General features: G+C 38.1%; 2 protein-coding genes across 2 annotated transcripts in view; both read left to right on the top strand.

Moving 5' to 3' along the window:
- LOC135221870 (general transcription factor IIE subunit 1-like) overlaps positions 1-5,627 on the top strand; it is a 38,548-nt gene extending 32,921 nt beyond the window's left edge. The window contains exons 6-10 of the mRNA XM_064259823.1: positions 248-321; positions 1,101-1,188; positions 1,389-1,529; positions 2,035-2,245; positions 4,304-5,627. Coding sequence (XP_064115893.1) covers positions 248-321; positions 1,101-1,188; positions 1,389-1,529; positions 2,035-2,245; positions 4,304-4,488 — 699 coding nt within the window. The 3' untranslated portion in view covers positions 4,489-5,627. The remainder of the gene's footprint in view (positions 1-247; positions 322-1,100; positions 1,189-1,388; positions 1,530-2,034; positions 2,246-4,303) is intronic.
- Positions 5,628-18,525: 12,898 nt separating this feature from the next.
- Positions 18,526-64,953, top strand: LOC135221869 (uncharacterized). Its single transcript, XM_064259822.1, has 7 exons — positions 18,526-18,716; positions 54,102-56,211; positions 59,884-59,986; positions 60,502-60,699; positions 63,077-63,180; positions 63,731-63,925; positions 64,102-64,953. The coding sequence occupies exons 2-7, from the start codon at positions 54,103-54,105 to the stop codon at positions 64,708-64,710; spliced, it is 3,318 nt and encodes a 1,105-aa protein (XP_064115892.1). The 5' UTR covers positions 18,526-18,716; position 54,102; the 3' UTR covers positions 64,711-64,953.
- The last annotated feature ends 7,136 nt before the right edge of the window (positions 64,954-72,089 follow it).

The raw sequence follows: 72,089 nt of genomic DNA, 5'->3' as shown, positions 1-72,089 counted from the left end.
TAATGTGATGTTCTGGTTATAAGCCCTTTGCCGGGAACAGAACCCCCACTGTTAACCAAGGACTGTCTATTGACATTTCTAGTTGTAGATGTGAGTCAAGAAAATTGCATATCAAATCCAGTGCAGAGGCAAGAAAATTCTTTTATCAAATCGGGCCTCATGCAAGAAAGAAAATTATTTTGCTAAAATGTTTAATGACAGTAGTTTTCATAATCCAAATAATTCCTTATATGTAAATTTCTTTCAGGTTGAAAATATTAAACTGGCTGCCAAGTTTTCTGAGCCACAGCCTAAAGACTTCAGTGATCTTAAGAAACCTGGGTGAGGAAAATTACTGTTGTTTTGCATAAATTATGGAATTGCTATTATGTACATATTTGGTTACCATGTGTGAAGAAACATTGATCACTTACACTTCTGGGTTAAGTTTGGTTATTTGTTGTTGTGTAAAATATGTACTGGGTTTGTATTTTGAAATAGTCATGGAAAGATAAAGAATGCACGTTTTATGTTTTCTATATATTTAACATTGAAATAAATGAATATAGCAACCATTCATAAAGTCAGTGAAAATCCATAAGTAATTTTTGCACTTTCTTTCTCTGTAAATGCTTATAGGTCAGTTGATAGGACACCAGGAATGTAATGCCCAAGCCATAAGGCCAAATGAAAATTTTTATCTTATTTATTATTAAGTAACTTTGATGTGAGGAAGATAAGAGGTCATTGTGGTTTTTAAAAATAGATATTTAAAGTGTGTTAAGCCTCGATCAGTCTTAGGTTTGCAGGGGCTTTGCCGAGACCAATAGACCTTGTTTTATCACAGAAAATGTTGGTCGAGTGAAACAGGTAGATTTTTGAGCTGGTTAGAGGACCTTGCAGATGACTTCACATGTTAACTGAATCTAAAGAATCCTTTAAATGAAGTATATACTGTATTTCATTTACTCTTGTGCTAGATTGAACTTCTAAGCAATGTAATATATTCTGTGCACAGAGAACTAGACCATGCACCATGTAACAGTTTTTCTCATTATGTAATATGGTTATTATATTCTGGAGTCAAAGAATTTTTGTTATTATGTCTTTGTACTTTTCAGTCAACCAAGACCCGTGAAGCCAATAACAAATGCAGATCCTGGTGGTAAAGCGTGGTCTGGAGATGCTACAAAGAAATCTGGATTCCACGTACGTTATCGCAAAACTACTTATATTTTACAGTTTAAATTCGTGTTTTGTTCTTTTGTGTACGCTATTTATCATAGCTATTCCTCATTTGCGAATGATTGCATGACAATATAGTTCTAATGAAAAAATTATTTGATCAAGATTATTTAATTTTCCAAGTAATCTATGAATTGATGCTAAAATTCATGTTTTGTATACAGGTGGAAGGTTCAATTGATGTCAACATCAATGCTACTGAGACTGAAGAGGCTGTGCAGACTAAAGAGAATCCAATATGGTTGTCAGAAGCTACATCCCTGATTACCACAAATATAACGTCCTCTGAATTATCAGCACAGCAGGTACTCTTGGTTCCTTTAGAAGTGAAGTCTGATCATGATGAGTATAGAAGCTGTATTTTGGAAGAATCTAAGTTTTGGGTGGTATTCTTCAAATCTCAATAAGAACTTTTGAAATCAGATTGTGATCTCAGCAGTAAAGTCAAAAATTGAATTTTAATGATGTACTGGTTTTGCATAATATTAATGAAAAATAATGTTAAATATATAACGGTGACAAATTGTAAGAAAGCAAAGCCACAGTATAAAAAAATATATACAAGCTATAGATTTTTATTCAAGGAGAAGAAGAGAGCTATACAATATTATCAACAGTTTATTATAACAAATTACATATCTGTGAGCTTATATAAGGACAATTAGAATGGGGTAAAGTTGCCAAATATCTTACAATATTTGATGACTGGACTTAGCAGTACGTTTGTTGCTTAACCAAACTTTAGAGTCTAAGTTCTTGACTGTCACAGGTTGCGTTATGTTTTATGATTACTCTTTTTACCCTTTTCAGAGTGAAAATAAGAATGCTCCATTGACAAGCAACCAGGAGATGCTTTCGGGTGGTGATGATTATGTGATGAAACTGCTCCAGGCCCATGAACGTAAGAAGAATAAGAATGGAAGTCAGAATTCGGACAGTGACTCGGATGACAGTGGGGATGAAGCTGCCAAGAAGAAGACCGAGAACCATCAACCAACGGCATTTGGCACAGATAGCAGAGGTAATACTAGTTCCAAGCTGTTTTTATTAGTAATCTTACTTAGATGTGAGCTTTACCATTGCTTGCATTGCAGTGCTATTTGAAGAATGATTCTTTATACTTTAGCTTTGAAAGGAGTTTTAGTTATAATTGATATTTTTATATTAGCAGCTTTATACTTTGGCTTTTGAAAGGGGTTTAGTTATAATTGATATTTTTTTATATAAATAACCTACCCAGTAATTACTTAGCTAAGAGTTTCTACTCGATGGCAGCTTTAATTTTGCAAGATTCGCGTGGGTGATTTGTTTGTTTGTGTAAGTGACAAGACCTGCCCACTTTTGTGGTAAGAAAGAGGAACAACTTAGCTAAAAGCTCACTTTGTTTCTGCCACTTGTAATGTTCACACACGGTGTTGACAGAGCAGCTTGGTTTTCAATTTTTTATCATCCTCCCATTTGGTGAAGTATTCTGTCATGGTAGCCTTTGTTTTGACTTATATTTTTCCATTTGAGACCTTTATTTTGATGGATTTTTCGAGTGTCACTTGTTCGCTGGTTAGGTATGTCCGACATTAACTCTTCAAGTACTGCAGCAAAGGCTGTAATACCCTAAGTACAAAATTAACATATGACTCACACACTCTTTGCACTGACTGTAGGGGAGAGGTATGTAATATTAATCTAACATGTGAAAAATGCAAGGAATGGATTGAACAGAAATGGAAGACATTGACTTCTCATATAGCTAAATTAGAGAGGGATCGAAAGAGGAAGGCAGCTACTAAAACTGGTGGGAAAATGGAAGATAGCCAGACTAAGACACCTCTGTCCAGCAATGTTATTATTCCTGTTGCTTCTCTCCTAATTAATCTTGTTTCTCCTGTATCAGTTCATTCTCCTAGACCACTTACTCCTTCTGTCTTCCACACCTCCGATCACTTCACCAGCCCTTAGAAAGTAAATTTGATCAAAAGTTGAATTTAGTATTTAGTACAGTGACCCAGTTAGGGGCATCGATGTAAGTTTTTTCTAAATTTGAAAAAAGTGAAGTGCCAGTGGAGGATGTGGCTGTTCATCCCACTGATTCTTCTAGGCAAAGGTCACTGCCATACTCCCCCGAACCAGGAAGCTGATGAGTCTTGCCTGCATAATAGGCATTCTTTGTTCAGGGAGCAGTGTCCACCACTGCCCAGCAAAATGTTGAGGGAACCCTCCTTCGTCCCTCAATCTTCATGCTGCAAGTGGTACAGTCCTGAGCGCTTTTCTTCTCCTGGACATCAGGGAAAGGAGCAAAGACATTCATCACCATCTTGTAAGTGTTCTTCTTCAAGTAAAAAGCGCCCTGCTTCTTGTTAGCTGTTTCATTCTTCTGTTGAGTGTTCATTTGCAGCAGAGCTCCCTACTTCTGCTGAATGCTTAGTATTCACCAAGCGCCCTGAACTGGCCGAGTGCCTTGAAGCTTCTGAGTGCCCTGAAGTGCCCAAGCACCATGAAGCATCAGAGCGACTTGAAGCTCCCGAGCACCCAGTAGCAGCCGAATGCTCTAAAGTAACTGAACTTCATGAAGTAGTGAATGGTTCCATTATACCTCCCAGGTGTTCTAGGAAGTCTTGGAACCATTTTTTGACTGACAGTGCAGGCACGAGTGTTTCTGTGGGGCCTTCCCAGATTTTGTTGCTTTCTAATCCACTTAAGCATAAACAAATTGAGCTGTTAGCTGAGTTTTTCCTCTTTCTTATCCCGAAAGAGGGCGGCTCTTGTCACCTACATAAATGAAAGAATCGCTACCACAAATTTTGTGAAAATTCAAGCTGCTGTCGAGTAGAAACGCTTATTTAATTTAAGTAATTACTTGGTAAGTTTATGTATATAAAATTTTATTTTATCATAAAAATGTCATATTTGGCAATTTGATTATCAGTCTGTGCATAGTGGTTTTTAAACAAATTTGACACTGTCAGTATTATATTTTATATTTTTGTGGCTATTTGAAATTTGTCATGTCCATATGGATCATTACAAGATGTATAAGGTATAACTCAGGCATAAATTTTATTTTAATATTTATTGCTTTCAGCTGATCCGGACATGATTGAACTAATGGATAGTGATGATGACGACACTGTACCTTTAATCAGTGTAGCTGGTGAAAAAGTGTCCTTCAATGAAGTAGACAGTGCGATGATTGCTCGAATGACGCATGAAGAGAAGAATGCTTATATGCTGATTTATCAAGATCTAATGGGCTCTTTAGATGATTAGCTCATGCATTCTTTCTGGTTTCTCAAGATATAACATTAGGAAGGTATTAAATGATAATTTGTATCATTTGTAATAAATTTGAAATTCTGAGTTAAAATCCAGTATTCAGGAAGTTTTAAAAAACAAATGCTGTGGCAAGAGTGTGGTCTTTGTCTTTCAGGAATTTAATGATTGGTATTATTCACTACTGTGGATGTAAGAAAGTGATTGGTATTATTCACTACTGTGCATGTAAGAAAGTGTACATGAATGATGTATGTTACCAGGTCAGGGTTCTCAAACAGTATTTTATTTCAAGGAAGAAACACTGCTCTTGAGGTTAACTTTATTGGTGTTTGAAATGTAGGTCATTCACTGCAGAAATCCTCCATTTTTATAAATCATGTATCATCCTCATTTATCTGTTGGGTAAAACATAATGCCATAAGGTTTTGATATTGGAATGTCATTATCTGTTGCTGTTTTTTGTAGCCATGTAAGTATTATTCTCAGGTAGTGACAAGATGGAGTGGATGATAAACGTTTTCCAAGAGATACCTTGTGAGCTGTGTTTGTTTACCTTAAGGACTCCTTAGGTTAATATTATTGTGTTGTAATTGATTTGTTAAATAAATTTTTTATGATCTGAACATTGAGAATGAAATTTACTGGTATTAAGATGTAAATTTTTAAGAAGCATGTTGTGTATTGTTTGATTTTTTATTGCTTTATAGTAGGTGACTGACATGTAAATGCTTATGCTTTAGGATATGTTAAGGGGAAAAATAGATAAGGAGTATTAGACCCAACTTGTTTTGTTTGCATAGTCTCAGATGTATGGGTAACATTCAAATCTAATTCCAGGTTTGCAAAATTCTTTGGATTTCTTATTTAGGAATTATGTTTACTCTGACAGACTATGAATGCAGGATGCTTTTCACAGTCTCAGAAAAGAACTTCATCTAACATTTGGTGTGATCGTCTTTTGGACTGCTTTCTTACCATCACTAAAGAGAACAAAATACTGAGGTATTATAATACTGCCTTGGCACTGAGTTTTATTTATCTAAAGACTTTCAACATCTTCCATGAACTGTACAGTTGTATGTGTGCATTTGAATCTGTATTTGTTATAAATAAAATGCTCAAAGATTAGGAAATAGTGTATGAAAATCATTCATTTTTGTTTTGAAGTGATGTTCATTGTGTGTATTTTTTTTTTTTTTTTTTTGCATGCTTTCTAGTAAATGTCAGATATTCCTCTTGTTGATCATAGGTTGAATTTTTAAGTTTGTATTTTGTAAATTGGTTTGGTTTTGTGTAGATTGGTTTTGTATTGTATAGATTGGTTTTAAAGGACATTGAGTTCGTACCAAGTAGGGTTTATTATTTAAGTTAATGTGGATTTTATAAAGGCAGAGTCTAAATGAAATTTGCACTTAGAAAAGTGGAAATTAAAGTAATATAAATTATACCACAGAGTTATACTTTTGTTCTGTTATAGGGCTGGCTATGAGGATTTGTCTTTAATGAAATGTAAAAGTTTGAGCTTGATGAAGTTGAGGAATTGGAAAGAATGGAATATTAAAGACATATCTGTCTGGGGTCAAAAGGAGGGAAAGGTGAATAAAATGAATTCAAATGACTTAGAAATGTACTTATATACAAATACATTTAAGCAGAAGCATAATGCCAATGTTTAGGTTTGCAAAATTCATAAACTTTAAATTAGTAAACTGCTGTATTTGAGTCTTGTCTTTTACCACGTTATGAATTGAAAACCATGCAGAGCAAAATGATAGTGTCGATAAAGCAGGCTGCAATCACTGACTAGATCAAATATACAGTAACTGGTGTTGTCAGTGATTGTTATTACATGTAGAACTTGTCATTTAATGAATGACAAGCAATATGGAATAATTAATTTACAATAACAAACAGATGACAATAACTGACATTATCCAATCTTCAATAGTAACACTCGACTAACCTGCTGGCATATGATGAATAACCAAGTTTACCCAGTCCCAGGATGTAGAGGATGCAGAATAAGGCTCAAACAATCTAGTGAATCGAACTGAAACTTCTTTCAGTTTTCTTCTGAAGATGAAAAAGAAACTCACAAGTTAACCGAGTATAACTTGTTTACTTGTAAGTATTTACATAGAATTTCACTTGAAACTGGAGTACTTTCAGGTCCTATCTGTGGACCTTTCTCAAGAGGTGTATAGGTGGTTAGACTGGGTCCAGGCTTTGACCCAGTCTGACCACATTTCTTGAGAAAGGGCCACAGATAGGGTCTGAAAGTACTTGAGTTTTAAGTAAAATACAATGTAAATACTTTCAAAAAAACAAGTTATACTCGGTAATCTGGTGGGTTTCTTTTTTCAATGTAGTGAATGTCCAATGAACAGCATACAGTGTTCCCCCCGTAGTCGCGGTTTGGCAGGATCACAAGCTTAAAAAACAAGCGGGTAAATCCCCCCCACATAAACCTAATTACTCCACCTGCCAGACCCACCCTCAGTCACACTTTCCTCTTTACACACAGCATACATGCAGGACAATTGACCTATACCTACACAAAAACACAAAAAATAAACATAAAACACATGTACTTACCAACTCCAGATAACAACAACCCAAAAACACAACACCCAAGGACTGCAACCCAACAACTCAACAACACACAATAACAACCAAGGAACACAACCACAAGTCAACAACACAGCAAACAACCAAGGAACACAACCACAACCCAATAACACAGCAAACAACCAAGGAACACAACCACAACCCAACAACACAGCAAACAACCAAGGAACACAACCACAACCCAACAACACAGCAAACAACCAAGGAACACAACCACAACCCAACAACACAGCAAACAGCAAGGAACTCAACCACAACTCAAGACCACTGCACAAACAATTACTAACACAAAAAAACAGCAACACAAAAAAGGCAACACACACCCACTAAACAAAAAAACAGCAACACAAAAAAGGCAACACACACCCACTAACAGCACCAACCTTAACAATAACCAAAAACTAATCAACAAAACACATCTCGAACAAATCTCAATGCCTTCACCAGACTGCTGCCCACACTACTGTCTCTCACAGCTTCTGACTAAAGACTCACTCAAAATACAGAACTCAAAACTCCAACAGCACCAGCAGACAACCCAGACCAACAGCCAATCCAGTTGTTAATGATCCATACAGCAATTACACTCTCTCTCTCTCTCTCTCTCTCTCTCTCTCTCTCTCTCTCTCTCTCTCTCTCTCTCTCTCTCTCTCTCTCTCTCTCTCTCCGACTAGCTAGAATCCATGAATAGTCGAAACCCGTTTTTAAAAATGCTTAAAACAGCCTATTTTGTTAGATGTAACTCAAGAGAAACCCACTAAAAATGTTTATACCTGGTTCTTAAAATAGTTTTATCACAAAAAGTGCATTTTATGATGAAATTGATTTAAAAAAACAGGAATTTGTGGATATTTTTCATAGGAAAATACTATGAATACATGAATTTCCCCGCAAATAATGGGTAGATGTGGTCCATAGAGAAATTCGCGAATGTATGATTCCGTGAATGCAGAGAATGCGAATACAGGGTCCACTATATATCAAGTAGTGAAAACAAATTTGAAAGAAATTTTGTTGGAATCGTCATCATTTTCTGTTTTTCTAGTGATTCAAGTTTTACAGAGTTGAAATATACTAATGTATAAAATATTTCAAGAACAAACCTTTCATGCTAGCCCTACAAGAATTAAGAATGTTAACTCAGTGATACAGTTGAACTATTTACTAAAAATGAAAATTGTTAGGTCTAGGATATTTTTAATGCTCAAGTATGGCCTGTACTATTACAGTGACTGTAAGTTTGTGAAATCTGGTTTAGTTTGAGTACTTTGCAGGACCTTCAGGTTGATGGGCTTAACTCAAAAATTACTAAGCAAAATTGTAGCTTGGCAAAAATTTATGTCATCTACACATGATAATGTGCAGATGGACAATAGAAATTTACTTTGAAATTAACTAAAAGTGGAACCTCAGCTTTCGTACGCCCTGGTTTTCGTACAATTCAGTTTGTGTAGACTTTTCCTGACAAAATTTCGTTTTGGGTTTTGTACGTTTCCTCAGATTTTGTACACTGAAAAATGCTCCTTCCAGGGCCCACTGCGTGACTAGGCCTGGTACCAGCCTCCAAACAATCATCCCGTGTTCTCTCATGACCCATTCTGCTTTTATGGATTTTTTTGTGCTTTTTTTGTGCTTTCTTTTACTTTTTTATTCAAATAAAACTGCTAAATAAGCCATCATGGGGCCAAAGAAAGTTCCAAGTGCCAGCCCTTCTGTAAAAACGGCGAGAAACATTATTGAATTTAAGAAAGAACTCGTAGCAAAGTGTTGGAGGGTGTTGCATTCCGATCACAGTAAGAAAATGCCTACAAGTGCTGCTGTTAGTGAATTTAAGGCCAGCAGAGGCTGGTTTGAAAAATTCAGAAAGCAAATGGGTATACATAATGTGCCTACTTCAGTGATTGAGGACATGTTTACAAACTGGAGTGATGTAAAAGATTTTGTAGAGAATTATCATTCCAACAAAGATGCAATCTGTGTCTCCAACATGTGTAATGACAATGCAGTGTTCCACTTTAGGCAAATTTTAAAGGGAGGAACAAATGTCTCCAAAGAGTTTTTGTTGTGCGACGGGGGTCCAGTGACTCAAGCTGGTCCGAGGGGAAGTAAAGAGGGGAAGTAACCCCAGATAGGTCCTTGATACCTGAAATCCTCCTGGAGGGGGATGATTCCCCTTCCAAACAATAACCTCTTCTCCTCTTCCTCTCCTTCTCTCCATCTTCCATACGCTAACAAGAGTCCTTTATAAAGGTAAGAGTGATGTTAAATGTTCATTATTCGTTTCATTATTCATTTATTTTTTTTCTCATTGTTTTCTGTATGTAAAACTGTTTGTTCCTTATAAAATGTATTTTTTAAAAATATTTTTGGGGGTCTGGAACACATTAATTGTATTTACATTATTCCTTATGGGTATTACTGTTTCGATTTTCGTATGTTTCAGATTTCGTGGGAGGTTCTGGAAAGGATTATGTGCGAAAACCGAGGCTTCACTATGTAAAAAAAAAAAAAAAATCACTATTTTTGTAAACGATGTTAATGAAAACTTGTTTCTTGTACCATTATAGAAACAGTTATCAAGTGAGTGACATAGGCAAACAGGACAAAGAACTGCATGCATTATTAAGTGGAGTAATTGAAGTGTGTATTCTAATTGTTTTTGGAGCAGATGTATTTCTGGTGAAACGTGTGCGTTGGTGAGATAAGAATCACACCATACAGCTACATAGTTAGAGTGAGAAGAACGATAAAATCTTGGAGGCAGTGTCAGATGAAACAGCTCCAGAATTGCAGACCTTTGAAAGAACTGTGCGGGTTTTCACTGCTGTCAGAAAAATCGTAATGACTGCAATCCATTTGGCGTCATAGAAGAAATTTAATGCCTTCGCTTACAACGCCTCAGTGGCGTGGTTGGTTTGGTGTTTGCTTCTCACCTCGGTGGTCGTGGGTTCGATTCTTGGCCATTCCATTGAGGAGTGAGAGATGTGTATTTCTGGTGATAGAAGTTCACTCTCGACATGGTTCGGAAGTCACGTAAAGCCGTTGGTCCCATTGCTGGATAACCACTGGTTCCATGCAACGTAAAAACACCATACAAACAAACAAACAATAATGCCTTCGCTTAAGCTTCTTTAGTAAAAATTGCAACTTTTTCCCAGCCATGTTATCTTTGGAAAGCACTTGTCCATATTCCTAACATTGAAGCAATGTGAATGATTCTCTCTTGGTGTAAAGTGAATCTAACCTTAGCCAAGGAACTTTATCTCTGATCCAAGTCAGTGGAGGTAATTTCACTGTAATTTCTGTTCATCAATATCAGTGAACTGTCCCAGAAGCCTTATGGCCTTCTTAAGTTAATTAAATTCTTAGAATTTCAAAACTAATTGGTAAGCTATGCTTTTCTATAGCCGTTAATGTTGGCAATTGAGAATTCCTTCCTGGAAGGAAAGATTATTCAAAAACAATTAAGTTACTTTGTTCATCTTACAGATGAAGCTAGATTCACGCAGGAAGGCTACAAAAAAAAAAGCAAGTAGCTCCTCAGTGGCGTGATCGGTATGGTCTTGACCTGCCACCTCGGCGGCCGCGAGTTCGATTCTCAGGCATTCCACATAGGGGTTAGAGATGTGTATTTCTGGTGATAGAAGTTCACTCTCGATGTGGTTCGGAAGTACATAGCTTAAAAGGCCGTTGGTCCCGTTGCTGAATAACCACTGGTTCCATGCAATGTAAAAACACCATGCAAACAAGTACAAAGTAAGTACAGTGCAAGTGCCTTATGACAATTTTTTCCCCCAGTTTTGACTTTAGGTCTTTTAACTTAATTTGTTATATTTTCTGGATATCTTTTTCTGGCATCCAACCCCCTTATTTACTGTCTTAGCGCTGAATACCCTAACTTAAACGAAAACAAATCAATCCGGTTTCTAATGAGAATAAACGGGAATACTTTGCAGCGTCCCTTCGGCCCTTAGCTGCAACCCCCTTTCATTCCTTTTACTGTACCTCTATTCATATTCTCTTTCTTCCATCATACTGTCCACCCTCTCGTAACGATTCATAATGCAACTGCTTTGAGGTTTTCCTCCTGTTACGCCTTTCAAACCTTGTCACTGTCCATTTTCGTTTCATAGCTGAATGGCCTTAGTTGCCCCAGTGCTTGGCATGTATGCCTAAAGTATATAAATCAATCAGACATGCATTTAAGTGTTCCATTTCTTATTGCAGCCCCGTCGACCACGAGATACGTGAACCGAAAAGGATATTCAAGTAAATGAAAAGGGGTTTATAAACGACACATCTAGCGCCGAGTGCATTTCCTCCATCGCAAACTAATAACAAAGCTATCTTCACTGAATGGCACATCGCTTGGATTAAACGAGCATTCTCTCTCTCTCTCCTGAAATGACGTCTGCCTGACCAGACACATTCCTATTTCCCGCTGAATGTAAACATCCATATTGGACGTTTTGTATGAATATTAATAAAAGCGACGAGAAATGTTTGGGTCGCGCAGTTTTGGTGCAACACTGATAGTCGCTGACATTTAAGGCAAAATGGATTTATTCCCTTTCGTAGCGTTGTTTTCGAATAAGTGTCTTTCACTGACGAGAGAGAGAGAGAGAGAGAGCTTTCTGTATTCCATTTCGTAATTGCTATGGATAAACTTGACTGCAAATGGAGCTGTGTGATCAATTTTTCGTATAGTTGTATTCGATGCCAAATCGGTCAAGGTAGCACAAATATTACGTCTGTTAACGATGCCAATGATAATAGTTTATGCCGATGACGATCATCTGACAGTTGCCACTGATAAATTTACTGTTTTGTGAAACAATATTAATGGTAGTTACAATATTAAAGAGCATAAACAAACTTCTCTTGCATCTGTAGTAGACCTTCATTCTTGGCTAACCCCATTTCCTCTTCATATTTCAGGACATTTTGTTCAGATAACTTATCAGAGCGACTATCCCAAGATAAAAAGAAATAGTGCTAATTGTCGGAGATTTTCTGATAAGAAAATTATTTGGGAAGAAATAGACAAATAAAAAAAAGGGCGCTGTTCAAACCAGAAGTTTCAAAGTCTCCGTAACAGTTTCAGTGAGGTGCGCTAATCTGAGGCAGGTATGTTTGACGATTTTACGATAGTTAGAAAGTTGTCCACTTGATGGTGTAGACGAAAATTGAAATTTAATATCGTTAACGGCGATAAACTAAAATTTAGTCTGCTACTGTGGGAAGGTACTTAACTCGTTAACTGTAATTGATTTAGCTTGTTACGATTTAAGACAGTTTTTCAGGGTTTGTCGCGTCTGTGGAGTTTTCCATATCATAACTTAAAAGGTTCTTTGTAGCGTGCCTTAGGCCCCTAGCTGCAACCCCCTTTATTCCTTTTACTGTACCTCCGTTCATATTCTTCAATCTCACTGTCCACCCTCATCTAACAATTATTTCATAGAGGAACCTCGAGGTTTTGCTCCTGGTACACCTCTTAAGCCTCCTACTCTCAAATTTCCTTTCAGCACTGAATGACCTCGTAGTTCCCAGCGCTTAGCCTTCTGCTTAAATTGTATACAACATTGCGCCTCTGTTCCCTGTTGTAATCGGCCCATGCATTAACACTTTCGAAATAAATAAAAGGCGATTTATTCTATTCAAGGAGACTTTGCAATTCTGTTGTATTTGTGAAAAGTTGAATGGCTGTAGTGCGCTTATTCACATTTTTATCTCCCATGTCCCTTTTATGAAAGAAAAAAACCTAAGTCATTCCTGTTCTTCAATCAAACGATGTATTTTTTCCCGGAGACCAAGAGAGTTAATCTTATTCATTGCCTAGAAATTCTTGTCGCTTAAAAGATTGCTAGAAGGTATACATCATTGTTTTCCTGAAGTTGAAGTAGGAATTTCATATGCTGTTTAGGTCTTATTTTTCGTCGGTATGATGCAAACAAACATGGCAGAATTTGAAAATGAGTGGTTAAGTACACTTTATGTAAATATTTTGGCTCCATTTATAAAGAAATAGTTTTTGGAACCCTATATAGTACATGTTCTTTCTCATCTATTTGAGAACTCTAATTTTTTGTTTATATCATTCGTCTGAAAGTGATTCACACATCTTTGCTTACGAATGACTGTACTACACTTGAATTAAACAACCCAGTAGTACACAGCAATACTCCCTGGAGGACCTCGCAGGCAACGCTGAAACAAAAACGTCCAGCGATGCGCGCGCATGCGCCGTCGTCTTGTCTGGACAAAGAGGACCTATTTCTCCAGGTAGTTGTAAACTCCCTTCATCTGATGTGAAGTACTGCGTATAACAATGCTGAAAATATCTCCAGTTGAACTCGCGTAAGCCTTATTGATCCCGTCGGCGAGTTAGAGGAGAGGACTCGGCCCGAATGTGATTCTTCGAAGAGAGATATCTTCTTTCTGTATTTTCCTTTACTTCCTCTTGCTCCTTCCCGATGAAGACCGTATTCTTTGGAAGCTTCCTGCCCCAGTAGGTTTGTACCATATGAATAGGTTTCGTCTACTGAATGATAGTAATCATAATAATTCCTTCGCCCTATTTTGTTTACCTGTGGCCAAGGCCTATAGAGATACGTATCTCTATAGACCTTGACTGTGGGGTCAGTATCCCCAACCCCCTAACCCGTGGTCACACCTATACTCTGTTTTTTTTCATCTGTCCATCCGCCTGTGGTGTTTTTGTATGGCAACACTGCGTCCCGTGCTTTAGATAGTTACATTCAGCTTACATTCAACGATTATAATAATATCCTATTTCGAATATTAACGTTGTAATTCGCATACAGTAAATTATTAAAACAATTTTCAGTTGCAAATGTACGCCCAGATATCCTTTTATTTACCTAAAACTTACACATAGCGTAACTATCCAAAGCCCGGGACGCAGTGTTACCATACAAAAACACCACAGGCAGATGGACAGATGAAAAAAAACAGAGTATAGTAATTAGAGTGATGAAATTTTCATATTTTTTTTTTTACCTTATCATCATCATCATCATCATCATCATCATCATATTTTTGGTTTTGTCATCACAACATTAGCCTAGTTCTTCATCTTATCATCATCATATTTTTGGTTTTGTCATAACGTTAGCCTAGTTGTTCTTCATCTTATCATCATCATCATCATCTCATCATCATCATCATCATATTTTTGGTTTTGTCATAACGTTAGCCTAGTTGTTCTTCATCTTATCATCATCATAATATTTTTGGTTTTGTTATCATAACGGTAGCCTAGTTGTTCTTCATCTGTTTGAAATAATAAGTTTTTGTTGTCGTCTCGTGTGGTTCTTGATGAATTGAACTGAATTTTGTCAAAGACTAATTAACTGACTTCTTGTTGTTTTTGGTCTAATTGTTGATCGGTGCACCGCGTCATCATTGAAGCTTTCATCCACGTACAATGACATTTTAAAAATGAGGTACAATTGCATTTTTTTCTTTTAATTCCTTACGTAACGAGGAACTGTGGGGTAAAGTCTGGAGGAGGGAGGAATGAAAAACAGAGCTGTTAGTTTGAGGGAGGAATCAGAGCTGTTTGTTTGAAGGAATGAAAAGGAGCTGTTTGTTTGAGGGAGGACTCAGAGCTGTTTGTTTGAAGGAATGAAAAGGGAGGCTGTTTTTGTTTTGGGGGGAATAAAGGAGCTGTTTGTTTGAAGGAATGAAAAGGAGCTGTTTGTTTGAGGGAGGAATCAGAGCTTTTTGTTTGAGGGAGGAATGAAAAACAGCTGTTTGTTTGAGGGAGGACTCAGAGCTGTTTGTTTGAGGGAGGAATGAAAAACAGCTGTTTGTTTGAGGGGAGGACTGAAAAACAGGAGCTGAATGAAAAACAGAGCGTTTTAGTTTTGAGGGAGGAAATCAGAAGCTTTGTTTGGTTGAAGAATTTGGGGAAAAGGGATTTGTTTGGTGAGGGAAAGGACAAATTTTCAAGAGCTGTTTGTTTGAAGGAAAAATGGGGACTCAAAAGACTGTTTGTTTGAGGGAGGAATGAAAAAACGAAGGCTGTTAGTTTTTAGGGAGGAATCAAGAAGCTGGGGTTTGTTTGAAGGGAGGAATCAAAAAGAGCTGTTTGGTTTTGAATGAGGAAGAACAAGAGCTGTTTGTTTGAAGAGAGGGAAGGAAAAACGAGCTGTTTGTTTGAGGGAGTAAAAATGCAAACCGGCGCTTTTTTTGGTTAGTTTGAGGGAGGATCAGAGCTTTGTTTGGTTTGAAAGGAGGTTTGGAAAAAGAGCTGTTTGTTTGAAGGAGGAATGAACAAGAGCTGTTTGTTTGAGGGAGGAATGAAAAAGCTGTTTGTTTGAAGAAGGAATGAAAAAGGGCTGTTTGTTTGAGGGAGGACTCAGAGCTGTTTGTTTGAGGGAGGAATGAAAAACAGAACTGTTTGTTTGAGGCAGGAATCAGAGCTGTTTGTTTGAAGGAGGAATGAAAAAGAGCTGTTTGTTTGAGGGAGGACTCAGAGCTGTTTGTTTGAGGGAGGAATGAAAAACAGAGCTGTTTGTTTGAGGGAGGAATCAGAGCTGTTTGTTTGAGGGAGGAATGAAAAACAGCTGTTTGTTTGAGTGAGGAACGAAAAACAGCTGTTTGTTTAAGGGAGGAATCAGAGCTGTTTGTTTGAGGGAGGAATGGAAAACAGAGCGGTTTTTTGAGGGAGGAATGAAAAACAGCTGTTTGTTTGAGGGAGGAATGTAAAACAGCTGTTTGTCTGAGGGAGAAACGAAAAACAGCCGTTTGTTTGAGGGAGGAACGAAAAACAGCTGTTTCTTTAAGGGAGGGACGTAAAACGGAGCTGTTTCCTTGAGGGAGGAACGTAAAACACAGCTATTTGTTTCGTCGTTTTTTGAGAAAAGCACTGTGCGGAGTTTGACGTAAAATAAAACTGTTTGTTCCTTTTCATTATTTATCAAAGTGCATTTTGCAAAAGGTTCAGGATCAATAGTTAAAGAACTCGGCATTTTTCTTTTACTTCTTATGCACGTTATTGCAAAGTGCTGTACTAATTAATGCCATCTGAAGACTCATTATATGTATATTATATATATATTATATATATATATATATATATATATATATATATATATATATATATATATATATATATATATATATATATATATATATAGTTTAATGGTTTGTTTATGGCGTATGAACTGATTGACTTTTGTATATCTAATGCTGTGAATACGTACACAAGCGTATGTATTTTAGCTTTGTAGACGCACACACACATATATAAATACAAAATATTATAAACATAAAATACAGGTGAACCTCTTACACATTGAGATGAATTATTCACTTTTATTCCACATAGAAAATTGAAAGCTGTAAATGGATAGAATACGCCCAACAATTTTGTCCTCCATTGGACCTCTTCTTGGAGCTTTTATTGATATATATATTATATATATATATATATAGATATATATTATATATATATATATATATATATATATATATGTGTGTGTGTGTGTGTGTGTGTGTGTGTGTGTCCGTTGGCGGACTAAACTTCTGGGCATATTCATACATACACACACACCGAAGGTAGAGAGATTAATGGGGCACGTCCAATGAGCGTCAGAGTACTACTACACATCGGGTGCCCGGGACGTACTTACAACTAAAATACCCAGATATTTCCGCATAAATGACAACTCCTTACTAGGAACGTTGGGTGGCTGCTTACTTGGGGTGGCGGGCAGTCATTGTACGTTGGCTAGGATTCACGCCTCTGGGAGCACTCCTTTCTCAACAAAGAAGGTAAACCGATCAAAAACGAATTCTTTTACTGTAAATATTTCGGCTTTTCTCTGTATAGAGTCTTCTTGGTTTGTCTCATTTCTGCCGATGGTCCATTGATTATTATTATTATTATTAGTATTCTTATTATTATTATTATTATTATTATTATAATTATTATTATTATTTTATTGGGAGTAGACCCTCTTTTAAACAAGTCAAATTAAAAAGGATTGCTGCATCAGCTCCGTTAATTAATGGAGCTGATGCAGCAATCCTATTAATTATTATTATTATTATTATTATATTATTATTATTATTATTATTATTATTATTGGCTATTTCAGCCGCGTTTATTTTGTATAGAAGTTTCTCCATTCTTCTCATTTCTGACTTTTCTTCTGTACTCAAGTTGGCTATTTAAACGCCAAATGGGGGATTCACGTTAAAAAAACCTGGTATTTGTCAAATTGAATATATTGTATTGGCAAATAAACTACCCATATTACCTACCACGTTTTTGACATGAATCCCCCATTTGGCTTTTTAATAACCAACGTGAGTACAGAAGAAAAGTCAGTAATGAGAACAGAGAAACTTCTATACAAAATAAAGCTGCTGAACTAGACATTATTTCCAATAAAACCTATACTAATAAAGGTCTTCTTCCAGCCTGCTATAATAATATCATAATAATAATATAATTATATATATTATGATTAATTACTATTATTATTATTATTATTATTATTATTATTATTATTATTATTATTATTATTATTAGTTATTATTATTATTATTATAAAACTCACTGCAGTTTTGCGGAATGTATTCCGTGATATATCGCTACTGATAGGTTCAGGAACCTCATTTTATATTGGTGAAACCGTTTTATCCTTGTCTTAGATTTTTCGGATTTTATACTATCATATAAATACAATATAATTTTACGGTAATAATTTTTAAAATTTCCTTATAGACTACGTTACAGATTCACTGAAAGAGGGTATAGTATCAAGCCATTACAACATAATCGTAAATGAATTTATATAAAGAAAATGTCTAGAAGAAAATATTAGTAAAATCAGGGTTGCACATGGAATGCTGATAAATATAGACCATCGGAGTTTCTTGCTGGTATATACTAGGGTTTGGGTGTACGTGCACCCTTCTCTAAAAATAGAGGTGTAGTACTTTTTCGACCATGGGCTAAAATTCGTCTAAAGAGCCTTCTTCTGATCACGATAAGAGGAGAGTGTAGGTTATCTAAGCTGATTTTTTTCTTTGAAATGTCTTATCTTTTGCTATTCCTCCTAAATGACCATTCCCACCGCCCCCCTCCCCTCACACTGCATCTATCCTAACTCACCTCCCCACCCCATAACATTCTAAGGGAAGGGGGGGGGGGGGGGGGGAGAGGCCGCGTGGTGGAGAATTTGTGGGCAGGGGCTTTCGCCCGTCGTCTTCTTCCCCACCCATGGTGACGACGAAGACATCATCGGGACTCCCCCAGTGGTATTTTTGGCCAGGGGTCTTGAGGGAGCCCGGGGACCGTGGGTTTCGGGAGGAGGAAGAGGAGGAGGAGGAGGAGGCGGCATAAGACTGTCTACCCCAGCCCTCAGTGCCAAGTGTGTAGGTGCGCAGTGCCAACCCATGCTCGACTATGAAGAGGCAGTGCCTCTTGGGGCGAAGTCTTCCCTTCAAAACATTTCTGTGTTGTGGATCCTTCGTTGGGTTTTGTGAGGAGGGAGGCTCTCCTTGTACTTGGGGGGAGTTCCCGATCAGCCTTTGCCTCGGGAGCCATCTTGGGTCAGGTGAGTGAGTCAGCGGCGCCCCTGGAGGGTATTGTAGTAGAGACGAATCAGTTTCCGAGCGAGGTGAAAATTCAAAGACAAAAGAGGCGATTTCACCTTAGGCTCGAAGTGCGGCAAACTGAGGCTTAACTAAAGGTGTTGAGGTGTGGTTTGCATTGATGGTTGAAAGGTCATAGATTCAGTATACCTTATTACACCTTCCTAGTGGACAAAGTTCATTTAAATATTCTCCGAATCAGGTCTTTAAAAAGATCGAAAGACCAAGTCTAAGCGGTTCCTACAAACTCAAGAAGGTTGACAACTTTTCAGTAGACACAGTTCATTCAAATATTCTCCGAATCAGCTCTTTAAGCAGATCGAAAGACAGTCTAAGCGGTTCCTACAAAATGCACGAAGGTTTATTTAAAAAGATGTCCATCTCCCTACTAATGTATGGCTGCAGAGAATACCAGAGTACGCATACGGAGTTAGTATGTGATCTCGGCCTCCTGCGAACCAAAGCAATGCCATATTTGGGGTTTCCCAAACAGGACTGACTTGGGGATTTTGCTCGAGAGAGAGAGAAAAATAAAATAGGGGTTTTAACGCCGTCCTTCTTATACGATATCGTTTGTCCTTTTGTGTGTGTGTGTGTGTGTTTAGATGATTTGATCATTGTCTGTGGCTAACTGTCAGCAGGAATTTTCTGATTGCAAATTAAAATATCGCACATAAAAGATGTTTTATGCGTGTGTTTATACGCACACACGCATATGTATATATATATATATATTTATATACATATGATATATATATATATATATATATATATATATATATATATATATATATATATATATATGCATGCATTAAGCTACAAATGTCCTTTAATATCCAACTGGCTCTACCTCGGAATTAATATATTTCCAATCATGTTAACCGAAGGGGAATTTGTTTTAGTTGATAATAATTTCGTCCTTCCGTGGATTCGAACCACCGGACAGACAGAGAAGAAATCATATATATATATATATATATATATATATATATATATAATATATATATATATATATATATATATATATATATATATATATATATATATATATATATATATATATATAACTATATATATGCGTGTGTGTGTGTGTTTGTTCAGTCGTGTGTGCATTGACGCATTCCTCGATATGTGCAGATTTTGATATAACCCCGTATGTAAGAATATAAACAAAAGTTTGGCTGTTTGTACCCCTGGTCACACAAGTTGCAGCGCAGCGCCTCAACAGCTTGGTTGGTATGGTATTAGCGTCCCACCTCGGTGGTCGCGGGTTCGATTCTCGGCCATTCCTTTGAGTAGTGAGAGATGTATATTTCTTGTGATAGAAGTTCACTCTCGACGTGGTTCGGAAGTCACGTAAAGCCATTGGTCCCGTTGCTGAATAACCACTGGTTCCATGCAACGTAAAAATACCATACAAACAAACAAGGTGCAGTGACAGTCTCTTCAAACGCCAAAGGACTTTTAGTTTTGGTAAACGAAAATTCAACAAACTGTGTTAAGTCGACTTACGATGTCGATGTACCCCGTCAACCCTCTTAACAAAATTCAGCTTAATTCGGTATCAGCTGTGGATTAATTCATCGAGAAATATTCAGAAGCTCATTTGACAACAAACTTGACTCATGGACCTGTAAACATTGATAGGAGACATCTGTTGCCTTGAATATACCTCTCACGTATGCTTCTTCTCATTTTTCATCAGTGGGTTTATATAGGTTTATATACATTCCATTACACCTTCTAGTGTACCTGCTGACTTGAACTGTGAAGTTAAATACCTGGTAGTTCGTTGATTGTCATGGGTTGCAGCCAGATTGATTAAGGGCGTGAGGTTGGCGATCTAGTCCGGAATGACTTGCCAGGAAACCAGAAGTTTTTTTTGGGTAATATATATATATATTAAATATATATTATATATATATATTTATATATATATATATATATATATCTATATATATATATATATATATATATATATATATATGTATATATATATATATATTTCTCAAGTGGTCTAGAAGTTGTTGGAACTGCAAAAGTTTCCCAAGATGAGGTTGCTTATGCTTATTGCATATTGAGTTACACATATTTTCGTATATTTTAGCCTTTATTGATTGTAGCATGTATATGACTAATATACATATTTCCCCGTAGGGGCTAATGCCGTCAGTGCACTTCATGGGGTGCTTACTTTTACTGCACCGCCGTTCATATTCTCTTTATTCCTCCTTACTTTTCACTGTCTCCTAACAATCCTAACAATTGGCTTAATGAGTAATAGCGAGGTTTTCAAACTGTTACACCTTTCAATGTCTTCAGTGTCAATGTCTGTTTCAGCGCTGAATGACCTCATGGGCCCCACCGCTTGACCTTTGGCTTAAGTTCCATATTTTACTTTATTATATTATATATATATATAGATATATATATATATATATATATATATATATTTTCATATATATGTATATATATACATATCTAGTATAAATATATACATATATATATGTATATACTCCTTTCCTTTCTGTGTTCGCACCGTGGCTCGTTTTATCATTTTATTTAGCTTTTGATTATGTAGTCATTTTTTAATAACCGTTCTACCTGTGCGTAAACAATATTAATATTTAATTTTGCTCCGGCGATTAATTTTAAAAAATATCTATTTTGCATAAGCATTCTATCTGCCTCTGTGTGAGCTTGAGAGATGAATTCATTGCTTTATGGGTTTCATGGAAAATCACGTACATTATGAATAAAAAAAGCGCATTATATAAACACACACACACACCACACACACCACACACATATATATATATATATATATATATATATATATATATATATATATATAGTATATATACATAATGTCATATATGCACATGTATATAAAGTACTGAAAATTATCAGGCAAATGTATATTGAACATAATGTCAAGACATCCAGCGAAACATATAAGGAAAAATTATTTTAGAAATGCGTGGATGGAATTGGAAGTGAAGATCTAACACGATGAACATTATTATTATTATATATATTCTTGCGTGAGCATTTGTGCGTGGAGAGAGAGAGAGAGAGAGAGAGAGAGAGAGAGAGAGAGAGAGAGATAAATCTGCTTGCCACTTCAGCGAGATGCACAGAAATCTATAGTCCCTCGGACGCACATGTGGAATCGTCGCATAATCTCACATTAGGGGGACATTTGGTCATGTTGATGGGCGGGGTGGTCGGGGGGTTATGAGAGGGGAGGGTGGCAATATTTTTCTGTGTACGTACACGCCGTGCCGTCGGCGTTAATCTGGGTAGATATATGAAGGGAGTGATGGCATATAAATATCCGAGAGAGAGGGATGTTTTCACCTTCGAAGATATTTATCGGTCTCTATAAATCTTTTTACGATTATCTCGTCTTGAGTGATAACCGCCGTTTGGCCATGTTAGGACCTTGGCTCCGAGATGTGTGAGCTAGATTTGTTTCCTTAATTACTTTGTTTTTCCATTTTTTAGGGATTAAATTTGAATACTTTGTATTTCCTTTTTCCTTTTTGCTTTTTTTTGATGAAATTAACTTTTTAAAAAATTTTTGGGATGAAATTAGAATACCTTGTTTTTCCTTTTTCATTTTTTGGTGAAATTAACTTACTTTTTTATTTCTTTTTTTGGATGAAATTAGAATACTTTGTTTTTCCTTTTTCTTTTTTTATGAAATTAGAATACTTTATTTTTCATTTTTTTTTGGATGAAATTAGAATACTTTATTTTTCCTTTTTTTTGGATGAAATTAAGATACTCTTTTTTTCCTTTTTGGGATGAAAATAAAATACCCTGTTTTCCTTTTTTGGATAAAATTAAAATACTTTGTTTTTTATTTTTTTTAGATGAAATTAGAATACTTTTTTCTCTCTGGATGAAATTAAAATACTTGTAGGTTAAAATACTTTGTTCTTACTTTTTTTGAGTGAAATTAGAATACTTTGGTTTTCCCTTTTTTTTGAATGAAATTAAAATATGTGGCTGAAAAGATCTGTAACTTGTTTAATGTTAGGTTAATATGCAGATACGAGGCTGAGATTTACGTTTATGAGTAAAAAAAAAAGCATATGTTTATTCCACTTTCCTAAGTATTCTAATTTCACTCAAAAAAGTAAGAACAAAGGATTTTAATTTCATCCAAAGAGAAGAAAGTATTCTAATTTCATCTATAAAAATAAAAAAACAAAGTATTTTAATTTCATCCAAAGAGAAGAAAGTATTCTAATTTCATCTATAAAAATAAAAAAACAAAGTATTTTAATTTTATCCAAAAAAGGAAAACAAAGTATTTTATTTTCATCCAAATAGGAAAAACAGTATTTTAATTTCATCCAAAAAAAGGAAAAATAAAGTATTCTAATTTCATAAAAAAAAGAAAAAGGAAAAACAAAGTATTCTAATTTCATCTAAACATCTAAAATAAAAAGAAATAAAAAAGTATGTTAATTTCACCAAGAAAATGTTTCGCTGTGAAAGATAGTAGACGTTGTTTGTGATTACAGCCTCTGTCTGGAATTATTTAAGCATAATTGCCAGGTTCCCGTAGGGGGGATAGTGCCGTCAGTGAACCTCATGCTGTGCACTGTAGGTATTACTTTAGGTTCTTTGCAGCGTGCCTTCGGCCCCCAGTTGCAACCACTTTCGTTCCTTTTACTGTACCTCCTTTCATATTCTCTTTCTTCCATCTTACTGTCCACCCTCTCCTAACAATTGATTCATAGCGTAACTGCTCTGAGGTTTTCCTTCTGTTACACCTTTCAAGCCTTTAACTGTCAGTTTCCATTTCAGTGCTGAATGACCTCATTGGTCCCAGTGGTTGGCCTTCGTACACAGTCCCGCTTGAACAGTTTCCTTCTGCGGGAAAAGGGGAACAGTGGGTTATGATTGAAGTTTTAGGCAGGGGATAGAGGTTGGGGGCAGGGGGGAGGAGGCGGTGGTCGAATGGGTGAAGAGCAGGCTATATATATACATATATATATATATATATATTATATATATATATATATATATAGATATATATATATATAGATATTTATATATTATATATATATATTTTTTTTTTATCTTACCTTATGCCAGCACGGGCTCTTGCTCGTAGAGCAGCCCATACTAAGCAGCAAAGTGATTGGGTCTAGCCTTCCCCTGAATTCAAAATGGGTCTCACAGGAGGATCTAAAGCCCAGATCCTACTACTATAGTAGATTCACATCACCCGTGCATCTGATGTCTAGGCCCGTCCCTGACGACGCTCCTGATTGGCTGTTGATAAGCCAATCACAGGGCTGGAAACTCTCCTCAGTCTCTCAAGAGAATTCACATAGGCAGGATCTATGTTCCACCTTTCTTGAGGGATACGTCTTTCAAAAGTATCCCTTAGGAGAGGAGGAACATACATCCTGCCTATTTGAACTCTCTCGAGAGACTGAGAGTTTCCAGCCCTGTGATTGGCTTATCAACAGCCAATCAGGAGCGTCGTCAGGGACTGGCCTAGACATCAGATGCACTGTTGATGTGAATCTACTATAGTACATGATTCTTACGTCGGTTCTTAGCGATACGCGATCCTTGCAAGTCTTTGGGGAAATCTTATTGTTTTGTTGGGGAACGTTTGAGAGTTGGGGATGGTGGGGATGAGGGGCCGGCTGCTTGTCTTAGATGATGTTGGGGAAGTTCTGAACAGTTGCACATGTTTGCATCAAGTCGTCTTCCAGTAAATTTTGGAAAGTTAAATAAATAAATAAATAAATAAAATATGTGGCTCTTGGGAAGGCGGCTCTGATCGCCATTATGTCCTCGGTGTCATATTGTTTTGCACATGTAACAATTCTGTAAGGATCTTGAAAGTTTCCACTGAATATTCGTATTGTAAAACTGACTAAATTTATGTTTTTTTTATTCATTCACCTATTTTTAATACATTCTCGAATTTGACTTTTTACCCTTAAGGATAAGACTGAATATAAAGGATACATTTTGACACAGTTCATTTATTAACTATTTTAGGGTGTCAGATCATCATAAACTGCATGAAAATTATATATATATATATATATATATATATATATATATATATAATATATATATATATTATATATATATTATATATATATATATATATATATATATCTATTTTCTCTCTCTCTTCTCTCTCTCTCTCTCTCTCTCTCTCTCTCTCTCTCTCTCTCTCTCTCTCTCTCTCTCTCTCAGTTCCCCGTGTACCTTTAGTATCATCTAGCTGACGGTACTTTTCTCCTTTTCTTGTTATCCACCTGCACAAATATATCTGATGCCCGTGCTGTAGTCGTGAACCCGTGGGGGGGTGGGGTTTGGTTAGTGCCGTCATGCGGTGAACTGTAGGCATTACATTGCAGCGTGCCTTCGGCCCCTAGCTGCAACCCTTTCGTTCCTCTTACTGTACCTCCTTTCTTATTCTCTTTCCACCCTCTCCTAACAATTGATTCATAGTGCAACTGCTTTGAGGTTTTCTTCCTGTTACACCTTTCAAACCTTTTTCTGTCAATTTCCATTGCAGATCTGAATGACCTCATAGGTCCCAGTGCTTGGCCTTTGGCCTAAATTCTATTTTCTTTATGACAGCACTCGCGACGATTCGTAAGGATAACCATTGTGCAGTCATAACGACTTCGTGATACGTCTAGTTGTGGTATTGGTCACCCGTTTTTTTTATCGTACCTATGACGCGATTGTTCGATATATAGTTTATGTACTGGTCCTACCAGTATCGTGAAATGTCAGTGTAAGTTATAGCAGGTGGGCCCATGACATATTTCGGCTTAATGGCACAGAATCTTTGAAGTTTGACCAAATTCAATCGAAGATGCAATGAATTACTACCCTAATAAACTTCAACTTGTGTTTTAATATTTCACTTTATTTATTTATTTATGAATTTTAATAACTGATCTCCTCTTTCTGCATCTCCCATTGTTAACTAATGTCACTTCTTTCGAACGAACACCTTAATATTCTGTGGAAGCTGGAATTTCAAGTCAGTGGCCCCTTTGGTGGGCTTGTTCCATATGAATAGGGTTCATTTTCCGAATAATAATAATAATAGCTTCACCTGAAAATTGAATTGTATAAAAGAAAATGTTTGAGAAATAACAACAATGCAGTTGCACTAAATTCTACTTTTTATGAATCTGATAATGATTTTTCTGAACACCAAAGAAGCTTTATTGTTTCTTCTACTGGTGTTTTATAATTCTAAAGCCAAAAACTTATATAAGCAGCATCTATATTACGAATCGACTCAGATGTTACAGGAAGATGAATTTCCCCCTCTATCTACTATCGCTGTAAGAAGAGGCACGCGCGCAATCAGGCCACAATGTCCGTGACATCGCAGCGATTAGAGTATACGCATGACGCAATCAGCCGTCATTTGTCACACGCAGCATTTGTCGTCGACGTCGGCAAGCAAGCAAGCGAGCACTTGTTATTGCAATCGGCAAGATCGATGAATTCGAGCACAGCGGATCAGCAAGCAATCCCGAAAACAATTTTTTTTTCCCGGGCGGGCCAATAACGCCAGAGAGAGAGAGAGAGAGACCTCGCGGAGTTTAATTGCTGCAGATGGAAGAAGCTCTGACGATCATTTTAGCAACGATTCTGCTGCGGAGCGCCGTGTTGCAATTTGGATAGACAAATGACTCGCGAAATCGAGAGCGCGTTTCATTGCTAGCTAGCCAGGATTCTCAGATAGCAATCTGGGACTTCTTCCTTCTCGATTATTTGTTCGAGGAAATAAAGGTTTTTCGAGATTGTTTATTTTTAATTTTTTTTTTTATTTCATGTTCTTATTATGTAGTATCTGTTATTGGCAGGTATCGAAACCAGGCATTTCGCGAAGTGCCTGAAATTTGAGGCTGATAGCGAAATTATAATAAGTATTATTCAAAAGTGTATGAGAAAGGTACGGAAAGACGAAACAATGTCATATTGGGCGAGATGGTGGAGGTACGGAGGAGCCCCCAGGCCAGTGTGTTGTGAAACCGAAGCCAAAACTGAGACACATCACAGATTGTGTGGCGTAGGTGCCATAACTTGAAACGATCTGTGGTCCCACCATCCTCCTCCATCTCCTCTTCCTCCTCCACCACCACCTCCTCTTCCTCCATCTTCTCCTCCTCTTCCTCTTCCACCACCACCTCCTCTTCCTCCATCTTCTCCTCCTCTTCCTCTTCCACCACCAACTCCTCTTCCGCTACCTCCTCCTCCTCCTCCTCAATTTCACCTTCAGTCTTCATGTCTGGGGAACATAAACTGAACTACTACGTGGCCGTTTTGTGTATACGAGCCCCCTGTACCACTCGGTCTAAATTTCTTCATTTTAATTGTTGCATATTTCACGCGGATTTATTAACATGCCCCACACCTTCCTCTTCTTCACGGCAACAGAAGGAAAACGGCGAGGGGTGGAGACACCGAAATAGTAAATAAGAAGTTTGAGGAAGGTTCCTGCACCTTGTGAACGAGGAAGCGTCAGAAAGTATTAATTTCACTCAGGTTATTTTCATTCGTTCAGAATGCCACTGTGCATTTTATACAAAGAATATTCAGCGGTCGCATTTTTCGTAGCTTTATATGGTACAATTTCTTTTTACTTAGCTATTTATTTATTGCGCAGAGCAGACTTTGTGATTGCGACATTAGATTTATAATTCTTAGCTGACCAGACATAGAAGAAGGGAATTGAGGCTAGCGACTATACCGCGAAATAATCATTTAAGGAGAAAATAGTCAATACTAAACAAAATAAGGGAATCGCCTGTCATTTATTTATTGCGCAGACCAGACTTTGTGATTGCGACAATAGATTTATAATTCTTGGCTGATAAGAGATAATTCAGTCTAGCGACTATACCGCGAAATACTGATTTAAGGGGAAATTAGTCAGTACTAAACACAATCAGGGAAGCGCCAATGAGGTGAGTGACTGGTTACACTGGGTCCTGACAAATCAGCAACTCCGTTAAGTTATATAAGTTAGAAGCAACTTACTTCCTCAGCAACTTGATGACGGTGCGGGGTTGGGGCTGGGGTTGTGGTGGGAGATGAGGGCTAAGTTAAAGCGTTGGTTTAATTCGATAAATTAAACCAAAGCTCTTCCAAAGTAACAAGATGTCGGTCAAGTAACACCTGTTAAGACACCACTTCTCTTCGGCGACTATTTCTAGAACTGCTTCTTTCCCCTCTGCTGCGAGGCTTTGGAATTCTCACCTTTTCCGTTTTCCCCCGATTCAAATTGGATGAGCCTCCATCCTTCAGGAAGGTTTAGACCCCATAGCAGGCCGGGGTGTAGTGACGTCAGTGCACCTCACTCGGTGCACTATAGGCATAATTTAAAGTTCTTTGCAGCGTCCCTTCGGCCCCTAGCTACAATTACTTTCATTCCTTTTACTGTACCTCCGTTTATATTCTCTTTCTTCCATCTTACTTTCCACCCTCTTCCAAAACTTGATTTATGGTGCAACTGCTTTGAGGTTTTCCTCCTGTTACACCTTTCAAACCTTTAACTGTCAATTTTTACGTTTCAGCGCTGAATGACCTCAAAGGTTCCAGCTCTTGATCCATGGCCTAAAAGTTATATTTCTGTACAGTGTATAATGTTTTATGAGCAGTGGCCCAGTGAAACTTTCAACCACGGCCCGGTGGTGGCCTGTCCTACAGCGTTGTCAGAAGCTCGAGCATAGCTAATTTTAATCTTAAATAAAATAAAAACTGCTGAGGCTAGAGGGCTGCAATTTGGTTTGTTTGATGATTGGAGGGTGGATGATCAACATACCAATTTGCAGCCCTCTAGTCTCAATAGTTTTTAAGATCCAAGGTCGAACAGCCAGACAAACCCGACACAGTTGTTTTCTTTCACAGAAAACTAAAAGGTCAAAGCAAACATTTTTGTAGAGCAAATGTTTTTATATTGTAAATGTACGTATGTTTACATTTTGTATGGCTATCACCTAACAAACTAGAAGTTTACGAACTTACTTCTAAAGCTGCCGAGAATTGTAATTTCGCCGTATAACATAAGCCATTAGTCGTATGTATAGTAATTGTTTCTCTCTCTCTCTTCTCTCTCTCTCTCTCTCTCTCTCTCTCTCTTCCTCGTTTGTCGGTCTCTCCGTGATTTTATTGCTGTCTCCTTTGACGGTGTAAATAGCATCGCTAACGGCCATTTCAGAAATAGATTGAGTAAACTAAATACGTTCTTGTAATTTATGTATCTTTTGCTAGTCATTTTTAATTATTATTTATTTATTTTTTAAGCGTTTGAGGCAACTCTTTTCTACCGAACATTGGCGTCTCTCTCTCTCTCTCTCTCTCTCTCTCTCTCTCTCTCTCTCTCTCTCTCTCTCTGTGTTTGGTAGCTTTCCTAACCCAACCTTAATCCCCCCTCCCTCTTTTTTTTTTATCTTTTTCTTCCTATGTATTTGTTTGCTAGTATTTTGGCTTTATCTTACCTTCCTTTCATCAATGCACGTTTATTTTCCTTCGATTTTGCCACCCAGTGTGTTAGTCTTGTCATTCACTGACAACTTCCTGTTTGCTTTTCAAGTATTTGTGGTGATGTCTCCCGTCTCATTCATTGGTCGGTGATTCTTTTTTATTTTTTATTCTTGTGCAAATGTCTTTGTGCCCGTGTTCGTGTTTTTCAGAACAGAATCGTTTGGTACACACACACACACACACACACACACACACACATATAAATATATATATAATATATATATATATATATATATATATATATATATATATATATACACGTATTACATGTGAAGAATGAAAAGATGATTGAACGCTATAAGTTGTCAAGCAAGTAATTTAAGACAAGTAAGATCATTACGCATTATATATCGAAAAATGATAGCCAAATGAAGAATTAACGAAATGGGGCAATTGATGTTAAATACGGTGAGCCCCTTGATTAAGGCCACTGCTTGCGTGCTGTCGGTTTGAACGGAACTGGTTACGTCAGTTTCCTAGCTGCCTTGGGTGGATAAAAAAACTCGACAAGCAAATTCTCTCTCTCTCTCTCTCTCTCTCTCTCTCTCTCAGTATATAGTGTGTGAATTTTTCGTGCATCTACGAGAAGGTTATCTTGATTGCAACGGCATTTGTTAGCGTGGTTTAAGCGAGCTGCTTCAGTAATATTCCGCTGAGCTTGGAAAACAGTAGGCCTAGTGCAACGGTGCGTTGTCTACATGTATGCAAGGGATTCACAATACCTTTTTCTCTCTCCACCACCATTATATAATATATATATATATAATATAATATTATATATATATATATATAGATATACATGGTTGCTCCGGTGCCTTATGCAGACTGAATGGTACTACGTCACTATCTCTAAGATGATCGAACAACCATATATATATATATATATATATATATATATATATATATATATATATATATATATATATATGTGTGTGTGTGGTGTGTGTGTGTGTGTGTGTGTTATAAATACATGGTTGCTCTAGTGCCTTATGCAAGGTAATGATCGATGATCTTAGAGTAGTTCTATTTAATCTGCGCAAGGCAGTTGGGGTTTCCTGTTGCCATGTGTGGCGTGGTCAGATAGGAACCGACGTTATGGAGGAATATTTCTTTTAGAAATATTGCTTTCTTGTCATTCTGACAATATGATGCTGTTTTTATGATTAACTGTGATATTGTAATGAGGGAAAACGCATTTCCTGGCGTATATATTAAAAGAATAAGTCATTGATTGGTGAACGAAATATACTGTATTGGTGGTCGGAATGATTTTGCTCCGAGTCTGCAGTTTGTAAGGGTGAGCACCTTTCTCACATGAACAACATTGGTCACTTCTCTTATTGCATATTTTCAATTTCTTCCTTTCAAGTCGCCAGAATCGTTGTTTTGCAATTCTCTCCTCTTCTTTCCACTTTTCACCTTTTAAACATTACTTTTGCCGCTTCCGCTGACTCAGCAATTAACACTAGGCCATTTTAATAATTCACTCCCTTGCAGATTCTTCGATTACTGTGGTAAACAGCATACGACTCGTGCGCCAATATTTGTCTCTGATTCTCCTGTTAACCGGCCATTATCTTCACTTTATCAATAGAGAGTTACGGAGTTCCTCGTTGGACGAGTCGGTAACGTGCTCGACTACCGATCTCAGGGTCCAGGTTCGATTACCCACTTTACCAACAAGGTTAATCACAGGAATTTATCTCTGGTGATAGAAATTCATTTCTCTGTGTGGTTCGGATCCCACATTTCTAAGCTGTAGGTCCCGTTGCTAAGTAACAAGTTGGTTCGTAGCCATGTATGAATATCTAATCCTTCGGGCCAGACCTAGGAGAGCTGTTAATTAGTTCAGTGGTCTGGTAAAACTAAGAGATACTTAACTGTAGGGTTATGGTAGGCTAGTATCACTAGTTGCTTCGTGAGTCTTTCTAGTGATCTTTTCTTTCGAAATGCTCATTTAATTATTAGTCTGTGCTCTGTCAGATGGCTCTTCGACATCGCCTGTCATGTGGTATAATCGCTGACCCTTTGCGTTGTACTTTTCATTTAGATGCCACATTAAAAAGACAACTTCTTTTGCTGATTTTTCTCCTGAAGCCATACTAAAATCGATCGATTTAAACAGTTTTTCCTCGGTGTTTTCTTGGGCGTGGTCGGCATGATGTTGGCGTACCACCTCGGTGGCGGCGAGTTCGATTCTCGGGCTTTCCATTGAAGTGTTAGAGATGCGTATTTCTAGTGATAGAGGTTCACTCTCGACGTGGTTCGGAAGCCACGTAAAGCCTTTGGTCCCGTTGCTGAATAACCACTGGTTCCATGCAACGTAAAAACACCATACAAACAATCATTTCCATTATTTTCATAGCATGCCCAAGTTGCCTTATTTTTCCTTATTTCAAAGTCATTTCCCATTTTCCCATGAATACACTTCTACTTTAAAACTTTCCTCTTCTCTCTCTCTCTCTCTCTCTCTCTCTCTCTCTCTCTCTCTCAGGATTTCATATATATATATATATTCTAGAAAGCTCATGGATGGCTGCCTTCCCTGCATCTTTTATTAAGTTACTTGTTATTCCGAAGAGTCGGGGGGCATTTCCATTTTTCATCTTCCCGAGATCCCCGGAAACAGAGTCGCATCTTTAATAACAAGCAAACCTGCTGCTGCCGCCTTCCTAACGAAGAACAGGAAGAGAAAAGGCTGCAGTTTGTGTAGACGTAGACCCTCTTGAATTTTCATTTTTCCCTCCGGTGTTTTTGCGTTTATGACAATTTTTTTGTGTGAATTTACCTTATATTTATCCTTCAGGAGATTCTTCGACTTATTTTATTGGCAAAAGAGAAAGAGGAAAGTTAGTATGTTGGAAAAATGTTTAGAAAACAGACAATTGTGGGCGTAGGGAAAGTGCCACATACCCAGATTATTGGGTACCGCATCGGACTCTTCTGATTAGAGAGGCCCTTATTTCCTCCAGTGGCAGTATATCAACAGGTGGCCAACATAAGATTCTCTCATTATCCTCTTACCAGAGGTGGTTACTCATTCTGCAGCGTATATTAGAAAGCCTATGAAAGCTAAGTCTAAAATGCTTCCAAAATTTGACCATGGATAACTTTGAAGCACCTACATTGGAGAATGTAAAAGAACATGCAGTATATTATTAGGTTTCCCTGAGATGTTCATTGTTACTATAATCTCCTAAATGCTAAGGTTAAAACATTTGGGAAAATTCGTGTAATATTCGTAACAGTTACGAAAGCAGATTCAGTTTGTAGTTACAAATACCGGGTTATTGGCAAGTGTGTGAATCTTAACCTACAAACCGCGAGAAACAGATTTCAAGCTAAGTGCGATAGGAAAGCTTCAGATTTTATGCCAAGTTTGATAGCAAAGCCTCAGATTTTATGCCAAGTGTGATAGCAAAGCCTCAGATTTTATGCCAAGTGTGATAGCAAAGCCTCAGATTTTATGCCAAGTGTGATAGCAAAGCCTCAGATTTTATGCCAAGTGTGATAGCAAAGCCTCAGATTTTATGCTAAGTGTGATAGCAAAGCCTCAGATTTTATGCCAAGTGTGATAGCAAAGCCTCAGATTTTATGCTAAGTGCGATAGCAAAGCCTCAGATTTTATGCCAAGTGTGATAGCAAAGTTGCAGATTTTATGCGTCACGCATTGTCCGCACTTTCGGGATGATCCATATTCTCTACCATCCTCATCTTGGCTGGTTTCCCCCATAGAACACAATACAGTACAACACCTGGCATTTCCCCCAGCGAGCACACTAGGAGTAAAACAACAGAGGTGTGAAAGAGTAATGATGCTGTCAAGATGTCAGAAGGTGTTGGAAACTTTCCTTCTCTTGCTTGGCGTCGAAGCTTTCCTCCTCAGGTTAAGATTCTATTTCTTTGGCTGTTGGGAAAATGGAGAAAGAGATACTGTAGCATACCTGTATGATGATTCTATCTGGGCGTTCAGTATTGTAGTTGGGTATTGAAAGTGATATCAGGTTTGGTTATGGTACTGGAGAGGGTGGACGATATAGAGAGAGAGAGAGAGAGAGAGAGAGAGAGAGAGAGAGAGAGAGAGAGAGAGATTCTGACTCAATTTTATCTAAGGGTATATATACGTTTAAGCTTAGACGCGCCAATGCCAGCAACTGTTTAAAATGAGAGGCCGCAAAATACGAGAAGGAATGAAAAAAAAAAAAAAAAAAAGACTCACTTGAACACTTGTCTCTTTAATCTTTTCCCGCTTATTAATCTAATATCCAAGATACGAGCTCTTTACGACGTTCAATTCTGCCATTCACATAGACACGGTATCAATTGCACGACGACTGTGAGCATTTCTTGGTATTTTTCAACGCAATATCCGAGAGCGATTTGAAGATAGCCGAATTCATTCAGTGGATGCACATCGGAGGAAAACATTGACTCATCTCTGAACCGAGATACTGAATTTATTTACGATCTCTTAAAGAAGGAGGCTCTTCTCGCCTCTTTTGTGACAACTGTTGCGATCTCTCTCTCTCTCTCTCTCTCTCTCTCTCTCTCTCTCTCTCTCTCTCTCTCGACGACTAAGTCTTGTTATGATTGGCTGGGGGATCCCGCCAGCGAAAAAGCGCGAGAAGAATGCTCTGTGCAAAATTAGTGTTGCATGTTTTTCCTTTTAGAAAAAGATAAGAAAATGAGCGAGAGAAAAAATGCAGAGTCTGATGATGATACGAAGATGATGACACTCTCCTCGTCACAGCTCATGAATATTTGATCGCGTTGAATTGCAAATCAGTACGTAAATAGAAAAAATTCTCGGGTTGTGGTGATTTAATGAAAAGAATAATAGGGAGGAATTGAGGCTGGAAACTGGGTAGCTGTGAAAAATGAGGTTTTAGATACGTTTTACTTGACACTTCTTCTCCAAAGGAATAGAGATTCATTAATCTTTATTAAGTTCTGTGACGGTTTAGAATCGTTAATTAGAAAGCAATTTAATAATATATTTTCTAACCGCATTTTGTTATGATGCTCTCTCTCTCTCTCTCTCTCTCTCTCTCTCTCTCTCTCTCTCTCTCTCTCTAATCATATTTTTAGAAGAGAGAGGCGGCATAATTCAGTCTCTAAAACCACATTATCCAAGAAGATAGTCCATTTCTTTTGACATAATGAAAGGCGAATGAAATACTGACCTATGCAATTCATCTCCACCAAGCTTACTAATGCATAATTTTGTCGAATAAGGCCACCATTCATCTGCAGAGAACGAAAGGTACGAAACTTGTCGATCCTAAGCAAACAAAAGTATATTTTCTGAGTTACTTAATATTAGACATTGGACCACAGATTGAGCATGGAGGTTTACAATCAACTATGAATATCTTTATACATACATACACACAATATATATATGTATATATATATTATATATTGTATATAATATATATACATATATGATAGTATATATATATATATATATATGTATGTGTAAGTATTCATATATTATATATTATCATTTATATGTATGTATATATATATATATATGTATCTATAGTATATATATATATACTATATATATATATATATATATATAATATATATCATATATATATATATATATATATATATATATATATATATATATATATATATATAGTATTATATATATATATATATATATATATATATATATATATATATTTCTATATTTTCACAAAGTAGCCAAGCAACTTCTCTGTGTTATATAAATTCATGTTACCCGTATTAGGCTTCAACATGACAGAACGGTTTAAATTCCAGATTGTTTAGTTTACAAAGTACGAACTTCCGAAGACAAACAATCATCTTATTGCTGTTGACTGATTCACCTGCTAAACAGTTTTGCCTCTAAGAAGTCAATTTCCTTTTTGGTAACCTCTGTGACTGCGTGAAGGCATAGCTACGTAGTTAGACAAGCACAAACCCTACTCAGTATTTTGTCAGCAAGCAAGAATAACACACCTAACTTGTAGGAAGCTTGACAAATGATGTCACTTTTCACAGCGACATGCTTGTTATTGTTGGTTCTCATTTCGAATGTGATTCATCAGAGCGCGCTTCACGGCTTCACACACCGTGTAATTACACGAAACACTACTAAATTATTGCGATGGGTGCCGTCCACGTTGTTAAATGATATTTGCACTGACTGTCACGCAATTGTCACTTCATCTTGACACATGGCTCCTCATTCAAAGGCTGGGAAGGCTAAAATGCTGTATATACTGTTATTTTGGTGGTGGATTGTTGTAAGGTGGTAAAAACAGAGCGTGTGCCAGCCGTTACTCTTTTCATATTTAATGAGTTCCTCGTTGGACGAGTCGGTTAAATGCTCGACTACCGATCTGGTGGTCTCCTGGTTGGATTGCCCGCTCTGCCAACGCGGAATCAGAAGACTTTACTTCTGGCGATAGAAAATCATTTCTCGATGTGGTTCGCAACCCACAATAAGTTGGAGGTCCCGTTACTTGAACCAATTGGTTCCTAAAGCGCCTCTGTGGCGTGGTTGGTTTGGTGTTTGCTTCTCACCTCGGTGGTCGCGGGTTCGATTCTCGGCCATTCCATTGAGGAGTGAGAGATGTGTATTTCTGGTGATAGAAGTTCACTCTCGACGTGGTTCGGAAGTCACGTCAAGCCGTTGGTCCCGTTGCTGAATAACCACTGTTCCATGCAACGTAAAAACACCATACAAACAAAAAAACAATTGGTTCCTAGCCACGTGAAAATATCTAATCCTTCGGGCCAGCCCTAGGGGAGCTGATAATCAGCTCAGTGGTCTGGTTAAACTAAGATAGACTCAACTTTTTTCAGATGTTATGGTGTTGCTTTGGGAAGAGCATCGACAAGCGCTGCTAGAAGTGAGATTCTCAAGTAACCGTCTTACTTCCCACCCTCTCCTAACAGTTGATTCAATGTGCAGCTGCTTCGAGGTTTTCCTCCTGTTACACCTTTCAGAACTGTCTACTCCCTGTTTTCCCTTTTAGTGCTGAATGACCTCATAGGTCCCAGCGCTTGGCCTTTGGCCAAAATTCCACGTCCTATTCTGTCATCATTGATTTTGATCGTCACGCAATTGATATCTCGCAACAAAAAATATATGGCTACCAAGTCCGGCTGCAAAATCCTTTAATTTATATAGAGACAAGAAATTTAAACATCTTTTGATTAGGCTACGCCTTCCCATAACTGGCGTCCTCACGCGTACTTGCCTATTTGTGGAAACCAGCTTTGGACTTCACTCTCCGCTTCTGCTTTCCGGGGATACTGGATATTCCGGATTGTAAGAGGCGGGTCTATATCTACCCTCGGGGTTAAATGCCATTCCCTCACATCCACCTTTGATTTCATTTTATTTTTCACGTCTTTACCTGGTATGATAAAGAGTTCCATCTGGGATTTAATGAGTGAATAATAACTGCTTATAATCTATGAGCACGGCCTAATATTTCTAATAACGCCTTTTCAAATAAAAAAAAAAAAAAGGAAAAAAACATATGAGTAAATATTCTCATTACCGTTTCATCTCGAGTCCTCGGAATTTCAGAAGGAATGTTGTGAGGTCGAAGTAATCTAAAAAAAATCAGTTATTTTTCTGGGGTCCATATATTCATTTGAAGTAATCTAAAAAAAATCATAGATTTTCATATATTCATTTCTATCATATCTGATTATCAAAGCAATTTATATATGTTTCTGTCTACCACTTCCGTAGTTAACGTTGGGTTTTACAGTGCATGTTTTGGCAATTAAATTCGCCTGTGGGAATACCCGGTTCCCCGCGAATCTTTTCTTCTCTTCCTTTCAGCGTCACAAAAGAAGTGACGTCTCGAGGTTGTTGTTTCTGTTGCGTCACACGAGCTCCTGCGTCCTCGAACATCCTCATTAACGACAACATATCGTTTCTGTAGAGAGAAAGTTTCCCGTTGGACGAGTGGACTTCGCGCTCGGCTACCAATCTGGTGGTCCGAGTTCGATTCTCGGTTCGGCCAACGCGAAATCAGAGGAATTTATTTCTGGTGATAGATATTCATTTCTCGATGTAATGTGGTTCGGATCCCACAATAAGCTATAGGTCCCGTTGCTAGGTAACCAATTGGTTCCTAGCCACGTAAAAATATCTAATCCTTCGGGCCAGCCCTAGGAGAGCTGTTAATCAGCTCAGTGGTCTGGTAAAACTAAGATATACTTAACTTTTTTTCTGTAGAGAGAAAATAATGCTCACGTAAGCTTCGAATAAAAGTGGAAATAGAGAAGACGAATACTACAGTTTCCATCTCCGTAGGGGGGTAGTGCCGTCAATGGACCTCATGCGGTACACTGTAGGCACTACTTAAGGTTCTTTGACGCGTGCCTTCGGCCCCTACCTGCAACTACTTTCGTTCCTTTTACTGTACCTCCTTTCATATTCTCTTTCTTCATTTTACTTTCCACCCTCTTCCAACACTTGATTCATGGTGCAACCGCTTTGAGGTTTTCCTCCTGTTACACTTTTCAAACCTTTTACTGTCAATTTCCGTTTTAGCGCTGAATGGCCTTAGTTGCCCAAGTGTTTGGCATTAGGCCTAAACCTAAAAATCAACTACAGTTTTCAAGTAACTTGTCTGGGAGGAATGGTTTCCTATAACTGTCTAAATTGATTCATGACTGAAAGAATGCGTAAACATGAAAAAGAAGTCGTTGAAAGTTTGGAGTACGTTTTATTATATATTATGAAAACTTGCTTCATTGCAGGAATAATCTTTTAAGCGTACATTTTGAGGAAACGGAGAATGGCGAGCGTGAAGTATCAGGTAAATATAAAGCATATTTCCCCTCTGTTATTGAAGGGCGTCGCCATAGCCCCATTCCCAGGTACCTGACGACAATTTGAGGGGTAGGCCCACTCTGGAGCCTTCCTCTCCAAAACCGCGTCAGTACAGAGTCGAAAAATGAACAGAATGAATTGCCATTCTGATATGATTCCTCCCCATAGTGGGGTAGTGCCATCAATGCACCTCACGTGGTACACTGTTGGCAATACATAAGGGTGTCTGCAGTGTCCCTTCGGTCCCTAGCTGCAACCTCTTTCGTTCATTTTACTGTACCTCCTTTCATATTCTCTTCCATCGGACTTTCCACCTTCTCTAACTATTGTTTCAAAGTGCAACTGCTTTGACGTTTTCCTCCTGTTACATCTTTCAAAACATCTGAGTGACCTCATAGGTCCCAGCGCCTGGCCTTTGGACTCGATTCTGTATTCTATTCTTCTGTTCGATGTAAGACCTCTCTTTATTCAACAGCACCCCTCTCGCGACAAACAATAAATCTGTCTTGACTTCCTCGTCTTTTAAAAAAAGTGTTGAAAAGGTGTTCCAATCGCTCTCACTTCTTTTCTTTGTACCCTTAAGGCAACGAGCAGTTTCAATTAAAGCCTACTCCGGGAGCATGGAGTTGTTGCTGTCTGTTGATCCCTGCTTTCTTGAATGGAAAAAATGAATGGCGTTATAGATGGGCATGTGACCTAAATCTGGATTACTTAGCGCTCGTCGTGTGACGACGACGACGACGAAGAAGGGCCGCTTTTGGCACCGTTGTCTGCCAACAAAGGGCCCTTTCGCCGAGGGCCTGCATTCGCCAAATGGAGATTTCGCCGACGTTTACGTCCGCTCAACTGTGTAATTTTGTTGCCAGAAACCTCTTTCTCTATCTTCTTTAATCTACAGACAGACCCCTATTATCCTCTCTCTCTCTCCCCTGTTTCCTTTAATCTACAGACTGACTTCTATTATCCTACCTACAGACACGCCAAAATTCTCTCTCTCCTTTTTCCTTTAATCTACAGACAGACCTCTATTATCCTACCAACAGACACACGAATAACTCTCTCTCTCTTTCTCCTTTAATCTACAGACAGACCTGTATTATCCTACCTACAGACACGCGAATAATTCTCTCTCTCTCTCTCTCTATAGAGATACCCACTTTATGCACACAGATGATTTCTTTGCTGTAAGCAACGGCTTTAGATAAGAAATATGTGAAATACTAAATGTAAATAAATATTTCCCCCGCGGTCAGTCACGCTCTGTGAATGATGACCAGTCGATATAATCAAACTACATTTTTACGGTGCATTAAATGATCTATGATTCATATTACTTAGTGAAAACCATTTAAGTATGAGTGTGTCAACGCGGCGATGTCGGGTGCGTTCTTCATAATTTTTTTTCAAGTCGGGTGAGCGTTGATGACTTTCATTGTAATGTGCCAATTAACGAGGGAAAGACGCTGTCACGATGCCAGAACGCCTGGCACTGTCTTTCTCTAATTGTTTTCTTGATTTATATATCAAATATTTGTCAATGAATTATCCTCTTGTGCAGCTGTGAGCAAACATTCCCCTTTGGAGAGACAGGAGCCACCTGTAATTACCTGGACAGTTTTATATTGCCGTCGTAATTAGATTCTCTCTCTCTCTCTCTCTTTCTCTTTAGATAGCCATTCGCGATAATTTATTTTGCTGTTGTAATAAGATGACCACATTTTGAGAACGTTACCAAGGCGAGGCATCTCTCTCTCTCTCTCTCTCTCTCTCTCTCTCTCTCTCTTTCTCTTATCTGTTTTTAAATACTGTATTATTTTGCAATCATGTTTAAAGATTGAATTTACCACAAAACCACCAAGAAGGCATCTTTCTTTCATTCTTTCCGTTCGCAACAGTTTGACTGACTCCACGCATAGTTTGAAATACTTCCCTCATTGTAGTTAACTGAGAATCAAATGACACTGAGGGAGCGTACAGTTCACCTCTGTTTACATTTTCCTATGTTTTGCCTAAAAATAAATAAATGAATAAAAATAAAAATAAATAAATAAATAAATATAAAAATAAATAAATATAAATAGATAAAAATAAATAAATAAAAATAAGTAAATGCAGTCGTCACGAGATCAGTCATTTTTTTTCCAGAATACACTCCACCTCTCTCTCTCTCTCTCTCTCTCTCTCTCTCTCTCTCTCTCTATCACTTACACAAACAGTTTGTTCTTTAGTCGTCACGAAATCAGTCATTTTTTTCCTGAATACATCCCACCTCCTCTCTCTCTCTTTCTCTCTCATGTACACACACACACACACACACACACACACACACATCCACACGCGATCAATGGCGCAAACCAGTGGAAATACCCAGAAACACATCTCCCAGACGAGAGGACATTAATCGTACCCGGCGGCGGTCATAGCCCCAGCACCAAAGCCAGCAGCACACCTCGGCAGTCGGCAGACAGCCTACTGTGTTGTGCGAGCAGTCACGCACGCGCGTGTGTATGTGGGCTAGAGAGAGAGCAGAGAGGAGGATGGGATGAGCGTCTTACTATCGTAGATTCACATCAACCGTGCATTTGATGTCTAGGGCCGTCCCTTACGACGCTCCTGATTGGCTGTTGATAAGCCACTCACAGGGCTGGAAATTCTCAGTCTCTCTGGAGAGTTCACATATGTAGGATCTATGTTCCACTTCCTCTGAGGGATACGTCTTTCAGGAGAGGTGGAACATACATCCTGCCTATGAGAACTCTCGAGAGAGACTGAGAATTCCCAGCCCTGTGATTGGCTTATCAACAGCCAATCGACTGAGCTAGACGTCAAATGGATGGTTAATGTGAATCTACTATAGGTGTGCTTTTACGTAACGGTTGCAGCATTGCTCTGTCTACTATACAGCTCGGTCTTATCTTAGGCAGTCTCTCTCTCGTCTCTCCTCTTCTCCTTCCTCTCATCTCTCCTCTCTTGTTTACGTTTGCAAGGATGTCAGTGTGTTTACGTTCCCCCTAACATTAAACACATTTTTCGTATAACGCTTTTTCTGTTACAAGGAGTTACAAGTATTAGGATGTCTCAAAGACTTTTTAGTCCATCCTAAGAGGAGACATCGTGTGCTCACTTATCTCTAGGAGCAGGTTTTTACTGTTCATTCACAGTGTTCTCCTAATGATTTTGTCTAGCTTTCTTTTAAACTCTTCCACACGGTTGCTGTTTACAACTTCTGGTGGCAGTTTATTCCATGTGTCACACACATATCTTGTATGTAAAGAAGTTCCCACAATGGAATGTGTTCTATCTCTTCAGCTCTAGTTTCCATCCATTATTTCTTGTCTGGTTGGCAACAGTGCCAGTTAGCGAATTCTCTCCTTTTAACGCTAAGGGTTTAAAGAGAGAGAGAGAGAGAGAGAGAGAGAGAGAGAGAGAGAGAGAGAGAGAGAGAGAGAAAAGCGTCAATCGGTTTAGCCTAGTGTCGAAATAAATTGTGAATGTTTCGAAGATAATACCCTTGTAAGGGACACGTTTCCCCGACACGCGGTTTAAGACACAGTCGGACACTTGAACATCGGGTGCTATTAATCATCTGCTTGCAAGAAAAAAAATCTATGGCTTAATTTCTTCTTTACGGCCCTAATTTCGAGAAATTTAATTATTTGAATGGCATATTGATAACGTCGAGAATTCGTACAAACTCACAAGCATACGTTTATCTATACATAATGGGGCAGAATCTTTTTGCGTATATAATAGTAGAGTAACATGATTGTTTTCGGAAATAAGAACATGTTTCTCAAGTATGAATGTGACTGCTGTTACCGTCGTTGTCATGTTACTAGATTTAATCCACAATTAACCAAACAAAACCCGAAGTAACTGCTCTTCTCAACTAGTGTTAATTATAATGTATCATTATCAGCACCACCAGCAAATTCAACGTCAATAATTATAAAAATGGCGACGTTGATATTGGAATTTCTATTATAAGTCGTTTCCTAGCTGGGGTGACGTTTTCCTTACAGCGTACGTGGCTGTATGAAACTCTCAGCCACGGCCATTGAAACTCTTAGCCGCTGCCGTGGTGGCCTGTGTTGTTGGCATCTATAAATTTAACCTTAAATAGAATAAAAACTACTGAGGCTAGAGGGCTACAATTTGGCATGTTTGATGACTGGAGGGTGGATGATCAGCACACCCATTTGCAGCCCTCTAGCCTGGGTAGTTTTTAAGATCTGAGGGCGGACAGGAAAAGTGTGGACGGACGGACAAAGCCATCTCAATGGTTTTCTTAGAAGATGCGAATAGACCTTCATTATTCTGTAAACAAACACAACATGACATTCGTTTCCCCTCTTCCTGTCCATCACCTGCTGGTCAGGCAGCTGCTGCCAAGATGTGCTTATGGCGTTGTCAGAATTCCACATCTGACGATGGGAATGCCATCATGGGGAGATGATGGGATCCATCATTCATTTTGAGGATCAATCTGGTTCTGTCACGTCTAGTCTCTCTCTCTCTCTCTCTCTCTCTCTCTCTCTCTCTCTCTCTCTCTCTCTTCATATCCACTTCTCCTCTGTTACTCTGCGATATATCCCATCGTCTAGATTATCTCTTGACTATTCCTTCTGTTTCTCTCTCTCTCTCTCTCTCTCTCTCTCTCTCTCTCTCTCTCTCTCTCTTCATTTCCACTTCTCCTCTGTTACTCCGCGATATTTCCTATCGTTTACATTATCTCTGACTATTCCTTCTGTTTGTTTACCCAACCCCCCTCTCTCTGTCTCTCTCTCTCTCTACTCTTCTTTTCATCTACGATATAATCCCTCGTCTTCATTACCTCTTGACTATTGCTGCTCTTCTGCTAACCCCCCCCCCCCCTACCACCACCCATCCTACTTGCAGTATATCTCGGATTCTTTCTGCTCCTTCGCATCTTTTTTCCTTCTGATGTCAACCTCCCCTTTGGGTCGTCATCTTACTCCACTCTCTGTTTTTCTTCCTCATCTCATCAACCATCTACTACAGTCCCTACTTTTTCGCTTTCTCTTCCTCCACTTCTGTGTTTCTCTTCTTTTCATTGGTCGTCTCTTTCGTGGAAACTAGAACAGAGTTGTTCGTCTATATTACCAGTGAAGCTGCCTTGATGATGATCAATTCCACCTCGTCATTGTCTCATATGAATCAGTTGTAAGAGTTCATTTTCATGCCCAAAGGAGGAGAGTGAATATGACTTTTGAATGAAAAACAGATTTCCGTCAGAGTAAGTAGATTTACGAGGGAAAAGAAAATAGTTTATATTCATGTCCAAAGGAGGAGAGTGAATATGTCTTTTGAATGGAAAAAAAAAAATTCCCGTCAAAGTAAGTAGATTTATGATGAAAAAAAAAAAAAATAAAAAAAAAAAAAAAAAAACTAATGGTTTCTTGCTCCCCCCTGACCTAGGGATGACATCGGTGGTGTTTTCCTTTACTTTCACTTCGTCTCTCTTACATTCTCTTTGCGAGGTCATATCTTCTAAGAAACCCCAGGTCATATTTCTACTTTCTCCATCATAAAGAGGAATGTGATCAACTAAAGAATCCTCGTCCACAATCACTTTATTTTTTTTATTTTGTATCTAGACCAAATAGTGCACATTTCTATCTTCTCCATCATAAAGAGGAATGTGAATAACTAAAGAACCCCCGTCCACAATCACTTCATATAAGAAATTTTTTTTTATCTAGACCAAATTTTGCAAAATGAAAAATGAGAACAACTCGCCAGGGGAAATGAATGGGAAATAAGAACATCCAAAATTCATGAGATTAATGTATAACAAACGCGTTTGCTTACATGCTCTCCATTCCGTGTCTCGAGCGAGTTAAGTCATTATGATAATGAAGAGGATGCCATTGCTGCTGTAGGTAATGGAATGTTGAAATTGCAACTGCATGAAAAGGTATTTTATTTGAAACCACGCGCCATTTCCCCCGGGTTCTCAGACTTTCCTGACAATTGGTCTTTTATTGTATTTATATTTTCTGATATTTTCCACGCTTCTTATTTCTGTGTATTTTTTTTGTTTCGCCCGTTTAATCTTCCTCGACATAATATGAGCCTTCTGGTCCGGGAATGCTTCTTTTGGAAGTAAAAGATACCCACAGTAGCAGAAACGGTTGCAATATTCAACGACAACAGCTATAATAATAATAATAATAATAATAATAATAATAATAATAATAATAATAAATAATAATAATATAATAATCATATTAATAATAATAATAATCATATTAATAATAATAATAATAATAATAATAATAATAATTGATAAGGGGAACCGAACAGATTCCCGGAAGCTGTCCTTAAAATTTCAAATTTAAATATATGTACATTTACATAACTGTGGATTTGTTTTTCTCCAATAATAATAATAATAATAATAATAATAATAATAATAATAATAATAATCAATAATAATAATAATAATCTGATCAGCGAAGCAATAAGACGCTCGTATTCCTCCCATCAGCTCGATGTTTTTGCAAATACAAGCAAAATTAACAATCAGGAGGCCTTCATAAAAATACACCTTCCCATTTCTGTTCTGCCTGAGATGAGGTTCACAGCTCGTAAACGCTTCCGAATTTTAATATCGTAGACAGCGTCTGTATATACAAACAAATGCTTAGCATACCCATGTACGCGCATGCAACATATGCTGGATAAAGGCACCACAGTATGTAAGTGTATATTATACACGTGCACAAGTATACACACACATACACACACACACACATATATATATATATATATATATATATATATATATATATATATATATATATATATATATATATAAGTGAATACCACAGGCAAATGATAGGCAAAAGTCAATACCAAGCGCTCTCGCCTTTATTCAGGCAATTCGGCAATGCCTGAGTGAAGGCGAAAGCGCTTGGTATTAACTTTCTGCCCATCATTTTCCCGTGGTATTCGCGTAATATACTGAAGTCACGTGCATCTACTATGATATTTAAAGCATATATATATTATATCATATATATACACAATATATATATATTTATATATATATATAATATCTATCTATCTATCTATCTATCTATATATATATATATATATATATATATATATATAATATATATATATATATATATATATATAATATTATGTAGTACAGGTTTGTCTTTCAGCTTGAAGAACATTCTTGAAGAAAGAAAATTTAAAATATAATTAAGGGTCTTATTTAATTTCATGCCCCAAATGCAAATAACATAATAAAATCTGTTCAAATTTAAGAAGAGAACAAATTGATTAAAATGCATAAAAATTCCCAGCACTTGACCCTTGGCCTAAATTTTGTGTTCCATTTCTTAATTGGGTTGTAGAAGGGCCAGCCATCCCATCTCGAAAGCCTCCGTGAAAATTGTGGGGCTGCCATCTTCGGAAGCTCCCCTCTCAAGGGGAAAAAGGTCTCTCTCTCTCTCTCTCTCTCTCTCTCTCTCAGTGTGGAAGAGAGTTTAAAAAAGGCTAGACAAAATCATTAGAACACTGTGAATGAACAGTAAAACCTGCTCCTAGATATATATATATATATATATATATATATATATATATATATATATATATATATATATATATATATTACTTACCTCTCCTTCTCGTCTGAACCTTACACTATTTCTATTGCTATCATGATGCCCATTGTTAAAATATTACAAATTACATTTTTCTTAAGTCACCGAGAAACTACACTTACCAAGACGCACTTTTCCTTAAAACGAGAGTTGCCAGGTCGAAATTTTTATAACTTACTCTGAGCGACCATATCCTCCTTTAGAGATAAGAAGCTTCACTGAAGTCATGGAGAGACGATTAACTGTAAAGCCAATACTACTTAACCCTTGATGGCGTAGACCTTAAACAGCAGGTAAAACACGACCTCAAACTATGAATCTGACGATGGCAGCGGTTATAGAAACAGATCTAATTTCCGATTCAGGTCGAATCAGCTTGATTGGTTATATATATACGTAGCTGCCTGACCACGGTAGTCAGTCAGCCTTGAAATTCTAAATGATCGAGTGGTGTCCGTCTTGGAAATCACTCCTGTCATAATAACGAGCGCTTCCATGTCGAAGTTTTACCGCAGGACCAAATAGCCCCCGCAAGAAATTTAACTGGCAGTAAAGACTCGATGGTATCCCAGGCATTTTAGAGGTCTTTTAGTGGTCTGAAAGAGACGCCAGAGTTACGGCATCGTAACTCAGAAGATGTAAGTCCCGGATCAAGTGGTTATGGAGGCGTCGTAAACTTTTTAAAGTAATTAGGAGCTCTTTGAGAATATGTATCCCTAGGCACGACTGGAATTGTAAGTATGCGTACATACATGCATAGATACATATGTAAATGCTTACTATATATATATATATATATATATATAATATATATATATATATATATATATATATATATATATAAAAGCGAATACCACAGGAAAATGATAGGCAGAAATCCAAGCGCTTAGTAAAGACGAAAGCGCTTGGATTTCTGCTTACCATTTTCCTGTGGTATTGGCTTATTTAATGAAGTCACGTGCAACTACTAGCTGCAGCCCCTTTCATTCCTTTTACTGTACTTTCCGCCTTCTCCTTACAATTGATTCGAAGCACAAATGCGAGGTTTTTCCTCCTGTTACACCTTTCAAACCTTTTTACTGTCAATTTCAGTTTCAACTCTGAGGGACCTCATAGGTCCCAGCACTTGGCCTTCGGTCCAAATTCTGTATTCTATTCTATTTTGTAAACTCTTCCACTATTAATGGTGCTTTTGTGAATGATATGTAACGTAAAAAAGACCAAGTATGCAGACGGGATTTGAAAGTATGTGCTGCGTAGAACTGAACGCATTTAAATTGTCTTGTTTGCTCCTAAAGCAACTTGGTAAGCAAATTGCTTTGATTTATATATTTCTCTGAATTTGGAGCCAACAATTTACTTGCCTTTTCATAAGAGATTTCAAAAGTCTTAATTGTTGTACACGAATGAGACTGGTTTGCTAGATGTGTGATAGGATATGTACGATCTTTTTGTCGTCAGTGCGCACTTAGTGGAGGGTATAGTTACATTTCGTCTTAGAATACGAAGTTCTTCGTGAGATTCCAGGATTAAGGCGAACGCTGATTCCGGAAGTTAGCTTCGTATTTTATCTGTAAAATAAAGTAACATTATGGGTGGGAATATCCAGATTCAGAATTATTCATAGGCACACTTGAGTAGTATATTTTATACATATAGCATACTCTATGTATATTCACAGTTAGTATATAAAAAACTTATATATTATATATATATATATATATATATATTACATACGATATATATATATATATATATATATATATATATATAATATATATATATATAAATATAAAACCTATAGCACGACTCTCAAGTTGTTATCCTTCCGGTTTTCATGGAGTCATTTAGGGATAAGGTGACTAGCCCTGCTCCCAGCCCTACTGACGTCTGGCTTTTCTTAGTGGTCACCCATTCAAGTAGTGACGGGACCCAGTGGTATAGCGAAGGTGTTTGTGCCTCCGTAAGAAAAACTGAAGACAAATTTACAATATTAAATGTCGTTTTCTCCAGTGTTCCTTTAACCTTTATCTTTTGCTTGTTTGAAAGCCTAAGTTATGGTAGAAATTTGTCCACAGTATTCAAATGACCTATACAAAATTACGCATGCATTTTTATGCATTTGTATACAAAACTCAAATTACTTATGCAATAACTACATTTTTATACATTTATATACAAATTCAAATGACGTATATACAAAAACTTCTTATAAATTTATATACATTTGTATACAAAATTCAAATGACTTATGCAAAATTTCGTATACATTTTATACATTTGTATGCAAAATTGAAATGATATACAAAACTTAGTATGCATTTGTATACATTTTTATACAAAATTCAAATGACGTATACCAAACCTTTGCATGCATTTGTATACAAAATTCAAATGACGTATAACAAACCTTTGCATACATTTAAATACAAAATTCAAATGACGTATACAAAACCTTTGCATGCATTTGTAAACAATATACAAATGCCTTAGAAATGACATGCGGCGCCATACCATCTCCCTTCCTTACTTCGGTGATCCAATTCTACATTTGAAATTCGTTACCTGTGAGGAGGCACCTTTTGGGACGATGAACCAACAAACACTTGCGCTGCCCCCCCGCACCCATCCCCGCCCAAAATCCCCGGGTTACCGACGACTTGGCCCTAAGTTGCGAGTGACGTGGCACTCGAGGGCCATCAAATCTGAGGAGGCAAATTTGACCTGTTACTCATTGAGGTTGTTTTTAAAATGTCTGTTGTTATATTAGCGTCTACAGTACTCCTTCTTAGTGGCGTCGTTTGGGGTAATGGGTATATTAAAAAATCAACGAGACGTATATTGTATAGTGGATTTATGTTTCATTTTACATTTTATATATAATTATATATATTATATATATATATATAAATTATATAATTTTAATATATTATATATATATTATAATATATATCAAACTGAAAGCACACAGGAAACGCTTGAAAAGTAACGGCAGATTGCCAAGTACCTCGTGTAATTAAGACATCTCCGGGGCACAAAAGTGTATTAATTACACGAAAGATGAAGACAAGCATAAAAGTATGAGCTTAGCCTGGGGGTAAACCTACGCTCACAAGAAGTTCATTGTGATGATATCTAGTGCGTCTCCTGTGAACTTCGAGAGGCGAGATGACGCAGGTTTTACTCAAGTCCTACATCGTCCATTTTCAGGCCATTTCAATTTTTCTGTCGCACTGCCAAGGAACCGTGACTCACGGCGACTCACGAGTCCGTCTCTCAAAATGCATATGTGATTCGGATCTCGTCGGGTGCCTTTGGACAATTTGTGCAGCGTTCCAGGGCCTCGTCAGCGATGCTGGAATCGTGTTTGTGTACGTGATGTAATTTTCTTTCTCTCCTTTGACGTGAAATTCTTCGGCCGCTGGGAATTTTTTAGTATATTTGTCACGGATTGCGAACCAATCCTGGGCTCATCTGATGCGCAACTCGGTTCTCATATATTCTCTCTCTCTCTCTCTCTCTCTCTCTCTCTCTCTCTCTCTCTCTCTCTCTCTCTCTCTCTCACTAAGATCGACATTTGATGTACACCCGAATCGCTGCTTGCATATTTTGTTATTAGCTTTCTTTATAAAACGCGGTAACTTATCATGAAAGAGGCATCAGGGATTCTTCAGATGCAGTAGGAACCTTTCGTAGGGCAGATGACAAATCATCTCTGTGTTATCTTTTATGGTGGTCTTTTGTACTATAATTAATATATATATTAATATATATATATATATATATATATATAATATATATATCTATATCTATATATATTATATATCATATATATTTTAATTATATATTATAATTTTAACGTTAATTACTTTTGGTAGATTTCATTCGATTTTATTTTGCTAGATTTTATCTGCTTCATCAGTAACTCTTGTAAATTGATCGGTCATCTTTCTGTGTGTGCAAGAGTTTGACATTCGCTCACTCCAGTCGCTGGAAACACCTCGGTGGGTGAATAAACCGGATTCAGCATCTCTTAACTTAACCACTGGTAGAATTTTGAGTCTTGGAAATCAGGTTATCCGAACCGACAGAATTGCCGAGGTCTGCCGATGTCAGGTGGCAGGAATCACTGGAGTCTCACCATGACTTCTTTTTATCTGTTGTAAATTACAGAGGGATGAACTTTGGACTAAAGTAAGTTAAACTTAGTAGCTTCATAAAATCTATCCCCCCATATAGACAGACACTCATTAGTGGTCACCCTTACAAGTAGTGAACAGACCAAAGTGCTGTTTAATTTCAGTGGTTAGATCAGAGGCTCTGATGAGCACTGTGGCTTGGCATTTACTGGTGGTCACACCGTTTCATTTCACTCATCGAAAGACCATCATATTTTGTCCTATCAGGACGTTCTCTGAGGAGCTATCATATACCTCTTGATCATTTTGTAAACTCGTTACAATGTCTGTTAATTTTGTTATAACTATTATTTTTTTTCGGTGCCTTGCATAAGTAAAGCCTTTCTTCTTCTTCTTCTTCTTCTTCTTCTTCTTCTTCTTACTATTATTATTATTATTATTATTTTATTATTATTATTATTATTATTGATAAAATGGCTGAATTCTGCCATTTTATTCAATAGTATTAATATTATTATTATTATTATTATTATTATTATTATTATTATTATTATTATTATTATTATTATTATTATTTGGAAAAACTCTCTATCTCGAGAGTTCATAAAATGTTCCAAAAGGTCCATAATAATATAAACTTTACCATTGCTATTGTAAAGTTTTTTTTATAAAGTTTCACAAGAAATATTAACGTTTATATTATTGTGGACCTTTTGGAATATTATTATTATTATTATTATTATTATTATTATTATTATTATTATTATTATTATTATTATTATTATTATTATTATTATTATTATTATATTATTATTATTAACCAAACAAAAACTTCTTTCAGTTTTCTTCTGAAGATTGAAAAAAGAAACCCACAAAAGAGAGAAGACTGCTGACCTTGACCCAGGCTGACAACCTACACATCTCTTGAAAAAGGGCCACAGATAGGGCCTGAAAGTACTCGAGTGTCGAGTAAAATAAAATGCAAATACTTATGAGTAAACACGTTATACACAGTAATTTTGTAGGTCTCTTTTTCAATTATTATTATTATTATTATTATTATTATTATTATTATTATTATTATTATTATTATTATTATTATTATTATTATTTATTATTATTTTACAGTTTTCCGGTGGCACACACGTGGAAAACATTAATATTAGTACTTATTTATCAAACTTCGGCGGAATGGAATTTTCAAATGTTTAGAGAAAGCAGATAAACACGGCCAAGAGATGGCTCTGAGAATGTACAATTATCCGGTCCTTATGAAAAATAGAGGGATTTGTTCACCTTTGCAGTGACATTTATCAGTTACAACAAGTGACGGTCTGCAAACTGCTGACGAATATTCGAGACATCTGCATAAGATGTTCGTACTTTTCTTCAATTTTATTCGTACAATTTGCTTATTGAATAGTTCTCAGAAACATCTGCATGAGATGTTCGTACTTTTCTTCAATTTTATTCGTACAATTTGCTTATTGAATAGTTCTCAGAAACATCTGCATGAGATGTTCGTACTTTTCTTCAATTTTATTCGCATAATTTGCTTATTGAATAGTTTTCAGAAACATCTGCATGAGATGTTAGTATTTTCTTCAATTTTATTCGTGCTGTTTGCTTATTGAATAGTTTTCAGAAACATCTGCATGAGATGTTCGTATTTTCTTCAATTTTATTCGTGCTGTTTGCTTATTGAATAGTTCTCAGAAACATCTGCATAAGATGTTCGTACTTTTCTTCAATTTTATTCGTACAATTTGCTTATTGAATAGTTCTCAGAAACATCTGCATGAGATGTTCGTACTTTTCTTCAATTTTATTCGCATAATTTGCTTATTGAATAGTTTTCAGAAACATCTGCATGAGATGTTCGTATTTTCTTCAATTTTATTCGTGCTGTTTGCTTATTGAATAGTTCTCAGAAACATCTGCATGAGATGTTCGTACTTTTCTTCAATTTTATTCGCATAATTTGCTTATTAAATAGTTTTCAGAAACATCTGCATGAGATGTTCGTATTTTCTTCAATTTTATTCGTGCTGTTTGCTTATTGAATAGTTTTCAGAAACATCTGCATGAGATGTTCGTATTTTCTTCAATTTTATTCGTGCAGTTTGCTTATTGAATAGTTCTCAGAAACATCTGCATAAGATGTTCGTATGCTTTTCTTCAATTTTATTCGTACAATTTGTTTAAAATACAATTTTCATATTTGTTCATGAGGCATTCTCCTCCCATTATTCCTTGACGTGCCATCTTTCGTCCTCTGAGACTTTCAGTTTTTTTATGATAATTTCTTGCTCGCTGGTTTTCGTTACTCGTGCTTATTTTTAGCCAGGTGTTCCCTTCCCCCTCTTCTCTATACATAGTAGTCGTCCCTTTCGTCCACGTTTTAACCCATGAATATTCAATAGAGATGCAACGCGTTACTCCGACAGCCCTTGGTAATGGATAAATGTTCAAGATAGTTTTGAAAATGGACGTGACTTGCAACACAAAGGAATTCCTACAAAATTATGGTGCAGGAACATTCCAAACTTCATGTATCGAAATGTGGATGCAGTTTGCTTGTCGCAAACGCATTTGGCTCTCTGAGGGAGGGAGTGAATGTTGACGGGAAGTGGAGATGACTGGGTAATTCATGTGCTCTAGCATTGATAATTTTGCATTCTTTCTAAGAATACAGTTATTGAATATTTTATATATATATATATAATATATATATTATATATATATATATATCATATATGTATGTATATATATTCTATATATATATATATATATATTATGTATATATATATTCAATATATACAGATATGTATATATATATATATATATATATATATATATATATATATAGATATATGTATATATGTATGTATGTATGTTTATGTATGTATGTTTGTGATGTGCGCGTGCACATTTCACATTGTTTGTCTACAATTCTGCCAGAAGTGGTCATAATACCCTTAGTTTCTAGACTTTTTTTTTTTTTTTTTGTTGTATTTTTTAGTCATAGCCCACCCTTTTTACACCTACCCAGAACATAGAAGTCCTCCCATAGCACACATCGTAACTGCTCGGCAACGTCCCCAACGTGTCTAAAGTCACAGTTTTCGAAATGAAAATATCGGCCATCTCCTCTCCTGGAGGAGAGCCAAGCCTCCCTACCTACCTTTCCTCACATATTGGAGGGAGAGGGGGGAATAACTCCTCATCACCCAAACTCTCCTCAGCTGAATAAGTTGTTCCTCGATGTTTCTTGGTTTTGAGATAGGCGAAGCGTCCTGGCCCGAGAGGAGATTCGGGGGCGTGTGTTAGATGGGCCAGTTGGATCCGCTACAGGGAGGGAACTTATTACAGTATGGGCGCTGCTATCACACACCCTTAGAATGATGGCGACAGCTCTCACAGTATAACCGAAGTTATGACCCATTAAAAGCCCTGCTTACTTGACGGATATTTTTCTTCCTTCAGAAAGAATGGTTTTATTTTGGGGGACGGCAGCCTCGTAGGCCAAAGTGTGCTCTTGCAGACTGTATGCCCTAGATGTATCTTTTAATAGCAAGGACACATAAATTGTCTCACAAAAATCTGCAGTCATGTAAGTCCTACTGAAGAATAGGTTTCGGTTTTATCTGAGCAGTATTACAAGACATAGTTTTGGTTGGGTTCGATATTTTTTATAATTTACCGTAGTATGCTAGTATATATTAGAAAACAGGAATTTCTCTCTCTGAATCTCTCTCGATCTGTCATTGACAGCGACACCAAGTTCTGAAATGTTCAAATGGAAATAGTGGGAAATAAAGTGAAGCTGAATTAGGTTTTTCTTATGAAAGCCATCGGAAACTGTTTATTGCAAAGTACTACATGAAACAACAAAATTTGAGTTACGTCTTTTATCGTTGTAATACTTTGATAGAACTTTAAGTCTGAATAGCTGCCGTCTATTATTTCTGTTCCATTCTTGCGTCCATTCGTTTATCAGATATTCTCTTGACTCGACGTGTTTGTACTTGTAAAAGAATTAATCAAACAGAGACATATCATTATTCACTAAAATCCACCCCCCAGGTTGTAAAAGGATTCATTCAACTGAGACATATTATGCACTTAAATCCATCCACCCAAGTTACCCAGTAATAACATTTGGTTTCCTTTCAGGATGGGTTACTTAGCCTGCCCCGTCTGTGAGAGGGAATCCCTGGCAGACGTGAGCGACCTCCAACAGCGAGTGGCAGCTGCTCTGAACAGGCCACTGTCATGCCCTATATGCAGCGCGTCCGTCAGCGGCATTCAGGCTTTCCACCACCACCTAGCAGCTCACTTGCCCGTCCAACACAAATCCTTTTCTGACGCCTCTCCCTCTGTCTCAACGCCTGCCACCCCATCGGGACTTGGTGTGCCTCCATACCCAATCACCAATTCTCCTGAAGGGATACCTACATTGGAACACCTGGAGATCAGTGACAACAGAGGTTCACCACGAAGCCCCTCGAGGCTCTCACTGTTGGGGAAAGAGGGAATGATCGATCAGTCGTCTGGAATTGCCAGTCACAGTGAACCACAAAGCCCCTCTACAGGTTCGCACCTTGCATCTCACGACAAACTAAACCAGCCTCATAACTGCGACCTGTGTGGTCTCATCTTCTCGTCTGCCCATTTTCTTAAATTCCACAAGGACATCATTCACTCCAAGAGGGACTTCTTCGATGTAACGTGCAAGTTATGCAAAGAGAAGTTCAAGGATTTCGAAGCCTATCGCAATCATGTGCGGGAGAGTCACAGTGATCGGAGGTACATATGTGACCAGTGTCCAAAGACCTTCAAGATGAAAGGGAGTCTGCTGGTTCACCAGCGCATGTTCCATGACCCCTCCTCCCCTGGCACGTGTCATTTGTGCAAAAAGACTTTTACCACTAAAGCCCGAAAAGAGCTCCACGAAAAAAGGTACCACGGGGTAGGGTTAGAACACGTACCAACAGGCAAGGTCTCTCCACCGTCTCCATCCCAAAAGCACCAGAAAATCAAGAATTCTTCCTTAGGAGATGCTAAAAGCTGGTTAGAGACACTCATGATTGAAACTAGACCTTCGGCGGAAGACGGCAATCGATACAGGGAATTACAGGAGCAGCAGAGTGTGCAGTCTATGTATAATTCTCAGCAAATGACGCCCTATTCATCTCAGCAGCTCCAGATGCAGCAGAATCAGATAAATCATCCAGATGACCAAATGGAAAACCAGTTTTCTGGTCCTTTGTGTCATCAGCAGCAAAACGAGCAAAGGAAAGACAAGTCAACAAGAGACATGCACACCCAAATCTCACATGAATTACACACTCCACTAAAGACCCAGACTACAGACCCTGATAGCCCACAGTTGCAAAAGTGGTCTCCTGACTTTCAGTCATATGCTACCTCCCATGAAAAAGGAAATCCTCCCAAGAACTCTCCAGACATGTATTATCACCAGCAAAAATTCGGCATCAACTTACCTGGTCACGGATCTCAATCGCTGCATGGACAGAATTGCCCGAAAGCAGAATTCAAGGAATTTAAGCAAGATAAGAAATTTTCTGTACTTCAGCATGGCAGCGATTCGTCAGTGTGCCGACAAGTGAGTGGGAATTACTCTCAGCAAAGTCCAGTGGCGATAGTTTCACCTCAGCCTCAGAAAGCCGAGACGCCTCCTGCCGATCACCAGAGCAGCAATGGCACCCCTTGTCCCACTGAAGCTAGGCGAAATAGCTTCCCACTCATGAACATCAACAAAACAGGAGTATCTCACAGCGAAACACCCCGCTTGTACCCAACGCACTACGTCAGCGAGCTACCGCTTGCTTCCTCAGGTACTGGTGTTGTACCCTCTGGGCAGAACATGAGTATGCCCTCACAAGGTGATAAGATACACAACACTGTGGCAGTGCCTCAGCAGCTTGTCTACCAGAGCGTGATCCCAGCCCTGAATTCCAACATTGGTCTCATGGGTTCTGAAAACAAGCTCGGGGCGAAGGTTCCTCCGCTTCTGATGTCGTCGAGCCCCCAACTCATTCCCGTGGAAAAAGTGAAGGAGCCTCCCGACAGTCCCGTCCAGATGATGCAAGTCCAAGACGAGTCCTGCTCGTCGGAAATGGTGAGCGACTGCGACGCTGCCGCCGAGAGTAAGGTTTCCACAGACGTACCTCAGGAGCCGAGGCCCGACGTTGGACCCAACCGGCGTCAGGGGCCGACTGGAATATCAGGAACGCTCACTTCGGCTGCCGTTTCTAGGAAGGTAAGACGAAAATTAACACACTTCTTGGTAACAATTGTACTACACATTCAAGAGCTAAGCTGCTTTTTCTTTGGTCATTTTCTATGATTTGAGAAGTAACACGAGACTCACAAAACTTACAAGTTTAACTAAGTGGATTGTTGACAAGTGAACCTGAGAGTATTATCATTATGCCTCGAAAGGGCCTGATGAATTATTTAGACATTGAAGAGAGAAATCGTTTATTTTAGATGTAGTCATTTGTACTTGGTGGTGTTGGGTATATTAAATGTGGCTCTTATTATGTACAAATGAACAGATTTTAGAGGAATGTAATTTTTTCTTGATATGTAAGTGAAACTATATCAAAGAAAATTAAAATTTTTAGCTGAAATTCACTACCAATGAATGCCGTAGGAAAACGTTACATCATTGACAAAGGCGCTATAATACATTCACATCAACCGTGCATCTGATGTCTAGGCCAGTCCCTTACGACGCTCCTGATTGGCTGTTGATAAGCCAATCACAGGGCTGGAAACTCTCAGTCTCTCGAGAGAGTTCACATGGGCAGGATGTATGTGCCACCTCTCCTGAGGGATACGTCTTTCAGGAGTATCCCTCAGGAGAGGTGAAATATACATCCTGGTTATGTGAACTCTCGAGAGAGGCTGAGAGTTTCCAGCCCTGTGATTGCCATATCAGGAGCGTCGTAAGGGACGGGCCTAGACATCAGATGCACGGGTGATGTTAATCTACTATGGTCGACAGGAATCCGGCAGAAATGATCGCCCTGTAAATAATGATGTTTTATGCATGTAGAAATAGCTCATAAAAGCACCATCTTTTAATAGCACGGGTGCCACACACAAAACAGTGGACGCTATTCCCCGAGCGCTGTAAATATGTTCAGATAATCGCAGCTTCACCAAGGACAAAGGAATGTAGAAAAATATACTATGCCTCCTATTCCATATGTAGATTAAATCCGTTTCCCCTCTGCAAATAGAGAAAGGAAATAAAAACCGACCGCACACTTCCTCCGCCACTAAGCTACTAGTCTAGTCTCCCCTTTGATTAAAAAGCTCCGGATTTATTCAGCGAACGATAGTACATTTTTCCAGGAGACTTTTCCAGGAGAATTTTTCCTGGAGAATTTTTTCTAAGGAGAATTTTGTTCAGGAGAATTTTTTCCAGGAAAATTTGTCCAGGAGACTTTTTTTCCCAGGAGAATTTTCCAGGAGAATTTTTCCAGGAGAATTTTTTTTCAGGAGAATTTTTCCAGAATAATTTTTCCAGGAAACTTTTTTCCAGGAGATTTTTTTTCCAAGAGAATGCAGAAAATGCCAGGCTATGGAATGCAGGACAGGCTCCCCCCCACCCCACTACCGAATAAAAGCAAATATTTACCTCCCCTCCAGGCTATGGGATGCAGGACCCCCCTCCAACCCACCACCGAATAAAAGTAAGCATTTACCGCCCCCCGTCCCCCCAGGGGCGGAGCCTTGAACCGATTTCCAAACTGATTATGTATGCAGTTCTTGGGACCAAAAGGGCGAACAGTTACAGCTGTAATATCGAGTTGTTTTTATCTTTTTCCGCTTCATAACTCTGGCCACCCTACCCCCCACCCCCCCAAGAAAACTGAAAAATGAAAATGATAAAAATCGTGGGAAATAAAAGGCGAAAGGATGATATATTGGACTCGGCGCGTTTGGGATGGTATGGAAATGAGAGAGGACCGTATGGAATTCAACTAGGAAAACCCATCCCGTCATAAACTATAGGATTTAAGCTGGTTCGCGCTGGAAAAGGACGGCCATTTTTATTTCTTACGCAGAAAGCGAAAGGACTTTTTTTTTCTTCTTCTTCTTCTTACGCCGGAAACGAAGTTTTTTTTTTTTTTTTTTTTTTTTTTTTTAGCGAGGGAAAAAGAGTATGACCAAGATATTCCATTTTTTATTTTCATTTTATATTTCTCTGCTTAAATACGGTTAGTTATTGCGTTAGAAACATAACCTGGAATGTGTTTTGCGTATTCTTAATGAAAAGAGTCTGGATTTATGCGGACTTCCTGGTCGGCTTTTCTCTCTCTCTCTCTCTCTCTCTCTCTCTCTCTCTCTCTCTCTCTCACTAAAGCCTTAGAGGTGGAGAGGCATAGACTCATTTGTCTCTCGAATTATGATAATTTTTTTTTACTTCTCCTTTTGACCTTTTTGGCCCCATTATTTTCAGCTTTTCCGTTTTTATTTTTATTTTACTCGTAAGCTTCTTTTTAACATTTCGTTGTCAACTTTTTGTCTTTTCGTTTTCTTTGTTGTCTTTCGTTTTTTGTGTATTTTTGTTTTGTTTTGTTACTTTTAGCAGTCCAGGTTTCCTCCAGTTTGCTTCTCTCTCTCTCTCTCTCTCTCTCTCTCTCTCTCACTCCTCTTCGTCTCTCTCGGTCTCTCTCTCTCTCTCTTTATTTAGCCGTTCAATTTTTGCTTATTACTGCCTAGCGATAATGTTTTTTTTTAAATCAATATGCCAATCATTTTTTTTTTATCGTTTTGCCTTCTTTCTTGCTGGTTTTTTCTCCTATTTTTTCACGCGGAGTTCATAAGCGCCATTTTTTGTTTCATAGCTTTGGTTTTTTTTATTATCGCTGTTTTCTTTTACCAACTTTTAAAACGTTTCGTTGCTTTATCATGCAAACTTCCTTATCCACCATTTTCTTTCTATCGTCCTGTGCATTCTTTAATTTTAAGGCTGCAATTGTGACATCATTGGTTCCCGTATGACGTCAGTGGTGCCCTATGACGTCATCTTTTATTTGTGACGTCACTGTCTATATTAAAGTTCCTGCCCAAACTCATAGTAACTTTCTTCGTTGGCCCCCCTCCCTTTTTTTTTTGTAACTTTCTCAAACAGCTTTGAGAGATCTTTACGTCTATGCGAATAAGACAGCATGTACCATGCCTTCTATATGCATATAGGGTTATGCATAATAAATGCAAGCGAGTCTAAGTAAATACTTAATAAACATGCAGCGTCTCTGAAACGCGCTTGCGTCCTCTTCCATATACTCTGCTCAGTGAGTAAATAAAGCGAACAATATCAGAAATATTGCTACAGTACGACACCGTGCAGGCAGTTACATCCTCCACCACGAAAGGAAAACAAAGCTACGGTACGACACAGTGCACTAAACTTGAGGTTCACTTTTAACTCCTTTATCATTTGGTCGTAACTACGAGAGAAAAATTCCGTCAACATATGTAAAACGCATACGCATTCATCAGTGTACTCGCACAACCAAGGTTCATACCTTGAAGTAATATTAAAGCTATGTGAAAGTATGATATATACTTGTGGGAGGACTGAATGTTGAGGAGAGTAAAGATTTATATTCTCTGACTTTTTATTTTATCATTTATTTCTAAAGAAAATAAATTAGGTTTCCAGTCACATTTCCAGTGAGAGGATGGAGGTTTAGACTTGGAGGTTAGGTCTGTTATTCAGATAAAGTGATCTGGCTGGAATGATTGTTTTCACGACGGGGGTATTGGTGGGGTTTGGGGGAAAGACGGGGGATGTAGCCACTTGCCCAATAGGTGTCAATTTCGGAAGGGGGCGAATGGCAATATTTTTTTTTTATAATTTTGTTTATTTATTTACGTTGATGCCACTCCAGGGAGCCACTTTCTCTTGCAGGAGAGCGCGGGCAAGAACGATGCCAAGCAATGGGAATGCGATGTTTGCAAGAAGTCCTTCACAACTAAATACTTTCTCAAGAAACACAAGAGGCTGCACACAGGTACACGAGGCAGTCAGCCTTAGAAAGCTTCCTTGTACGGGCAGGTTTTTCCAACTCGTCCGTTCTGATGAATAGACAGAAATGCTGTTCATCCTGAAATACCTCTTGATAGATGTTTCTATGTTTCATTTACTGTAATGCATAGGGGGGTAGGGCGAGATATTTTTAATGAAATATTTTATTTATGGACGATTTCTTCTTTAACTCTATGTTACTGCAAATAACGCATCTCAGCAGCCGCTATTGTTTTTGTTACGGTTTCTTCAGGTTAACAGAAAACGCTACTAAAATACTTGACTTGGCCTTTTCGTGTCATTCTTATCTCTTTGCCTCGATAATTTTCTTTGCCAAAATATGATCTCAAATGACTCATTTGTTGAATAACTGCAAACGTGTTAGATCTAATAAGCTTAGTGTGTTACGAGAAGTTCGCAAAAATCTTGAGAATCACTTTGATCGTCATTTAAATGTACCGCATTCCTAGACATCTTGCTTCACCAGATTAATCTTGGCAGGCGAGACGCCCTACGCATGCGCGGAGTGCGGCAAGACCTTCACCTTCCAGCAGAGCTACCACAAGCACATCCTGTACCACTCGGACGACAAACCTCACCAGTGCTCCTACTGCGGCAGAGCCTTCAAGGAGATGTCCACGCTCCACAACCACGTTCGAATCCACACCGGAGAAAAGCCTTTCGTCTGCGAGAACTGCGGTGAGTTCCAATTGGTGTGTCTTTTTTTTTTTTTTTTTTTTTTTTTTTTTTGGCGAGGACTGAATAGACAGAAACACGGGAGCAGTAGGGACAAGATATTATTATTCAAAAGATGAACTCTTATCATATGGAACAAGCCCACCAAAGGGGCCATTGACCTGAAATTCTTTAAGCTTCCCAAGAATATTGAGGTGCTCATTCGAAAGAAGTAATAGAGGGCAATAGGAAATACAGAAAGGAGATCAGTTATTAGAAAAACGGATGAATTAACAATTAATAAAAAAAATAAATAAACGGAGGTTGCAGCATGCGCACAGCATTATCTCTCCCGAAGAGAGAAATAGGTTAGGTTAAGCTATAATCTTATTTAGTATGAGTAGGCGCTTTTAGAATCCTCGTTATGGCTATTGAATGGGATCTGGAAGTGTGGTGGGGAGGCGGGGGTGGGGGTGGGGGGGGGGGGGGGGCAGGATCCTGTGACAAGTAATGAGGACAAATACTGTGATTAGCAAAAGCTTCATTTTTTATTTGTAAAGCTTCATTTTTTATTTGTAAATGTCAAGTACAGTATGATCTTATTTAAACCTAGTATTAAATCTGCTTAAGGACAAAAAAATAATAAAAAAACCGTTTGTTTACAGATTCAATACAGAGAGAGAGAGAGAGAGAGAGAGAGAAGAGAGAGAGAGAGAGAGAGAGAGAGAGAATTGTTTACGCAGTCTTGAAAAGGAGCCTGAGCAGTCACTGGACTTTATAAATAAAGGCAGAAATACTCTGCGATTAGAGGCTACGCGAAAAAAAAAAAAAAAAAAAAACAGCGTAACTCTAAATCTCATGCTTCCGAAACGAATATTAGGGGGGACCGGAGATCGAATCGGATCACTTTTAAGGAGTTCGTAGCTCTGACACAGAAGTACCCGGGAAATGACACTGTTGTTGTTGGAGATTAAGCTGGCCTTATGCCAGCACGGGCTCTTTAGCTCCCGTGACGTCCCCAGAACGATCTATGAGTCTCAAGAACAATTATTAGTCTGTGGAGTTTATTTATTCAGTGATGATGGGCACGCTTTTGAAAAGAGGCAGGAAATTCCAAAAACTTCAAGAATACATAATTAGTAACAGTATTGAACGGTTCCAAATCTGGTGGTTGGGTTTCCATGTCAGAAAATAAGTTTTTATTATTATTTTGTTCTAAAGGGTCCACAATAATAAGAATGTTGAAAGTTCGTGTATTGTTTATAAACACTTGATAAAAGCTTTCGAACGCTTCCCAGGGTTCATCTTCAGTCCAAAATAATGAAGATTAACCCAGGGAAGGGTTCGAAAGCTTTTGTAGTTTATAAATTATACACGAACTTTTAACATTCTTATTATTGTGGACCGCTTAGAGCATTGTATGAACTCTCGTGATAGAGTTTTTTTTCCTATTATTATTATTATTATTATTATTATTATTATTATTATTATTATTATTATTATTATTATTATTATTATTATTATTATTATTATTATACAATCTGGGTGCAATCACACTTGGAAAAGCCCAATCATACAATCCCAAGGGCTACAATAAGGAAAGCAGACCAGTGCGGAGAAGTATAGAATAATCTGTATAAAATGAAATGACAAAGTAAAACAAATGTCAGCCAATTGTGTGTTTGAACTTCTGAAGTCACACCGATTCAGCCACACGAATAAGATCGTTCTCTAGTTTGGCCAGAGCTGGAGGAACACTCGAATAAAAGTGGAATACAAATACGACCAGCAGTGATGACCGACTTTCTCATTTTTCATATCACATCAATAAAAATCCTTTGTATTTCTGCTCTCTTGGTCCCGAACGCTCCCAAGATTAATGACTGCTCTGGGTAACGCTGTTATAATCACCGGTGCGGCAGATTAACCCAGTAACCCTGAATATCAGGGGAAACATTCAGCGGTTCTTTTCTTACCATTGTACCCAAGCTTGGAGCTGGCATGCGTGAATAAGCTCCCACTGCAAGGTGTTCAGTTTGCTCCAGGATAATGAATTTAAATTGAAGTGTTGCAGATCGATTGAAAGAGAAAATGCGACGTATTGAAGGCTATGACAGATATTCCACTGCTCCTACTGGCTGGTATTTAGGCACTACAGTAGAGGTTAAGTGAACCAGCATTTGTCAGGGAACTGAAGTGCCACTTTTTGCATTTAAGCTAAGGTTATGAAATCTGACATAATTATTTGCACAAGAGCTTCATCCTAAGTTTAGCAGTTTAGGGAATTAAATACCTTAGGGGCAGCTGTTGATTATAATTGAGAAGACCCTCATCATTCTTCATGGGATACAGATTTTCTCCTCTAATTACCTGATAACAGGTCTTGCTTTATACCCTTCAGGAAAGGCCTTCCGTCAGCGGGTCTCCTACCTAGTACATCAGCGGATCCACACAGGCGTCATGCCCTACACCTGCGACGCCTGCGGGAGGTCCTTCAGGTACAAGGTAATGCCTCTCGGGGGATAGCACTTGATTTTAATGAAGCTTCCTGGAAAAACTTACATAAAATCTCATAGAATCATGACTACATATTGGAAAGCTTATATGCATGTCCTTTCTGTATATTTCAAATCCAGTAAATCTAAGGTCTCATTCCCTCTTCCTCAGTCAGAGGAAAAATGTTAAACACTTGCCGATGCATTTATTCTTAATTTTTTATCTTTGTGGTTTGAAGTTACGGTTTATTTATACATACATGCATACATATCTATCTATCTGTCTATATATCTATAGATGTAAGTGTGTGTTGGTTAGTGCATGCATATAGAAATTTGTATGTATAATAAGTATGTATAACAAGATAAATCAAAATTCGGCATTTAAAAGGTCATTCTGTCACTCTTGTTTAAATATAGCTCTTACAAGTAAAAATATTTTTACACTGGTTTAGTTTTGGCCAAGAGCTCTTCTCTGCGGATCTAGTGTTGCCCTTCAAACCGCAGAGAGTAAATACGATCATGTGATCCTGGACTCATATGTGCATTTGGTTCCGCAGGTGAGTCTTCGGTCTCACAAGTGTGAGCCTGCCATCTTGCCCCCAGCGGTAACCGCTGGCCCTGTGCACAGAAGTAGTAGCGACGGCTTAGGGGAGACCAGAGGGCAGCCGGGCACTACGGCATCTCCGGTACCTTCAGCGACCAATCCCGTCATTCTTCTACCTCAGACAAGTGGAGCAAATGCTGCGCCTTTAGTAAATAATCTTTGTCTCAGTCTGCATTCATTTCATGTCTGTGATTTTCTCGTGCCTTTGCAGTGATGAGGATAACTTTTATCTCCAAATGATTAAAAGACTGTTTTCTGAGAAGTTATACATATTTTCTGAGTGATTTAGGCATCATTAATAAAGAATGTCCTTCACCCTCATAGTTGAACGGGGCGACACCCAGTGGAGGATGTTCGACAAAAACAGAGGAAACTGGAGACGCGCAAATCCAGCAGATGGCGTCGTCTACTGCTGCCGCTCCTGAGAACAACTTGAGGGACAATGACGTCCCTTACGTCAACAACAATCGTAACTCACCGCATCCTCTGTCACGCCATAAGCTTCCTCAACAGCAAAGACAACAGCAACAGCAACAGCAGCACCAAGACCTTTCGAAACAGAACCAAAACATCGTTCCAGTAACGGGACGCCCCAAAGTACCTCTGGAAACCATAGACATTTCAGCCATTTCCTGCGAGGGTTTGCCCGTTTCGCTGGACTCCAAGAAGTCGCCTCCGAGGCCTAACAGAAGCCCGTCTGACAATGTGTCCCCCAGGCCGGGTGGTGTCATTGGTGGGCAAGGGTTCCACGACCCGCTTTCCGTGGCCTTCTTACACGCCCTGGTTGACCCCCAGCAGGGTCGCGTTCCAGGAGACTGCCGTCCGCACGTCCAGCTGCCTCCTCAGGACGGGCTGCCTTTCCCAAGTCTGTCTCCGGGTGCCATGGACACCGACTTAGACCACGACAACTTTCTTACTAATCTCTTGATGTGACGCAGATGAGGCCGTGTCATTAACAAGTGGATGTTGTGATATCAAGGGTGTGTGTTTGTGTGTAGATGTGAGGCAACGTTACGCTTTATGTGACGAATGAGTGTGAATGCGAGAAGAGCGGTCCTGCATGGTTTACTGAAACGTTGTTTTAATTATTATTATTTTCTTTTGTTTACTAAATGTCATCATAGACATTAACAAGGTACAAATAGATAAAGCTTTATTTTTTATTTCATTTTATGATTTATTTACTTTCCTTTTTTTGATTATTCCTCGAAGTGTGAGCATTACTTTTGTTGAGGTTTCTCCGTAAGGAGACGAAGAAACCATTTTTTTTGGAATGGCTATAACGCATTTTGAGACATGTAGATGCAGACGATTTCCCAATAAAAATGATAGACTGGAACAGCAGTGCCTCAGTTCAATATATTCAACTGGATTCAAAAAGCAGGACTAAAAAAGGAGGTGTCTGGGAAAATTCCAAGTCAAGTTGGGTTTCATATTGATAATAATTGCAATGAATGGTTGATTATGTTGATGACGGTTGCTTAGCTTAGTAGATTCACATCGACCGTGCATCTGATGTCTAGGCCCGTCCCTTACGACGCTCCTGATTGGTTGTTGATAAGCCAATCACAAGGCTGGAAACTCTCATCTCTCTCGAGAGAGTTCACACAGGCCGGATACATATTCCACCTCTCCTGAGGGATACGTCTTTCAAAGGTATCCCTCAGGGGAGGTGGACCATGCATCCTGCCTGTGTGAACTCTCTCGAGAGACTGAGAGTTTCCAGCCCTGTCACTGGCTTATCAACAGCCAATCAGTAGCGTCGTAAGGGACGGGCATAGACATCAGATGCACGTTTGATGTGAATGTACTATAGCTGATGTGAACGAAAATTTCGACCAAAAGGCAGCGCTGCCACAAATCCAGCATATTCTGACAACAACAACAACTATAAGCGCCTCAGTGGCGTGGTCAGTATGGTGTTGGCGTACCACCTCGGTGGCCGCGAGTTCGATTCTCGGGCATTCCATTGAGGTGTGAGAGATGCGTATTTCTGGTGACAGAAGTTCACCCTCGACGTGGTTCGGAAGTCACGTCAAGCCGTTGGTCCCGTTGCTGAATAACCACTGGTTCCATGCAACGTAAAAAAACTATACAAACCAACAAAACAACAACTGTAGCAGCTATGGTTACCATAGCCAATGAGACCCTTCTAAAGATCGTATCCATCTGCCGTAACTGAAGAACGGAAATAAGCTCTAATTGGTAATGGTGGAACAGGTCTTAAATTCGCATCAAGTATGACACCTGTTAACCAACACCACAAGGCAGCAAGCTGCCTTGTGGTGTTTCTTACACCTTGATTTTTACCTGATGATAAAGATCGATAAGGTCATTTTTCTTTTACCTAATATGCCAAAAAAATTGAAAATTGACGTTGGATGACAGGGCCTACTTGTACATTGATTGCATCCATATGCATCACCTAGGAAAGGGGAAATTTATACTTCCTTACAATTGTGCCGAAACATAAGCTCATTTCCTTGTATTTGCATCCTCCAATTCATAAAATATTAGAAATTTGTAAATGTTTTGGGATTCCTGTACGAAAAACTGCCAGTATATAATGTCTGTAATTCACATCCTCATGGACTGATTTTGGCTTATGGTCCTTGTTGTATGTTGAGATTTTGGTTGTAATTCACAACATGAACTGATTTTGGCTCATTTTCTATGTTGTATGTTCAGAGTTTGGTTGCAAGAACCCAGAAAAATAGTCTAAGCAGAAACCCACAGAGCTGGGGCAGCCCAAATACGAAGAGCCAGAAAAGTATAGATAAGAATTTGAAGATGTAAGTTTGTTTCAAATCTCAAACAAATGAAAATCCAATCAATTCTCCGTAATTCCTTTCGAAAATCCGATTCGCTCCATAAAATTCCGTTTTTGCCACTCGAACTGCCAAGTATTAAGGAAAACTATAATCAGGTGTTAGTGGGAATGTTCATTTTCTTAAAAAAAAAAAGGAGGAAAAGTAGAAGACACTGGCCTAGACATCAGATGCTCGGTTGATGTGATTCTACTATAGCTGGTGTACTTGAAAGCATCACGCCTTAATTGGTGAACCGTTCTAGTAAGAGGATCCGGGCATTATTACTTTCTGGAAATGAGACTCGATGGTTAATTACACTAGTAGCACTTTTTAATTAACGTTTCTATCACAGCATCGTCAGCGATAATTCATGCGTAAACATGACAGTATGTAAATATGTTACTTTTTTTATATTAGTCTCGTGAATTCGAAAGAGAGAATTTTAAAATAGATACTGTGAATTTAGTAAAAGTCATGTTTTCTGCATATTTGATCTCAGTCCCAAATTCACATTCACGGGATTGGATAATGAGATATCGTGCTTTGAGAGAGAGAGAGAGAGAGAGAGAGAGAGAGAGAGAGAGAGAGAATCCACTTCTCCGATAATAATTGACGAATGAATACCAGAACTTGCCTTTTTTTATTTTCAATTTTAAGCAGCATCTTCTAAGAGAATCGGTTAATAAGAAACTTAAGAGACATTCAAAGACGAGAACCAGTAAGCACAAATATATATGTAATTAGTAATAAGGTATGGGGTTTACTTTGTTTCTGTTTGTAAAAGCGAAGTTTAAACACTAGGTATTTAAAGATTATATACAACGCACACACGTACATTATATATATATATATATATATATATATATATATATATATATATATATACATATGCACGTAGATAGTATATGTGTATATGTATGTATGTATATATATATATATATATATATATATATACTATATATATATATATATATACACACGCGTGGGTGTGCGTGTGCATATTTGCATATGTATACCTATATATATATATATATATATATATATATATATATATATATATATATATATATATATATATAGCTGACGCAGAAGTATGTAGAGGGACGAGTAAAGACGCTTCAGCGCTGGATTAGACTTGCTGTGTTCAGTAGGGCGCCCAGTGGATGGCTAAGAAAGGCCAACTAAATCGGACTGAACTTGATTTTGACTGACGTGTGTATGTGTTACTTCTTCGTTGGTTTTTTTTGTTGAATAACATGGTATGCGACCCAACACTTTGGTGTGAAGAAAACCGCTCGAATTCATAAAAAAAAAAAAATCTGTAATTGATTTTGAAGCCAGCATGAATTTATTGTGATTTATGAACTGTACTCGCCTGCAAATGGCATATTCTAGCAAATGGCATCTTCTAGAATATACTGGTAGACGACAGTCGTTGTTGTTCTCTCGTATTTGCTATGAAAATATGACATATTTTCCAGAAGAAAATCGTTGTTTTGATGATTCCTCCTTCACGAAGTTCCTTGGTTTGGTAGCATGAGAAACCGGGGAGCGCCTAATAAATAGCGCTCACTGGAGCTACTTGAAGGACGATGAAGAGGAAGAGCGTACACAGAAAATGAGGTCAAATTTTAAACTGGTAAGGGTGGCATTGTTATACTCTGTATCTATTTATTGTTTCATTACACGCCACTCTATAATAGCCTTCCTGTCTTTTAGGTCTAATCGGAATTCTTCGCCACTCCCACAAGACTCTTTGCGATCTGTCGCAAGGCTAATTTGGTCGTGTGAGTTATGTACGCATAGTACCAACTGCGCCTATAGCATCTAGACCCACTGTTGCTCAATTTCGCTGATATAGGAATGCGCGTGATTTTATTCTTTTATCTATTATACTCTATATAATCAACACATGCTCTTAGGAATGTGCGTGATTTTATTCTTTTATATACTCTGTAATCATCTATACATGATCGGCTGGACTTGGAGGAAACTAAATGGAAACTCAAACTTGGTTCCTTAGTAAGAGTCGGCTTTGATTAAGCGGAAACACGCGAGTTTTAGATATATAGAAAAACGGAACCATTAGATTTAGAGGCTATCAAATAGTGAGAAAAACATCGACAAGAAAGATGCCGTTGTCATAATCTTCGTCATCCTTATTATTATTATTATTATTATTATTATTATTATTATTATTATTATTATTATTATGTGCACATTCATAGTACTACCGCCGAGTTACTCATCAGCCTTCCTCAGAGTGGAATGCCCCTATGAAAAAAATTCAGTATTCAACCTTGACAACGAAATTCAAATGCTCTCTCTCTTTTGGACTGACTGATGTATTCCCTGTGCAATACAGAGAACTTGAATGGGAGGGGGGTGGGGGGGAGTCCGATCAACCCCTTGACCCCCTTGCCTTATATAGAAAGTATGGTGCCACTTCTGCCTTGCTTATATACGCGTTACCTACTCCGAGGTGCTATAGTAGATTCACATCAATCGTGCATTTGATGTCTAGGGCCGTCCCTTACGACGCTCCTGATTGGCTGTTGATAAGACAGTGACAGGGCTGGAAATTCTCAGTCTCTCTCGAGAGTTCACATGGATAGGATCTATGTTCCACCTCTCCTGAGGGATGCTTTTGAAAGACGTATCACTCAGGAGAGGTGGAAGATAGATCTTACCCATGTGAACTCTCTCGAGAGATTGAGAGTTTCCAGCCCTGTGATTGGCTTATCAACAGCCTAGACATCAAATGCACGGTTGACGTGAATCTACTATAGTACTAAGCGTGGCATAAGCTTTTTGGGACGCCGTATTTAGTACTAGCCCCTCGGGGATCCAAGTATTATCCACACCCATTTCTATATTGTGTGATCAATACTATATCAATAAACGTTACCTTTGATCCCCGAGGGCCTAGTACGAAACAGAGCGTCCCATTGAGCTTCCGCCATGTTTAGTACTAACAACCATCTGATGTTCATGGATGACATCAAGCTGTATGGTAAGAGCATCAAGGAAATAGATACCCTAATCCAGACTGTAAGGATTGTATCTGGGGACATCAGGATGGAGTTTGGAATAGAAAAATGCGCCTTAGTCAACATACAAAAGGCAAAGTAACGAGAACTAGGGATAAAGCTACCAGATGGGAGCAACATCAAACACATAGATGAGACTGGATACAAATACCTGGGAATAATGGAAGGAGGGGATATAAAACACCAAGAGATGAAGGACACGATCAGGAAAGAATATATGCAGAGACTCAAGGCGATACTCAAGTCAAAACTCAATGCCGGAAATATGATAAAAGCCATTAACACATGGGCAGTGCCAGTAATCAGATACAGCGCAGGAATAGTGGAATGGACGAAGGCAGAACTACGCAGCATAGACCAGAAAACCAGGAAACATTTGACAATACACAAAGCACTACACCCAAGAGCAAATACAGACAGACTATACATAACACGAAAGGAAGGAGGGAGAGGACTACTATGTACAGAGGACTGCGTCAACATCGAGAACAGAGCACTGGGGCAATATCTGAAAATCATTGAAGACGAGTGGCTAAAGAGTGCATGGGAAGGACTAATAAAAGTAGACGAAGACCCAGAAATATACAGAGACAGGAGAATGACAAACAGAACAGAGGACTGGCACAACAAACCAGCGATGACACATGTCAATGGCTACAGAGGGGAGAGCTAAAGAAGGAAACTGAAGGAATGATAACAGCGGCACAAGATCAGGCCCTAAGAACCAGATATGTTCAAAGAACGATAGACGGAAATAACATCTCTTCCATATGCAGGAAGTGCAATACGAAAAATGAAACCATAAACCACATAGCAAGCGAAGGCCCGGCCGGCACTTGCACAGAACCAGTACAAATAGAGGCATGATTCAGTGGCAAAAGCCCTCCACTGGAGCCTGTGCAAGAAACATCAGCTACCTTGCAGTAATAAGTGGTACGAGCACCAACCTGAGGGAGTGATAGAAAACGATCAGGCAAAGATCCTCTGGGACTATGGTATCAGAACAGATAGGGTGATACGTGCAAATAGACCAGGCGTGACGTTGATTGACAAAGTCAAGAAGGAAGTATCACTCATTGATGTCGCAATACCATGGGACACCAGAGTTTGAAGGGATAGAGAGGGAAAAGATGGATAAGTATCAAGATCTGAAAATAGAAATAAGAAGGATATGGAATATGCCAGTGGAAATTGTAACCATAAGAATGGCATAGGGGGGACGGTACACTAGGCACGATCCTAAGATCCTAGAAAACTAGAGGCTGAAGTAGCTCCAGGACTCATGCAGAAGAGTGTGATCCTGGAAACGGCGCACGATAGTAAGAAAAGTGATGTACTCCTAAGGAGGCAGGATGCAAACCCGGAACCCCACACTATAAATAACCACACAGTCGAATTGGAGGACTGTGATAGAGCAAAAAAAAAAAAAAAAAAAAAAAAAAAATATAATAATCGTCTGTTCCTACGTCTTGTATGTCATATTTTCCTTCCCGTGAGTTTCCTCAGAGAGATAAACACAGCGAATCTATACTTCACAAGATTTGGTCCATCGAAGGAATTATTGGGTTGCGTCTTGCGTCTCTCTCCCTAAGCCTAATGGAAGGGCAGGATGCCATTAACCGTAAATCCTTAAGACTAGAAAAGGAAAACGAGTAATACTGCAGATCTCTCGGAATCGCCAATGGCGTCACTAAAGAAGAAGTATATACTTGTTCTGGCAGATTATATATATATATATATATATATATATATATATATATATATATATATATATATATATATATATTCATATATACATATGACTGGTAAAAATGTTTCTGTTACAACAGAATTCCACCTAATAAAAGGAGCCCATACAAACGCCAAAATATAGAGAGAAAATACTATATTTCAGAGACTGCTGTTGTCTCTCTCTTCAGGTAGGGAGAGACAGCATTCTCTGAAATATAATATTTTCTCTCTATATTTTGGCGTTTTTATGGGCTCCTTTTATTAGATATATACATATGTTTGTATGTGTGTAAATATGTAATTTATATATTTATTTATACATACACTATATACATGAAAATTCCTGATATCACTGATTTTCTTACGCACATGTGTATATATATATACAGTATGTATGTAGGTGTAATATAACATATATATATATATATATATATATATATATATATATATAAACATATAATTTACTAGAATAAGGGAATTTGCGTAATACATTCCTCTATTCAAAATCTTGTTGATAAATCAGTTGTACTTTTAGTTATATTACTGTATTCCTGTAAATATTCTTCTTCTTCTTCTTCCAGCTTTTTCCCATTTTTATATGGGGTCGCCGTTTCGGATGAGCCGTTTCCATCTATTTCTATCTTGCACTTCTGCCTCATCAATTCCCCTTCTCATGTAAATCTCCTCTCACACAGTCCTTCCATCTCTTTCTTGGTCTCCC

The sequence above is a fragment of the Macrobrachium nipponense genome, chromosome 3 (assembly GCF_015104395.2).
Source record: "Macrobrachium nipponense isolate FS-2020 chromosome 3, ASM1510439v2, whole genome shotgun sequence".
Classification (NCBI taxonomy): Eukaryota; Metazoa; Arthropoda; class Malacostraca; order Decapoda; family Palaemonidae; genus Macrobrachium; species Macrobrachium nipponense.
Note: the sequence above shows the minus strand (reverse complement) of the source record. Positions and strands in the feature narration are given on the sequence as shown.

Excerpts from the sequence above, each read along its gene's own strand:
- LOC135221869 (XM_064259822.1), top strand. The coding sequence starts at position 54,103 with ATGGGTTACTTAGCCTGCCCCGTCTGTGAGAGGGAATCCCTGGCAGAC. Across the intron at positions 56,212-59,883 it reads CGGCTGCCGTTTCTAGGAAG|GAGAGCGCGGGCAAGAACGA; the intron begins GTAAGACGAAAA and ends TTTCTCTTGCAG. Across the intron at positions 60,700-63,076 it reads TTTCGTCTGCGAGAACTGCG|GAAAGGCCTTCCGTCAGCGG; the intron begins GTGAGTTCCAAT and ends TATACCCTTCAG.